The sequence below is a fragment of the Arachis ipaensis genome, chromosome B7 (genome assembly GCF_059453495.1).
Source record: "Arachis ipaensis isolate K30076 ecotype BB chromosome B7, ASM5945349v1, whole genome shotgun sequence".
Classification (NCBI taxonomy): domain Eukaryota; kingdom Viridiplantae; phylum Streptophyta; class Magnoliopsida; order Fabales; family Fabaceae; genus Arachis; species Arachis ipaensis.
The window spans coordinates 48,010,482-48,082,570 of NC_142442.1; the positions used below are offsets into that span (position 1 = coordinate 48,010,482).

The following is a 72,089-nucleotide window of genomic DNA, read 5'->3' on the forward strand; positions in this document are numbered from 1 at the left end:
CTTTGAATGGAAAACAGAAATACTTGCATTAATTCATCGAGACACAGCAGAGCTCCTCACCCCCAACAATGGGGTTTAGAGACTCATGCCATCAGAGAATACAAAGTTTAGATCTAAAATGTCATGAGATACAAAATAAGTCTCTAAAAGTTGTTTAAATACTAAACTAGTAGCCTAGGTTTACAAAAAGTGAGTAGACTATGATGGATGATGCAGAGATCCACTTCTGGGGCCCACTTAGTGTGTGCTGGGCTGAGATTTAAGCAAGTCATGTGCAGAGGCCATTTGTGGAGTTGAACGCCAGTTTTTGTGCCAGTTTGGGCATTCAACTCCAGCTTTTGATCCTTTTCTGGCGCTGGACGCCAGAATTGGGCAGAGAACTGGCGTTGAACGCCAGTTTACATCGTCTATTCTTGTGCAAAGTATGGACTATTATATATTGCTGGAAAGCCCTAGATGTCTAGTTTCCAACGCAATTGGAAGCATGCCATTTCGAGTTCTGTAGCTCCAGAAAATCCCCTTTGAGTGCAGGGAGGTCAGAATCCAATAGCATCAGCAGTCCTTTTTCAGCCTGAATCAGATTTTTGCGCAGCTCCTTCAATTTCAGTCAGAAAAATACCTGAAATTACAGAAAAACACACAACTCATAGTAAAATCCAGAAATATGAATTTTTCCTAAAAACTAATGAAAATAGACTAAAAACTAACTAAAACATACTCAAAACTATATGAAATTAACCCCAAAAAGCGTATAAAATATCCGCTCATCAACTTCCATCTGAAAATCCTTTTCAGTTCTTAACTGAATTCTTACAGATCTGTGATACTATTAAGACTAATGGAGTAGATCCTGAAGTCTACAGGCTCATGCTTTTCCCATTTGCTGTAAGAGACAGAGCTAGAATATGGTTGGACTCTCAACCTAAAGATAGCCTGAACTCTTGGGATAAGCTGGTCACGGCTTTCTTAGCCAAGTTCTTTCCTCCTCAAAAGCTGAGCAAGCTTAGAGTGGATGTTCAAACCTTCAAACAAAAAGATGGTGAATCCCTCTATGAAGCTTGGGAGAGATACAAAGGACTGACCAAAAAGTGTCCTACTGACATGCTTTCAGAATGGACCATCCTGGATATATTCTATGATGGTTTATCTGAGCTATCAAAGATGTCATTGGATACTTCTGCAAGTGGATCTATTCACCTAAAGAAAATGCCTGCAGAAGCTCAAGAACTCATTGACATGGTTGCTAATAACCAGTTCATGTACACTTCTGAGAGGAATCCTGTGAGTAATGGGACGCCTATGAAGAAGGGAGTTCTTGAGATTGATACTCTGAATGCCATATTGGCTCAGAACAAAATATTGACTCAGCAAGTCAATATGATTTCTCAGAGTCTGAATGGAGTGCAAGCTGCATCCAACAGTACTCAAGAGGCTTCTTATGAAGAAGAAGCTTATGATCCTGAGAACCCTGCAATAGCAGAGGTGAATTACTTAGGTGAACCTTATGGAAACACCTATAACTCATCATGGAGAAATCATTCAAATTTCTCATGGAAGGATCAAAAGCCTCAACAAGGCTTTAATAATGGTGGAAGAAATAGGTTTAACAATAATAAACCTTTTCCATCATCCACTCAGCAACAGACAGAGAACTCTGAACAAAATACTTCTAATTTAGCAAACTTAGTCTCTGATCTATCTAAGGCCACTGTAAGTTTCATGAATGAAACAAGATCTTCTATTAGAAATCTGGAAGTACAAGTAGGCCAGCTGAGTAAAAGGATCACTGAAATCCCTCCTAGTACTCTCCCAAGCAATACAGAAGAGAATCCAAAAGGAGAGTGCAAGGCCATTGACATAAGCATCATGGCCGAACCTGTGAGGAGAGGAGAGGACATGAATCCCAAGGAGGAAAACCTCCTGGGACGTCCAGTGATCAATAACGAGCTTCCCTCTGAGGAACCAAAGGACTCTGAGGCTCATCTAGAAACCATAGAGATTCCATTAAATCTTCTTATGCCCTTCATGAGCTCTGATGAGTATTCCGCTTCTGAAGAGAATGAGGATGTTACTGAAGAGCAAACTGCCAAGTTTCTTGGTGCAATCATGAAGCTGAATGCTAAATTATTTGGTATTGAAACTTGGAAAGATGAACCTCCCTTGTTCACCAATGAACTAAGTGATCTGGATCAACTGACATTGCCTCAGAAGAGACAGGATCCTGGAAAGTTCATAATACCTTGTACCATAGGCACCATGATCTTTAAGGCTCTGTGTGACCTTGGTTCAGGGATAAGCCTCATGCCCCTCTCTGTAATAGAGAAACTGGGAATCTATGGGGTGCAAGTTGCTAAAATCTCATTAGAGATGGCAGACAATTCAAGAAAACAGGCTTATGGACAAGTAGAGGACGTGTTAGTAAAGGTTGAAGGCCTTCACATCCCTACTGATTTCATAGTCCTGGATACTGGAAAGGAAGAGGATGAATCCATCATCCTAGGAAGACCTTTCCTAGCCACAGCAAGAGCTGTGATTGATGTGGACAGAAGAGAATTCCTTCAATTGAATAAGGACAACCTTGTGTTTACAACTCAAGGATCCCTCTCTGCATCCATGGAGAGGAAGCAGAAAAAGCTTCTCTCAAAGCAGAGTCAACCAAAGCCCCCACAGTCAAGCTCTAAGTTTGGTGTTGGGAGGCCACAACCAAACTCTAAGTTTGGTGTTGAACTCCCATATCCAAACTCTAAGTTTGGTGTTGGAGAGTTTCAACAATGCTCTGAACATCTGTGAGGCTCCATGAGAGCCCACTGTCAAGCTATTGACATTAAAGAAGCGCTTGTTGGGAGGCAACCCAATATTTATTTATCTAACTATAATTTTGTTTTTCATGTTTTCTTAGGTTCATGATCATGTGGAGTCACAAAATAAATATAAAAATTGGAAACGGAATCAAAAACAGCAGAAGAAAAATCACACCCTGGAGGAAGCACCTGCCTGGCGTTCAACGCCAGAACAGAGCATGGTTCTGGCACTAAACGCCCAAAATGGGCAGCATCCTGGCGCTGAACGCCCAGAACAAGCATGGTTCTGGCGTTCAACGCCAGAAATGGCAACAAATGGGCGTTGAACACCCAAAATGGGCACCAACCTGGCGCTGAACGCCCAGAGTTGTGTGCAAGGGCATTTTACATGCCTAAATTGGTGCAGGGATGTAAATGCCTTGACACCTCAGGATCTGTGGACCCCACAGGATCATCTCAGGATCTGTGGACCCCACAGGATCCCCACCTACCTCATCATCTCTCTTTCCATTCATGATCATCCCTTCTGTTTTCCATTTACCGCTCACATCCATACACCCACTACCTTCAAAATTCAACATCTTTCTCTCCCACCCAATCCCACCCATATGGCCGAATACACACATCCATCCATCTCCTCCATATCTTCTTCTTCTTCTTCTTCTATTCTTTCTTCTTTTGCTCGAGGGCGAGCAACATTTTAAGTTTGGTGTGGTAAAAGTATAGCTTTTTTTGTTTTTTCCATAACCATTGATGGCACCTAAGGCCAGAGAAACCTCTAGAAAGAGGAAAGGGAAGACAAAAGCTTCCATCAAGGGTCTATAGCTCAGTGGTAGAACATTTGACTGCAAATCAAGAGATCCCTGAGATACCTCAGGGGATACATTTTCTTCCACACAATTATTGGAAGCAACTAAGGGTGGAACATCAAGAGCACTCCATCATCCTTCATGAAATAAGAGAAGATCAAAAAGCAATGAAGGAGGAGCAACAAAGACAAGGAAGAGACATAGAAGAGCTCAAGGACATCATTGGTTCCTCAAGAAGGAAACGCCACCATCACTAAGGTGGATTCATTCCTTGTTCTTATTTCTTCTATTTTTCGTTTCCTATGTTATGTGCTTATCTATGTTTGTGTCTTCATTACATGATCATTATTAGTTAGTAACTATGTCTTAAAGTTATGAATGTCCTATGAATCCATCACCTCTCTTAAATGAAAAATGTTTTAATTCAAAAGAACAAGAAGTGCATGAGTTTCGAATTTATCCTTGAACTTAGCTTAATTATATTGATGTGGTGACAATGCTTCTTGTTTTCTGAATGTATGCTTGAACAGTGCATATGTCTTTTGAAGTTGTTGTTCATGAATGTTAAATATGTTGGCTCTTGAAAGAATGATGACTAGGAGACATGTTATTTGATAATCTGAAAAATCATAAAAATGATTCGTGAAGCAAGAAAAAGCAGCAAAGAACAAAGCTTGCAGAAAAAAAAATATAGGCGAAAAAAAAATTAGAAAGAAAAAGAAAAAGCAAGCAGAAAAAGCCAAAAGCTCTTAAAACCAAGAGGCAAGAGCAAAAAGCCAGTAACCCTTAAAACCAAAAGGCAAGGGCAATAAAAAGGATCACAAGGCTTTGAGCATCAGTGGATAGGAGGGCCTAAAGGAATAAAATCCTGGCCTAAGCAGCTAAACCAAGCTGTCCCTAACCATGTGCTTGTGGCGTGAAGGTGTCAAGTGAAAACTTGAGACTGAGCGGTTAAAGTCAAGATCCAAAGCAAAAAAAGAGTGTGCTTAAGAACCCTGGACACCTCTAATTGGGGACTTTAGCAAAGCTGAGTCACAATCTGAAAAGGTTCACCTAATTATGTGTCTGTGGCATTTATGTATCCGGTGGTAATACTGGAAAACAAGGTGCTTAGGGCCACGGCCAAGACTCATAAAATAGCTGTGTTCAAGAATCATCATACTGAACTAGGAGAATCAATAACACTATCTGAACTCTAAGTTCCTATAGATGCCAATCATTCTAAACTTCAATGGATAAAGTGAGGTGCTAAAACTATTCAAGAGGCAAAAAGCTATAAGTCCCGCTCATATGATTGAAGCTATGTTTCACTGATAGTTTGGAATTTATAGTATATTCTCTTCTTTTTATCCTATTTGATTTTTAGTTGCTTGGGGACAAGCAACAATTTAAGTTTGGTGTTGTGATGAGCAGATAATTTATACGCTTTTTGGCAGTGTTTTTAGTATGTTTTCAGTAGAATCTAGTTACTTTTAGGGATGTTTTCATTATTTTTTATGTTAAATTCACATTTCTGGACTTTACTATGAGTTTGTGTGTTTTTCTATGATTTCAGGTATTTTCTGGCTGAAATTGAGGGACTTGAGCAAAAATCAGATTCAGAGGTTGAAGAAGGACTGCTGATGCTGTTGGATTCTGACCTCCCTGCACTCAAAATGGATTTTCTGGAGCTACAGAACTCAAAATGGCGCACTTCCAATTGCGTTGGAAAGTAGACATCCAGGGCTTTCCCGCAATATATAATAGTCTATACTTTGCCCAAGTTTAGATGACGCAAACTGGCGTTCAATGCCAGCTCTCTGCCCAATTCTGGAGTTCAGCGCCAGAAAGGGATCAAAAACCAGAGTTGAACGCCAGAAATGGATCAAAACCTGGCGTTCAACTCCACAAATGGCCTCTGCATGTGGAAAGTTAAATCTCAGCCCAAACACACACTAAGTGGGCCCCGGAAGTGGATTTATGCATCAATTACTTACTTCTGTAAACCCTAGTGACTAGTTTATTATAAATAGGACTTTTTACTATTGTATTAGTCATCTTTGGACGCCTGGTTTTTAGATCAGAGGGGCTGGCCATTCGGCCATGCCTGGACCTTTCACTTATGTATTTTTAACGGTAGAGTTTCTACACTCCATAGATTAAGGTGTGGAGCTCTGCTGTTCCTCAAAGATTAATGCAAAGTACTACTGTTTTCTATTCAACTCATCTTATTTCGCTTCTAAGATATTCATTCGCACTTCAACCTGAATGTGATGAACGTGACAATCATCATCATTCCCTATGAACGCGCGCCTGACAACCACTTTCGTTCTACATTAGAATTGAATGAGTATCTCTTAGATCTCTTAATCGGAATCTTCGTGGCGTAAGCTAGAATGATGGCGGCATTTAAGAGAATCCGGAAAGTCTAAACCTTGTCTGTGGTATTCTGAGTAGGATTCAATGACTGAATGACTGTGACGAGCTTCAAACTCGCGAGTGCTGGGCGTTAGTGACAGAAGCAAAAGGAGGGTGAATCCTATTCCAGCATGATCGAGAACCGACAGATGAATAGCCGTGCCGTGACAGGGTGCGTTGACCATTTTCACTGAGAGGAGGGGATGTAGCCACTGACAACGGTGATGCCCTTTCATAAAGCCAGCCATGGAAAGGAGTAAGACTGATTGGATGAAGATAGCAGGAAAGCAGAGGTTCGGAGGAACGAAAGCATCTCTATTCGCTTATCTGAAATTCTCACCAATGATTTACATAAGTATTTCTATCCCTATTTTATTATTAATTTCGAAAACCCCATTATTATTTTATATCCGCCTGACTGAGATTTACAAGGTGACCATAGCTTGCTTCATACCAACAATCTCCGTGGGATTCAACCCTTACTCACGTAAGGTATTACTTGGATGACCCAGTGTACTTGCTGGTTAGTTGTGCGAAGTTGTGAACCATGGTATTGGCATCATGTTTTTGGCGCCATTACCACGGAAAGAAAGAGCAATGAATCTTACATAATCAAAGTGTAATCACAATTTCTGCACACCAGTCTCACAAGGAATTGTAATGAAGTGATCAATTATTGGCTATGAAGGAATACGGGGGGTTTGCTTTGATAAAGGGGCAAGAAAATAAATGGCAATAAAAGTAAAGCAAGAAACTAAAGAAAACAATTGATAAAAGAGAGACATTTATGGCAAGGATTGAGAATATAGGCTTTCTATCCTAGTCACTAATGACAATAATTAACAAGAATTTATCGTATTTCGTCGTCTCCAACTATGCAAGAAGGTATAATGTTATCTTAACATAGGGAGAAAGTAAAATAAGACTAGCTAATCTCACTCCAAAAGTCCTAATCAACTCACTAATTAAATTAGCAAGAGATTAGAGTCAATGGAGACAATACTAGCTAACAACTCTAGATCACCAACATAAGTTGGGTCTTAATGACTCAAGATTACCTAATTCCTCTTTCCAAGCTAAGAATGCTCAAAAATTCTACTCTAACATCCTCCCAAGCTTTTGTCAAACACTTGGAAGGTATAAAAGGAAAGTGATAAACCCATATTTTATGATATATTTTGTGCCCAATTTAGGTGATTTATTCAATCCTTCACTTACTTATTCATGTAAATTGCATGGTTTTACTTTCCCTTCCTTATTATGTGATATATGTGAAAAACATGTTTCCTATACTTTAAAAATAATTATTTTAATTACCTTTTATTACCATTCGATGCCGTGATTTGTGTGTTGAGTATTTTCAGATCTCTTAAGGCAGGAATGACTTAAAGGATGGAAAGGAAACATACAAAAATGGAAGGAAAGCACAAAATAGAGTTTTTGAAGAAACTGGCAGCGACGCGAACGCATGGACGATGCGGCCGCATGCCCAGCGCAAAAAGGCAGCGACGCGACCGCGTGACTGACGCGGAGGCGCGCCTTGAGCAGAATGCAGATGACGCGTACACATGACCGAAGCGAACGCGTGATAAGAAAAACTCCAGATGACGCGACCGCGTGACCCACGCGGACACGTGACAGACGCCACGCACCAGAAACTGCAGAAAACGCTCCCAGCAATTTCTGAAACCCTTTTTGGCCCAAATCCAAGTCCAAAAAGCACAGATTAAAGGTTATAAAGTGGGGGAATGCATCCATTCATGAGGAGGCCTTCAATTATTCACTTTTTATGATTTAGATGTAGTTTCTAGAGAGAGGTTCTCTCCTCTCTCTTAGGTTTTAGGATTAGGATTCCTCTTAAAGGATTTAGGATTTCAACTCTTCATCAGATTCAATATTTCTTTTATTTTATATTTCTCTTTTACTTTCAGATACTTGAATGCTCTCATTTAATTACTTATGTTGCTAATTTGGCTTTTGAACTCTTTATGTTTAGATTGATTTTCTCTTATTAATTCAATTGAGGTAATTCAAATTTATGATTCTTATTTAGCTTTTTATATTCTTGGCTTTAATTGATTAACTGGAAGCTCTTGAGTTATCAACTTATCGTGATTGGTTGTTATGTCGACTAATTGACTGGAATTCCACTAACTCTAGTCTTTCCTTAGGAGTTGGCTAGGACTTGGGAATCTAACTAATTAGTTCACTTGACTTTCCTTTGCTTTCGTAAAGGTTAACTAAGTGGGATTAACTTCAATTCTCATAAGAAGTAACTAAGATAGGACTTCCGAATTTTCATACCTTGCCAAGAGTTTATTTTACAGTTATTTATTTATTTTATTTGTCATTTAAATTACTTGTTCCTTACCTTCAAAACCCCCAATTTACAAAACTCATAACCAGTAATAAGAACATACCTCCCTGCAGTTCCTTGAGAAGACGACCCGAGGTTTAAATACTTCGGTTATCAATTTAAAAAGGGGTTTGTTACTTGTGACAACCAAAATGTTTGTACGAAAGGATTTCCTGTTGGTTTAGAAGCTATATCTACAACGCAATCATATTTTTATATTCCTTTACCGATAGAAAAACCTATCGTCAGAAAGCATGGTAAATTTGCAAGGAAATGTAAATCTACAACTACCTAATTTTAAGGAAACAATAACAACAACTCAATTAACAATAAAAGAATATCAAACATAAATTGCACAAAATGAAATCTACTATTATCCAATACAAGAAATTAATAACAACAACTAAGGAAACAAAATTAACATGAAATACATCAAAATTGCATTAAAGAGAATGGAATGTAACAAGAGTTCATGTCATAAAAGTAACTCAAAATGAGAAATTAACAAGAGAAACAAAGAGAATCAAGCCCATACAACAAGGAATTGTAAAGGAGACAAGATGAAAAAAAGGAATTAAATCTAGATCTAAGATAATTTGACCTAATCCTAACCTAATTCTAGAGAGAAGAGGGAGTTTCTCTCTCTAAAAACTAACTACATGCTTCCTAATCTACAATTAATTGCTCCCCCTTTGCCCAAGCTTGAATTCTACATGAAATATCCTCAGAAATGAGTTGGATTTGGGCATGGATAGCTCAGAAATTGCCCCCCAGTGTTTTCACTTCAATGAGGTCACATGCGAGCTGTGATGCGTACGCATAGGTCATGCGTATGCGTCGCTTGGCAATTCACTTCCCACGTGTATGCATCATGTCACGCATGCGCGTCGATGTGTGCATTCTCAATCCTTGTTTTTCCATGAATTCTCCACTTTGCATGCTTTTCTCCTCACTTCTTCCATCCAATACTTGCCTTATAAACCTGAAATCACTCAACAAACACATCAAGACATCAAATGGAATTAAGGTGAATTAAAATCACCAATTTAAGGGCCTAAAGTTTATGTTTTTATACTTAAGCACAAATTAAGGGAGAATTACAAAACCATGCTATTTCATTGAATAAATGTGAGAAAAGGTGATAAAATCTCCCAAATTAAGTACAAGATAAACCACAAAATTGGGGTTTATCACACTCATTCGTCGTAATTATTCCTCCTGAGCATGCGTTTTCTCTCTGGTTGCAAGGTGGTAGGGCACTATCCCTCGGAATCATGCGGCATCCAGAGGAAGGTAGTAGGGCACTCTCCCTCGGAATGTTTTCCTCTGAAACGAGACGGTGGTAGGGCACTTATCCCTCGAAATTATTCCTCCTAAGTACGCACAACAGAGAGACTAATCTGGGAGTTACCGTCTGAATTTTGTGTCGGGTTTGGCACTATAACCGACATGTGATATCACAGCCAATAGGACAGACATTCATCATATGCGTCTTCTATATGCTTGCTTGCTTTGATTACTTGAGTTTGCCTAATTGTATAATATGTCTACTTATTTCTTGAATTACTTGTTATAAATATGAATACTACCTGTGTTTTCCTTGCTTGCATTATCTGTCTTTTGTCTAGTGCTGAAGAGGTTAGGTAGGTGGTGGCGATGGGATCGCACTGAGGGTAGGTGGGCGAAGGTTGTGGGACACAGCGGTGTGTTTAGCATTAGTTGGAAATCCTGTAAGTTTAGATACCCTGTTTATGGTTTATGGTTTAAGTTATTTATTTCGTTAAGCTTGAATATCTGTTTGGTATGACACTCTAGGATTGCCTCTGGCGTCCCGAGGTGTTACATCTTACATTACTGGGTACTATTACCATACTGAGAACCTCCGGATCTCATTCCATACTTTGTTGTTATTTTTAGATGTAGGTCGCAACCCACCTCAGTGAGTTGTTTAATGGTAGCAGAGCGGACGACCTTATTCTATTTTGTTGTCATTTTGGTTATTTTGACTAGTTCTCTCACTTCTGTATTTATATTTGCCTTAGAGGCTTACTTTGAGAGATATATTTTGTATATGCTGTTCGAACCTTCAAAACTCCGTATTGTCTACATATTGACTAGTCGGCCTGAATTCCGCGAGCTAAGGCTAGTTCCTTATGACTATTATACTCTCTTATATACTTATATCTTGTTGTTTTGTTTCTGTATCTTGTCTTTCTCGCTTATAGTTATCGTGTGAACGCTTTGCGCTTTTGATACTCTATTTTTGAACTTATTTTCTTTTTCAGGCTTCTAGAGTTATTGTTCCTTTCTATATATATACTTATGTATAAGCCTTAGGATTGTCGTGACCTCTGATTAACCTTTGCTTTACGGCATGAGGTAAGGCTTAGGGTAATTAGGGTGTTACATTTAGTGGTATCAGAGTGGTTCATCCTTGTGAGCCTGAGGGATGGATCGATTGTGCTTCGTTGCATACTCCGTGTCTTTTCTTTGATGCTATTAGGGTTATCTGTTTGATATATGCATAGCATGCTTGTTTGTGAGTGCTTTTTTGGGATAATTGAAGCACTAGACTTTTAATATTGAGATAGATCACCTTGATATTGATTGTTTGGTGTAGACAGGAACCCTAATAGCTACTCGCGGACGAGGTTGTACTCGTACATGGGGAGGAACTGAGAATTACCGACCAGCCGATAACCATGCCGAGATCATGGCGGCGATGGCCAACTTGGCTAATACCATGGAAGCGAAGAAAACAAATCTCTTGCAAAGAGTTGCATAGTTGATAAACCACTATTTTATGGTTTATCTTGTGCTCAATTGAGTGGTTTCATCAAGTCTTTGCACACTTATTCATACAAATTGCATGGTTTTACAATTACTTCCTAGTTTTGTTCTATGGTTAAAAGCGTGCTTCCTAAACTTTTAATTTGTGTATTTTAATCCCTCTTTATACCATTCGATGCTGTGATCTGTGTGTTCAGTGTTTTCAGGCTTTATAGGGCAGGAATGGCATAGAGGATGGAAAGGAAGCTTGCAAAAAATGGAAGCAGCACAAGAAATAAAGGAGACAATTAGCGACGAGTGACGCGCACGCATGGCTTACGCGTGCACGTGAATTAGAGTTTGCACAACAACGCATGCGCATGCCTGACGCGTACGCGTGACAAGGAAAATCACCAAACGACGCGCACGCGTGACTGACGCGTACGCGTGACAAGGAAAATCGCCAAACGACGCGCACGCGTGACTGACGTGTACGCGTGACATGCGCGATCTGCAGAAATTGCAGAAAACGCTGGGGGCAATTTTGGGCCAAGTTTGGACCCAGTTTCTGGCACAGAAACACAGACTAGAGCAGGGGACGAGCAGAGACTCGGGAGACATTCTCATTAGCATAGTTTTAGTTTTATTTGGGAATCTTAGAGAGAAATTACTCTTCCTCTAGGTTTTCTTTTACATTCATAGATTTCTAGTTTTATGCTTTTGCTTTGGATATTGAGAAGAGTCATTACCTCTGTTGAAGTTGCTATTCTAGTTTGTTTTCTTATTCCCTTACTCTTCCATATCCTTACTCTTTGTTCAGAGTTACAATTGGATTGTTTTTAGAATTTATTAATGCAAGAAGTATTTTTTCCATTTAAATTTTACTATTTGTTTAATTGCTTCCAATTGGTTTTAATTACCATGTTCCCTTTTTACTTCTCTTATTAGATCACGAAGATGGTATTCATGTTGACAGAGTAGACTCCCAACTTGACTTGGGGGTTGATTAAAAGGAGACCCTTGAGTTGGAATGCTCAAGTGATTAGTTAAATTGGAAGTTATTGGCTAATTCTCTATTTACTAACGCTAGTCCTTTCCAAGGGAGAGGATTAGGATTTGCGAATAAGAGTTAACTCAATCACTTGGCTTTCCTTTATTTAGTATGGGTTAACTAAGTGAAAATAACAACCTCTTGACACTACACTTGAGAAAATCCAACAAGGATAGAACTTCCAATTAATCATACCCCCGGTCAAGGCTTTTTTTTATTCCGAATACATAAATCTCTTTTAATTTGCATTGCCTTAATTCACAATCCTTTATATTCCTGTCTTTCAACTTTCAAAATTCCTCGAAAAACTCCTGATTAATAAAATAGCACTCTTTTGTTAACTCGTTGGGAGACGACCTGGGATTCATACTCCCAGTATTTTTATTCTAATTTTGTGACAACCTTTCTAAATTGATAAGCAGATTTTTGCTGGTTAAGAACTGTACTCGTAACGTATTTCTTATATTAATTTCTTAATCGCCAATTTCCTCCTCCATCAATAGTCTAATTAAAAAAAAAGTGTGCTTCAAACCAAAATATCTCCAATCCTAATACACTATTCTTCACTCTATCAATCCACAGAACTCAACCCTGTAGCGATTTCTGGTGGGAGCTCCTCAACCTGCCGTTGATACAGATAAGTCTGAGCACTCTCCATCGCCTGCCACTTTTTCTTGTCTGCTGCTGCCTCATCCTCCATCGCCTTCCTCTTCAACTTCTTGCTTTCCAACTCTGCCTGCAATTCTAGAAGCTTCCTCTGGGTCTCCTCTACTTGGACTCCGTTGACCGTCGCATGTGAATTCAGACCGAAGAGTTGACTAGGAGTCGGTCCGGAACCCACACCACGTACTCTATCCGGTCTCTCTTTTCCAAAAACCTGAGCAATGGAATCATTTTCAGACAACACTCTAGAAGACTCATCCACTTGCTCTATCTCCTCAATTCTTTCCTACAGACACAAATTAGCAAATACAATCATTTTGATCATGGGTCCATCTCATGTCAAGAACACGCCAAATAGGATGATTAACTGTATCACTTTCATCATAGTAAAATAACACACAAATATGAATGAAAAAATTGGTCCCAAAAGTTATTTACATAAAACTCCCAAAACAGAGATCATTATTTTATCAATCAATTTTAAAAGGTAGTACTTACACCAATTGATCTTGCTTCATCATTGATATAGGAGCCATCTTTTTTTTGTGCACTATGATCCAGAACTCTCCTCTACTAATTTTCATCCCTTGTTGTTCTGACTGTGACAACAAAGTTTACGCCATTACCGTATTTCACATAATCTAGGAAACTTAAGAAACAGAGATAGTCTAAAGAGTGACTAAAAAAGTAAAGTACCTCTTCTTTCATCCGCCGTGCAAAGCTTTTCGAACCGCTAGTGTGGGTATATAGTTGTTTTGATCGATTAATCGTGTTTTTCCTGTACTTCTCCTATTGGTCCATCAGAGACAATGGGCGATTAGAAACTCATTTAAAAAGACTCAATGTAACATAACTGGTACTTTTGTGTACCAATGATATACTAGATTACCTTCGTCTCAGCTTTGGTGCGATAGTCAAGAAACTATCTCCAATTCTCTCGATCAATTCCCATCGGATGGTGCTCAATATTTTGTTCAGTTGTGAATGTTGGCTCGTAAAAATTATCTTACAACTTCAGCCTTGTTTCCTTCCATGACTTCCCCATACTTTTCAAAATATTTTTCTTGATAGTTCCTTCACTATCTTATTCAAAGTGGAAAAGTTGCTATACAGATAATACAATTTGTCAATAATGGACAAAATAAGTAGATTTGATTTAACATGGATATATACTTTTACCTTGACACATTCGTTATAAACCTTGTCTTTAGTGGTAATCTTACGCCAACTTTTCTCACAGATAGGAAATTTTTCATAGACAGATCCCAGCAGACCAAGCACACCACTCAACAGTCCAGCTTTGTCTCTGATTGCTTGCTTTGTGTTGTTGAACCTGAGCATGATCCTTCTACCATTAGGCCGTTCCATAGCCTCCCTCACGCTTAGTCTTGCCGGCTTGATTGTGCTGTCGTAATCTAAAAAAAAATACTACCTTATTCTTGTATCCGTTGTGGACAGCATGCAAGAAAATTAATATATAACATCATAATATTAACAGAATACCTTATATTAAGCTTAACAAAAGAAGCATGATGGGTCACACGAGCATAAAACATGCATATAGTGGAATAGAATTCGAATACTTGGGAAAAAAAATAAAAAAATAAGGAACTAACTTCTAATATGTAAAGGAAATATAACATCATAATATTAACAGAATACCTTATATTAAGCTTAACAAAAGAAGCATGATGGGTCACACGAGCATAAAACATGCATATAGTGGAATAGAATTCGAATACTTGGGAAAAAAATAAAAAAATAAGGAACTAACTTCTAATATGTAAAGGAAATAATAAGTATAAATTTGAAATTTATTTCAAATGTCGGAGACAAAATTAAATTAATCTAACAATTCAGAAGTTTTTAAAATATTTTGATTTTTTTTAGAATACACTTTAGCCAATTAAAAAATAGAAAACAAGAAATAAAAAACATGACTTAGATTAAGGATGGGTTTGATGCTCTTCTCATAGTGAGAACTCAAAAGCTTAATATATAATGGAGTCTAAATCATGTTGAACAAAGAAAAATAGTTAAATACGTCACCGATGATCTTAACTGTCCAAAACTTTCTAGTCTTGCATCCTTTGTGAGTCTGAGCTTCAGAGGCATCAATGAGGTCATCAACTTATTCATCAAGACAATCTACCTCATTCGCATTAGTGCCCAAGTTTACATGGCCTGGCAGCAAGTTTTGGGCACTATCGGTGCTCGTCTGTGGAGCAGGCCTTCATTCGCTGCGCGGTGCACGGAACGGGCGTGAAGTTGCGGGAACACTATCACCAGTGGCCGGGGGGATTTGAGAGTCATCGTGGTGGGAAGCTGAAGCCGCAGTCGCTCCCGTTTGAGGTTGCTGTACTCCTGGTCCCAATTTTGCCTTTTTTGTATAACAACCTTTTCGAGCCATCTCAAACTCCTGACACCAGCAAGCAAACAAAAAATTGTACAAATAGTCATGCATCTAGACAAATGACGATGAAAAATGAAATTAACAACATAACTCCTCTAAAGTTTTCATCAAATAATTTTAAAAAGTATAAGCCCTCTAAAGTCCTCTAAAGTTTTCATCAAGAGCAGAGGAAGGCAGGGAGTGAAAAATTGGTCCTTTGAGGGTGGGGTGTTCAAAGCTAGCCAAAAACACCACTTTCATTTATGAATCAAAGTGATCCTGCAGCCACAAAAGAAGTGCAATATGAACATTTTCCAAGAATGTCATGTAAACGAAAGCAATGCCGGCAAAGTCACAACTTGGAATCAAAGAAAAATGCCACAACTACCAAGCAGTTTCATGAGCTATACCCCTGGGTCATCTGAAAGCAAATTATATAGCCATGTATGTTGCTAGGTCCAGGTAAAAGCTTTAGTCAGAATATATGAATAAAACATAATGGAACGAATGCTTACCCGAGAAGAAAAGACGGGCCAACAGTAGCTCTGGATCAACGTGAGGCGACAAGCAGCTCGTAGAGGAGCGAGATGGCAATGCGATGCGAGGAGCAATGCTTCGAAAGCCAAGAACTGCGATAGGCGATAGCAGCAGGAGGTCAATTAGGGTCCACTGGAGTGACGCGAGGGAGAAATAGGATTTGGGTGCCGCTGAAGTATTTGATTTCACCTTTGGCAATTGCAATTGAATTAGTGTAAAAAATTGGTTTCAGTCTTTTAATAATAATAATAATAATAATAATAATAATAATAATAACAATAATAATACAACTAAAAAGATAATGATAAGAACAACCATAACACTTGAATTAGCATAACAATTCATTAGAGGCATACTTCATCAATAATAAGTATCGGCTATTCATAATGTTTTTTTTAATAATAGGAATGATAATTAAAAAAAATTTTCTTCTGAACAAAAAATTTATTGTCATATCTTTGTTATTAAAATTATGATAAATAATAATTTTGATCTCTTTTACTATTAAAAAAAGGATATTATTCGCATAAATAATACATCAAAAAATGTCTAGCTTTTATTGTAACAACAAATAAGTTATCCTTTTCTAATAGCTCACCAAATCACACTTTAATTATGGAAAAATTATACTTACCATATTTCATATATACTTACTTAAATAGTTTATCTAAAAATTAATATGTTGTGTATATAAGCATTGCAGATATAAAAGAGAAGATCAATGAGCTAAATCTTTAAAACAGATTTGATCAGAAAGCTGACATGGGGAATGAATTACTCACACTCATCGGGTTTTCATGTATGCGATGGATCTATAGAGTTTCATGTTTACTCTTAAGAAAAATTGGCTCTCTTTCTGTCCAGAAGAAGATGCCATTATAATCACCGGTGGTGATGAAACTCTTGTCAATTCATGTACACTTCCGCATGCCTCGCCATTTTTCTTTTCGTTAATTTCCTCTAATCAATTTAAAACGATTAGATTAATAACTAATTCTATAAGAGAACAATTGAGTATACACCCCTAGTAATCCTTGTGTTATTATTAGTAATATAGCAATTTACTTATGTTGTTCAACATGCACTTGGTACAAGATGAGAAGGCATTAGATTTCACTTTAAATTTTTCTTTAATATACTAGCCTTCATGTCAATTTCATAAAAAGTCCTACAAAATGCGACCTCAATATCATAAGTTCCCCCAAGAGGAATTGTGATTCATGCCCTGTATTCCTGCCCTTATGAGTTTTCAGTGTTCACTTGTTACTAAATAAAGTTATATATATAGATTGGAGTTGACATAATTGCCATACTGACTCCTTGCTCGGTTTTAGTTAATCGAGTTCTTTAAATGGGACCTTCTCTATAAATATCAAAACCTGGCATAATATATGCGAATACTAATATGAACAATGATAGAGTTGCAGAAATAGAAGAAACAGTGATAGAGCAATGAACAGTGATAGAGTCACGACAAATTCAACAAATAAGTCTCGGCTATCCTATACAGCCTGAATCGAAATTCTTCAACTAAACTATTGCACTCCGTTCACGGTTGCAGGTATCGTTGTGCCCACATAGCCAAGTGCCATGCATTCTTTTTCTCAGGAGACATTCCACTATAAGGATATTTATTCTCCTCTGGCGTTTTATTCAGGTCATACAACAGCATGGAAGCCTTTCCTCCAGCAGATTCAACCTCATCAGAACTATCAAAGGAGACAACATCCTCTTTCTCCATTGAATCTGGAACCACCTCCCCCAGTTCTTCGGATGCCTCTTGAATATCAGATCGAGATAACCCTGAGAGTTACATATCACAACCAAACAAGCCCAGAATACAAGGCATTAGTGTGTGAACATAATCTTATTACAATAACAAGCAAGAAGTCGTGTATTACTTACGTCTCCATAGTCGTTCAAGCCCATGTTCTATGAGTTTGAATTCCTCCCGTGCTGCAATCTCTAGTTCAACGACAAGTGTATTCTGATAGTGTGCCTACACAAAATGCGAAGAGTAATATGCAAATACTGTTTGTAGGAATCTTAATTTTATTATAATCTTGATATGATCATTGATATAGTAAATATTCTGTGATTAATAATAATAATAATAATAATAATAATAATAATAATAATAATAATAATAATAATAACTCCACACAAAGACCATCCCAAATTAACATAGACCCTTCAATTACATATCCTTAATCTTTGATTCAGCTTTTAGTTGTGTAATGAAGAGAAAAATGACCTATATAGATAGTTAGATCGTCTTACATTATCTTCTAACTCCATGTGAAATTTAATTTAATACTATTGAAATACTCATTTCTCGCATGCTTCCTGATCCCTCGAATTCTGACTTGACACATGCCAATTTAACGAGACAAAACAACAACAGATGAATATTTAACCTGATACATTGTAATCCCTTACAATATATGAATTTCAAATTTAATCCAGGATTCAACATCTAAAAAATTAGAAGGCTGGTGACTCTATTAAAGAAAAACTACATATTATTCGGACTAGCAAGCATATTAGAATGCAAGAAGATCTATTGAATTATTACTGAATGAGAATGTCTAAAAAACAGGAGTGACTACATTAGCTATATACAGAAGCTTAGTGTGATAGAATCTACTAAGAAGGTATAACAAAACAAGAAACTCCAAACTAGCTGGCTATCACACTAATAATCCAGCTCAAACAAAAAGACTCTAACTGCAATAAGTATAATGCTATCCTACTAGTGCCATACTAGGTTACTACCATTAGCGCAATGCGGCAAAGGTAACCTAACATAATTACATATCACGGAGACATTTGTACCTGTTTGCTTAGTCTCTGAAGTACTAGAGAATATTATTTGTTACAACGATAAAATAATTAAGAGCTGAAGAAGATACATTCAATGTAAAAATACCAAAGAACATATCTAATAGAGTGTGAAAGGGTTCTATCACAATATTACTTATTAATTTTGGAGGATACTGAGAAGGGAAAAAAGCTACATAGGCGTTTTCACATCACATGCAAACTCTGCAGATTTTACATCATTGAAGGTATGCATCCCAGAGAAATTAAATATAGAAATCTCGTAGCATCTTAATTATCTAGTAGTCCCTATAATTTCTAACGGGACATCAGGTTTAATTTACATGAATATAAATGCCAAATGAAAAGAGATTTACTTATATACATGTATGGACTACTATATGCTCCTTATTGCAAATAAAGAACAGTTATATATGTCATACATAGATAAATACAAGAGTAAACACATGAATATTTACCTTCACTTCATCAAGTATTTTCTGTGAGAACCATGTGTCCGTACTTGTTGTAAACTCAAATCCAAACTTAGCGATGTACCTTCGGTCCCATTGAAACAATTTATAAAATTTTAACATAATCAACCGAAATCTCTATCGGAGTTCATCCAAAAATATGAAAAGGATGTCAAAATTTTAAGGGCAGTAGCAATCAAACCTTCATTATTGTAGCAGAAGCATAACCAATGGCGCGAGTGAGGTGTCTGTGTCTAGAGAAGGCATCCAGCCATGATTGTATACGGGACTTTTTGAACCACAGCTGCCTTGCAAAGGATGTTGCATGGTCCAATGAAGAGAATGGAGATGCATCTATCATCTTCTCTATGAACCAGTGGCTTCTGCAAACCAAAAAGAAGTCTCGGCTCTCCAATTTTCCTGAAAGGCCACGGACATAGAAAGAATGTACAAGGATAATATAAAAATGTGATTGCAATGAGAATTGTAGGGGAGGTTACAGCATTGTGAAAAACTATTTAGATAAAAGGAATTTTTATGAGAGAATAAGTTTTTAGGTATGTAAAATAACTCAATCATTCAATGAACTGCCTGTTGATATGACTAAAATACAAGCCACTATGAATCATTGGTGAAGCATGATATTAATATTTATAGAGAATCTGCTATCAATATGAGCTAAATGAATGGCGAAGAAATGTATTTATGAATTGGCGGCCTCATCACAGTCTTCAATGCCGTCATTAATGGATTCTTCTAAATCGCCATCTCGTGTCAACTGCAAGCCTTTGACATCAAATTCAGGCAAGCTAGTTGATAGCGGGAGAGATCGTTGTCGGTAAGGAATTTCACAAAATATTTACGTTGCAAGTATAGCCCAAAACCAACAAACAATTCTCGCATCAAATTAAGATATGGGTTTTGTGCCACAAATAACGAACCCCAATGAAAATTAACCGAAGTATTTAGACTCCGGGTCGTCTCCCTAGGAAACAATGAAGTGCATGCATATTGGCTATGATGGGGTAAAAAAAAGGGGGTTTGGTTTATGAGATGGCAAGAAAGTAAACTGAGTGAGTAAGTAAAGAAAGCAAAATAAAGAACTCTTGACTAAGACTTGGGTACTTGAGATCACCATCCTAGTCAATAAACCAATTATTGATAATTATGAGAGGCCAACCCATTAAGTCTACTTCTCGAAGTCTTGAGTACGTAAAATTTACTCCTAGACTTGAAGTATGTCAAATAGGCTTGATCACATCCACCCTTAAGTCCTAACCTACCTACTAATTGACTTAGTAGTGGGTTAGTGTCTATGGGCTTCAAATTGATCACCAAGGGTTCTCAAATAACCAAATCCATTATGTCCAAAAACTCAAGATCACTCAAGTCCCTTGACTTAGGCCAAGAGTTGACAAAACTACTCAAAAACTAAGGAGAGCATTTCATCAAACACTTAGAATGCAATAAAAGTCAACATCATAAATTGCAAGAATACTAAAATCTACCACTATTAATTGCAAGAAAAGTGAGATCACAACTCAATTCATCAATTAAAGAAACATCAACATCAAAATTGCATTAATTGTAAACAAATCCAACATGACTCATCATCACAAAAGATAGCAAAATGGGAAATTAACATAAAAAGATAAGAGAATCAAGATTTAGACAGGAGAAATTATAAAAGAAACAAATGAGATCAAGTAATTAAACATGAAATTAAGATAATCTAACCTAATCCTAACCTAATTCTAGAGAGAAGAGAGAGTTTCTCTCTCTAGAAAACTAACTAAAGGTTCATGTTGGATTCTCTAATTGCTCTCTCCTTGCTTGGACTTCAATTCTTCATGAAATACACTCAGAAACAAGTTGGATTTGGGCCTGGGCAGCTCAGAAATCACCCCCATCATTTTGCCTTCAAGTAGGCCACGTGAGAGCATCGACGCGTGCGTGTCATGTGCGCGTGCGCATCGACTGGCAAATTCTCAACCCGCACGGACGCGGCATGTAAATTCAAACAGGCCTAAATCCACTACTTAGCCCAGATTCGCTAACCACCTAAATCAAACTAAACTAACTAACTAAGCTAATCTAACTAAACTAATGTAATTAACAATAAGCAGTAAAAAGGGGGTAGAACAGGGGAGGCAGAAACCTGGGGACGCAAAAACTAAACGGGGCAAATGAAAGGAAGGTGAAGTGGAGTGATAGTTCGACGTCACCGTGGAGCTCGCGCTGGCGACAATGGGGTCGCGGCGGTGCTTGGGGCGGTGCTGAGGCTGGCTGTGATAGAGAGTAGAGACAGAGAGGATTAAGTGAAAGAGAGGGAGTGAAGAAGGGGGGTTGGGTGGCGACAGCGGCGGCGATGGTCGCGGGCCGCTCACCGGAGGGCAGTTGGTGATTGGTTGCTCAGAGGTGAGAGGTTGAAGATGGAGGCAGAGAAGAAATAGAACGTTGGAGGGAAGGGAATGAATGGGGGTTGCGCGAATGCGCTAGGGCTTCGCGTCCCTGGTTAAATGGGATTTTTAAATCCACGCGTGCGCGTACCGTGCGCTTACGCATGGGTGATAGAAATAGGGAAGTGGCGCGGAGGCGCCAAACGCGCCTACGCGTATATGGAAGAGTTAGGGGTTGGCGCGGACGCGTACGGTGCGCGTCCGCACGGATGTGCTGGGCCAGAGGCACAAAAGAGGCCCAGAGTTGGCACAACTCTCGGGTCCTTTGGCCTGGGTGATGCTAAAACGCATCGACGCGCGTGCGCACTGTGCGCGTTCACGTGGATAGCTTGAGTTTATAGAATGGGCGCAGAGGCGTCAAGTACGCCAACGCGTGGGTAGAGAATCAGGGACTAGCACGGACGCGCACAGCGTGCGTTCGCGTGGGTTGAGACACAGAGTTGGCCCAAAAGTGGCACAACTCTCTGGTCCTTGGCCCAGAAAGCTAAAATACGCTGCCGACGCGCGCGTGCGCTTTGCGATTTTGCGTCGCTCGGTTTGTTTTTTTTTTTTTAATGAGCATCAAAAGAGCTCATAACCTTCCATCCTTCTCTAAAATTCTAGAACTAGCTAAGGTGCAAGATTAAGCACATTTTTGAAATATAGGGGATTTTTCAAACAACTTGAAAAAACTTGCAATTCAAGCAAAAACTCAAATTCAAAGAATCATCCCTTATTAAAGCATAGAACGTATAGACACCTTAGCAAGCAAAGAAAAATATACTAAGAAGTAAAGAAACTATATACAATGGAACCCAATTCATTCGTTCATTATATCTACAAGAGAATGGAAAGAATTTACCATCGTGGGGTGTCTCCCACCAAGTACTTTTAGTTTAAGTCCTTAATTTGGACATTGGGGGGGCTTTTTGTCAAGGTGGCTTATGCTTGTATCCATCCTTGAACCTCCAAGAGTGCTTGTCTTTCAATCGGTTGTCAAATATTCCAACCTTCCTCATTAAGCTTTGGTGAGGTCCTCTCCAAGACATGAGCTCCCGAAATTGACTATTATATGATAATCCAGGATCCCATATCTTGTCCTCGCACCCATCTTCTAGTTCATTGCCTTGACTTTGTCCGGGTGACGAGAAAGCAGAATTCTCATGGAAGCACCAAACTACTCTCCTAGACCCGCTTAATTGAGCATTATATCAATCCATGCTCTTCAATTTCGAGCTTCCCACCATAATGAGCCTAGATTTAGAATGCTAACTACTAAACATCCTCCTCTTTCGCTTAATTCCACAAAGCGCCCTAAGTTGGCCATCCGTCTCAAGCAAACTATACTCAAGTGGGATAATAAAGCTAAGAGTTAGAAGTTTTACCCACTCAAGCGAAGGATTGGATGACAAATTAGGTGGAAGAGTTCCCAAAGGTCTTGATAAGGCATGCTCTACTCCCGTCCATCCTCTTCTAGAGGTTTCCACCACTTGGCAAGGTTCTTCAAGTTCCTCCTCATGCCAAGCTTCCTCAAGTTCACGTTCTTCTTCACCAATTTCTTCTATTTCTTCCCCATCACTCTCATCATAGATAGGAGGTATAGTGAAATCTACCTCATCATCAAGTCTAGGCATTTTGGGGAAGGACTCTTCAAACTCGAAAGGATCATATGTTGATTCGGAATCATCATAGATAGGAGCGCTTGTTGCTTGGAATACTTCTCCCAGTTCTTCACCCTCAGTAAGTCTTGGAGGTTTCACGTCTTCCTCAACCTTGCTTTCTAATCCACTGGAGGAAGGTTCAACAAGATCGTCAAGGGGATTGATCAACATGGGCAAAAAATCACTAGTGATGGAATCCACTTCTTGATCAATTTTCTTCAATTCTCTGTTTACTTCCGCAACATTACTCTTCTCTTCAATATCCCCTCCAAACTTCTTGGAAGAGGGTTCTTTAATTTGAGATTCCTTTATGTGCTCAACGTATCCTAAACATCCATCCACTACTTCCTTTTGTTCGCTAATCTCTATCTTCTCCTCTTGTTGTCCTTCTTGCTTCAATTCTCCTTCCTCACCATGGAGCTTCAAGTTCATTTCCTTACTAAGCTCCTTGATCGTCCCTCCACATTCAACAATGGGGTACTTATGGTGCATGAACTTAGGTGGGATGTTAGGTGATTCACGGCTTCTACCATGCTAGCTATCTTTGCTCTTAGCTCCCTAAACTTAGTTTCATCCTCCTATTGCCACCTTAAGATACGAGATTCAAGGTCTCTTAGTTCTACTATGAAGGCTTCGTCGGGAGGTGGTGGTGGAAGAAAGAATTCATCGGTTAAGGGAAGATTGTTGTAATCGGAAGGTGGTTCATATTGATGGGGTTCTTGAGGTGGTGTATGTGGAATTTGTGGTTCTTGGGAATATCGGTCTTGGGATGGTGGTTGTTCTATATGTGATTCAAATGGTGGTTGATATGGTGTGTATGAGTTATGGTCATGTAGAGTTGAATGGTGATGTGAGGCTTGTGAGTATGGTGTGTGGCTATATTGAGGAATGGGGTCACATGCATATGATGATTGTGGTTGACAACCACAATAAGGATCATCACACACATTGGATTGATATACATTAGGATTAGAATTATACCCATAGGAGTTCGTAGGAGGTTGTTGCCATGAAGGTTGTTCATAAGCTTGAGGTTCCTCCCATCCTTGATTTCCAAATCCTTGATGCATATCCTCAATGGAGCTTCCATTTCCTACAACATAGTTTGAACTACACTCATAGCCAAAAGGATGAGAATTCATAATGAAAGAAAAAAATAAAAACAAAGAGCAATAAGAAATAAAGAAGATAAAATCCTAACTAGTAAAAACTAGCAAACAAACCAAAGTTCAAGCTATTCACAATATATAAAATAGCCAATAACATAGCACCATTGTTATCCCCGGTAATGGCGCCATTAATTTGATAGCGGGAGAGATCGTTGTCGGTAAGGAATTTCACAAAATATTGACATTGCAAGTATAGCCCCAAACCAACAAACAATTCTCGCATCAAATTAAGATATGGGTTTTGTGTCACAAATAACGAACCCCAACAAAAATTAACCGAAGTATTTAGACTCCGGGTCGTCTCCCTAGGAAACAATGAAGTACATGCATATTGGCTATGATGGGGTAAAAAAAAGGGGCGTTTGGTTTATGAGATGGCAAGAAAGTAAACTGAGTGAGTAAGTAAAGAAAGAAAAATAAAGAACTCTTAGTTAAGACTTGGGTACTTGAGATCACCATCCTAGTCAATAAACCAATTATTGACAATTATGAGAGGCCAACCCATTAAGTCTACTTCTCAAAGTCTTGAGTACGTAACATTTACTCCTAGACTTGAAGTATGTCAAATAGGCTTGATCACATCCACCCTTAAGTCCTAACCTACCTACTAATTGACTTAGTACTGGGTTAGCGTCAATGGGCTTCAAATTGATCACCAAGGGTTCTCAAATCACCAAATCCATTATGTCCAAAAACTCAAGATCACTCAAGTCCCTTGGCTTAGGCCAAGAGTTGACAAAACTACTCAAAAACTAAGGAGAGCATTTCATCAAACACTTAAAATGCAATAAAAGTCAACATCATAAATTGCAAGAATACTAAAATCTACCACTATTAATTGCAAGAAAAGTGAAATCACAGCTCAATTCATCAATTAAAGAAACATCAACATCAAAATTGTATTAATTGTAAACAAATCCAACACGAGTCATCATCACAAAAGATAGCAAAATGGGAAATTAATATAAAAAGATAAGAGAATCAAGATGTAGAAAGGAGAAATTATAAAAGAAACAAGATGAGATCAAGTAATTAAACATGAAATTAAGATAATCTAACCTAATCCTAACCTAATTCTAGATAGAAGAGAGAGCTTCTCTCTCTAGAAAACTAAAGGTTCATGTTGGATTCTCTAATTGCTCTCCCCTTGCTTGGACTTCAATTCTGCATGGAATACACTCAGAAACAAGTTGGATTTGGGCCTGGGAAGCTCAGAAATCGCCCCCAGCATTTTGTCTTCAAGTGGGCCACGTGAGAGTATCGGCGCGTGCGCGTCATGTGCGCGTGCGCGTCGACTGGAAAATTCTCAACCCGCGCGGACGCGGCATGTACGCGTGCGCGTCTATAGGTGAAGCCACTTTTGCGCGTGCGCGCTTGGTGCGCGTGCGCGCCTGGTGCATTCCCAATCTTTGTTTCTTCATGCATTCTCCCTTTTTGTATGCTTTTCTCCTCATTTCTTCCATCCAATACTTGCCTTATGAACCTGAAATCACTCATCAAACACATCAAGGCATCGAATGGAATTAAAGTGAATTAATATCACCAATTTATAGCCTAAAAAGCATGTTTTTACACTTAAGCAAAATTCAAGGGAGAATTACAAAACCATGCTGTTTCATTGAATAAATGCGAGAAAAGGTGACAAAATCCCCTAAAATAAGCACAAGATAAATCACGAAATTGGGGTTTATGATGAGCGGATAATTTATACGCTTTTTGGCATTGTTTTTAGTATGTTTTTAGTAGGATCTAGTTACTTTTAGGGATGTTTTCCTTAGTTTTTATGTTAAATTCATATTTCTGGACTTTACTATGAGTTTGTGTGTTTTTCTGTGATTTCAGGTATTTTCTGGCTGAAATTGAGGGACTTGAGCAAAAATCAGATTCAGAGGTTGAAAAAGGACTGCTGATGCTGTTGGATTCTGACCTCCCTACACTCAAAGTGGATTTGCTGGAGCTACAGAACTCGAAATGGCGCGCTTCCAATTGCGTTGGAAAGTAGACATCCAGGGCTTTCCAGCAATATATAATAGTCCATACTTTGGCCAAGAATTGACGACGTAAACTGGCGTTTAACGCCAGCCTTCTGCCCAAATCTGGAGTCCAGCGCTAGAAAAGGATCCAGAACCAGAGTTGAACGCCCAAACTGGCACAGAAACTGGCGTTCAACTCCACAAATGGCCTCTGCACGTGCTACACTTAAGCTCAGCCCAAACACACACCAAGTGGGCCCCGGAAGTGGATTTATACATCAAATACTTACTCATGTAAACCCTAGTAGCTAGTTTATTATAAATAGGACCTCTTACTATTGTATTAGGCATCTTTGGATTACCTTATGATCCTTTGATCACGTTTTGGGGGCTGGCCATCTCGGCCATGCCTGGACCTTTCACTTATGTATTTTCAACGGTAGAGTTTCTACACTCCATAGATTAAGGTGTGGAGCTCTGCTGTTCCTCAAAGATTAATGCAAAGTACTACTGTTTTCTATTCAATTCATCTTATTTCGCTTCTAAGATATTCATTCACACTTCAACCTGAATGTGATGAACGTGACAATCATCATCATTCCTTATGAACGCGTGCCTGACAACCACTTCCGTTCTACACTAGATTCAATGAGTATCTCTTAGATCTCCTAACCAGAATCTTCGTGGCATAAGCTAGAATGATGGCGGCATTCAAGAGAATCCGGAAGGTCTAAACCTTGTCTGTGGTATTATGAGTAGGATTCAATGATTGAATGACTGTGACGAGCTTCAAACTCGCGAGTGCTGGGCGTTAGTGACAGACGCAAAAGGAGGGTGAATCCTATTCCAGCATGATCGAGAACCGACAGATGAATAGCCGTGCCGTGACAGGGTGCGTGAGCATATGATTCACTGAGAGGAGGGGATGTAGCCACTGACAACGGTGATGCCCTTGCATACAGCCAGCCATGGAAAGGAGTAAGAAGGATTGAAGGAAGAAGTAGGAAAGTAGAAAAAGAAAGGGCACAGTATCTCCATTCGCTTATCTGAAATTCCTGCCAATGAACCTACATAAGTATCTCTATCCCTTTTATTGTTTATTTTAATCTAATAAAGTATCATGTTTAAATCCGCCTGACTGAGATTTGCAAGGTGACCATAGCTTGCTTCATACCAACAATCTCCGTGGGATTCGACCCTTACTCACGTAAGGTATTACTTGGACGACCCAGTGCACTTGCTGGTTAGTTGTATCGAAGTTGTGACAATTATGAATTAAGATCAAAGCACCAAGCTTTGGAGCCATTACCAAGGATTGTTCGAGCCTGGACATCACAATTTCGTGCACCAGTTTATCACTAGTCAAACAAGGCTGGGGATGATGGTCGATCTCACAATGTTCGTAATCTTCACCCATGTCAAACAAATCTCTTGGCTTCACATGGACTACGACACTCCATCCGTTGTCAACCTCATCATCCACGTAGAACACAAGATGCGCCTTAGATGCTAAGATGTATGGCTCTTCGTCTTCTCGATCACCGGTGTGAATCAGAATAGAAAAGTTGACACAGGTATGGCCCAATACATCTTGTCATATGCCTCTGCCCGACGTGGTGTCTGTCTAAAGACACTTAAACAAAACTACCGTGAACTGACCACTGTAGTTTAGCATAATGATGTCTACTAATCTCCCGTAATACGAGACACTGCTAACCACAATATTGCTATCCCATTTGCTTGCATAACTTCTAGTATCTAAAGTGACGTAAACCCCACTATTCTGTGTTTTCATCCTTTCCTCCCTCGACATGGTCCTAAATTTAATTCCATTGATGTTGTAAGTCGTGAAACATCTAGCCTGTGCATTGGGACCACAGGCAAGCCACTGCAACTCGTTTGATTGACTGGTGCTTCCAAATGGAACCTGGCATGGAACAATTAAACGCAAGATAGTGGCAAAGCATAGTAGGAATCCTGAAATATAAAGGATTAACTCATGCCTGAACCAGTTGGGAAACTCTTTGTGCAGAACACTATCTATGTGAGACTGGGACCTTGTTTTATTTCACAGCTTTCTCTTTGTGTATGCTCTGTAGTCATTGTGCACACAAAAAGTCGGTTGCAGGTCAGTACTCTCAATACCATATTGGATCACTTCGTACTCGTAGAACTCACATAGTCTCACTCCATACTTACTCTAGAAATTTCTCTATGGTAATGCAATTAACCAGTATATGACGATGTGCTTGAAGGTTTTCGGTTGCTGTTAGAGTAAAAAATGAAGCAGCCCCGACCGCCTTTCCAACCTCTGGAAACATGCTGGCAATTTCGCTCGGCAGAGCTTCGGTCGGCCGATCATCAACGCGTGTCGGTCAGTTGATCCTGGTCTCGACATTACCTAGGTATCTCGAACAGAATGTGAGAATCTCCTCGGATAAGTAGCCCTCTGCAATTGAGCCTTCCGGTTGTGCCCTATTACGCACGTAGTGCTTGAGATGACATAGGTACCTTCGAGAACATAATAAGTAAACTACTAGGTTCTGGCTATCTTAATAAAACAGGTCGAGAAGGCTTATTTAGATTTTTACCTCTCAATTAGGTACATCCACCGGTAATGCACTAGGCCACCAAGGCGTACCTCCTCGACCAGATGCACCATTAGATGAACCATGACTTTGAAGAAGGAAGGTGGAAATATCATCTCCATGTGGCACAGAGCATGGACCACACGATTCTGAAGGAGAGAAAGTTGCTGAGGATCTATGGATTTACTGCATATTTGTCAGAAAAAGGTTGATAACTCTTCCAAGACGGCAGACACAGGGGTGGGCAATACATGTATTGACACAATTGGCAATAGATATTCCATTAGAATGTGGCAGTCATGACTCTTCAAGCCCAATAACTTGCATTGTCTTAAATCAACACAGCGAGAGATATTGCTAGAGTACCCGTCTGGAAAGACCACATTCTTGATGGTCCTCAAAAAGGCATCCTTTTGTGGATTGGACATGGTAAAGACTGCAGAGGGATACTTTCCACCTTCAAGTGGCCACATGTCTTGCCTGATTCCCATCAACTGGAGATCTTTTCTAGCTTTTAGGTGGTCTTTGGATTTACCACCCTTGCTCAACATAGTGAAAACAATGTTGTCACACACATTCTTCTCTATGTGCATGACATCAAGGTTGTGACGTAATTCGTTGGTCTCCCAGTATGGGAGATCAAAGAATATACTCCTCTTTTTTCAAGGAGCCTCGTCTTGCACCACGGTCTGTTGTCCGCGCCTTCTTTTACCGTCAATCGCTTGCACCTTGCCAAGTGAGACGTGCACACCCTCCGACTATCTCAAGATATCCCTGCCAGTCAATTTGATAGGTGGGGCTCTATTCTCTACCGTACCATCAAATCTACTCCGGTCCTGTCTATATCTGTGATCGTGATTTAAGAAGCGATGGTGTCCCATGAAACACCATTTCGGACTGAAGGTGAGTCACTTAGTCTCGGCATCCAAATTTCATGTGGAACAAGCTCTCCCATCGTACGTATTCCAGCCAAATAAATTGCCCAAGCCCAGAAATCGCTGATAGTCCACAGGAACACAGCATGCATCTTGAAGGTTTTCTTCTTGCTTGCATCGTACGTATCAACACTAGCCCACAACTACTTCAACTTGTCGATCAGGGGATATAGGTACACATCTATGTCATTGTCAGGCATCTTAGGACCGGGAATAATCATCGAAAGAATATAGTTGGTTTGTTTCATGCAAATCCAAGGGGTAGGTTGTACGGAATAAGAATCACCGGCCATATTGAGTACTTTGAACTTAGGTTTCCTTAAGGATTGAAGCCATCACTGGCCAAGGCTAGGCGAACACTACGCGGATCACTAGAAAAGTTAGTATATCTCCTGTCGAAGGCTTTCTAGGCCTCGCCGTCCCTGGGATGCCTCAAAGAACCGTCAGAGTTGGTTCCTCTCTTGTGCCACAACATGTCCATGGATGTCTTGCTGGACATAAATAATCACTACAACCGTGGAATCAGGGGAAAGTAACGCAGAATCTTCTCTGGTAAAGGTTTCCCATTCTTCTTGACAACGACGTTAATCCTTAATAAAGAATTCTTCCGGGTCTTTTTCTTCCACCTGGATGCTCCACACCGTTTGCATCTAGACAGGTCTTGGTCGGAGCCCTGGTATAGCATGCAGTCATATGGACATGCATCTATCTTCTTGTACTCAATACCGAGCTTCCTTATGATCCTCTTGGCATCGTGCAAGGTCTTCGGAATCTTTGCATGCTCAAAGGCATCCCCCAATAACTCTAGAATCAATTCGAAAGCCTTGTTGCTCACTCTGCACATGCACTTTATATGGTACAGCCTCACCAAGAAAGACAGCTTCGAGAATCTTGCGCATCCCAGATATAATTCCTGCTCGCCGTCTTAAAGCAAGTCATGAAAGGCATGAGCCTTGCGGCTAGGTTCATCAGATAAGTACGACAACCCCTCCACAACGTCTCCAACATGCTCATTTATCAAGTCTTCATCACTCTGCAGTCCCGGCAAGTTGAATGCGTCGTGGACCATGTCACGCATTTGATCTCCATAATTTCAAGTGGGTTCTAGTTCTTCTCTACCGTTGGGTCTCTCATCTACGATCCTCTCACCGTAATGTAACCAAAAGGTATAGTTAGGGGAAAAGGGTTTCATCAGAAGATGATCATACGCATTCTCTCTAGTTTGGAAAAACCGAAAACCACACAAAGGACATGGACAATGTATCATCCCATTAGATGATGCATTGGCAAATGCAAAGTCAAAGAATCTATTCAGACCATCCCTATAATCTAGACTACCTCGTGACTTTGTAATCTAGCTCTTATCAATGTCTAATTTAATGAAATATCTCAAAACAAAAGAATAAACTGTAAACGAAGACATAAAGCTAAAATGAAATGGGCTATGTGTCAGGAGAACCAATAACATTTTATGATAATTATAAGATGGGAGAGTAATATACGAGTAATATTCGAGGATTTATTGCAAGCAAAACAATGTAGGGGGCAACAGAATAACTCAAAATGGAAATAGAAACAAAGTTACTTGCATCCCGGATAACATGTAGCACATGAAAGGTATTGGGTGGTTGCTTACTCATTGTAGAATTTTGTGCTTTCTAAAAAATTACCGGGGGAAAGAATTGCTAGTTCCAGGTCCAAAAAATGAAAAGATAAAGAAAAAATTTTCTTAAAAAATAAAAAAGAAAACAAGAGTGAACGTTAGATTTAAAAAATAATTAATACAAAAAATATAACTAAACAATCATAATGGATAGAGAATAAAATTCTAAAATTATAGATATATGATTTTAGATATGCTTATATAAAATATTTGAATGTAGTTTTCTTGTCATGTCCTCTACCATGGAGGTACAAATAATTGGTTCAACGAAAGAGAACATAAAAAATAAGAATAAAAAAAATCAGTTCAGGAAGAGTGAGACGCAAAAAAGGGACTGAAAAAAGCAAATAGCAATTCAACACTAGAGTAGCATGAATGACATCAAGAGAATCATGACCAATCAGTCCATTGTCACAGTAAGGATAGTAGCAACCAAACAGCAGAACTTAGCATAAAATGAACCAAATTGGTTAGGAGTAGAGTAGCACCACAATGACAGCAGCATAACAATTGGTAAGCAACACATCATTAACAACTCAGCATTGTGAGGAACATAATTGTACAATTAATAAATGAACCCCAAAGATAAGAAATCAACATTATAAGAAGTGGTCCAATGGCAATAGCAAATAAGCAGTAGGAGAATAAGCACAATGACTAGAAAATGGCAACAATCAGCATCAGAATGAGCAAGTAATTCCCCTAACACACATCATTAGATCAACAACTATTAAACCGAACAATCTCAACAATTCCAGGCTCAGAAGCAGAACATAGTTGCTAGTAGCATAAAAAGAGCATAATTTAGATCAGCATGAACAGCTTAGCATTTTTTTGTATTGATCTATACATGCACCTAAGAAATGAAATTCATATTTCAATTTTATTGTGTTTTAGGTATCAATTTTATTTATCATAAAAATGAATTATCTCAACAAGTCAAGCTGTTAGGTACAATAATTTATATTTTACGCATTCTCTTATTTAAGATTCTTTTAAATTTGAAGCACATGAATGATTACACGTACAGGCTATTTCTCTTTAATTTTGATTATTTTGTGTTGTTTTTTTTAGTTATATTTTGATACTGTAGAATTGAGTTCTACAATTTTTTCGGCATAAAGGCTCTCTAGTACTATATTATGAATAATTTATTTCAACAACTTAGACTATTTATGTTTGATGAAAATACATAAATAATTATATCTGACATTCTTTTACTGTCCTAATAATATGAAAAATTTATGCATTTCAAAATCATGACTATTAACTTCTAGAGTACCCGCTAAAACTGGCACAACTCATAATCAAAATGCTTGATATCATCATGGTCGTCGGTTTTAATTTAAACGAGTATTATTAACTGATTGTTAATATAAAAACATAGTCACCATAAAAATGGCAAAGTTAAATATGCAATTAAGATTTTAATTGAACTTACAGAACTTTTACTTTTGACAAGTCTGCCAAAAATTCAGGCAGAGGTCCTTCCAACTCGTTAGTAGATAAATCCCTTAAACTTGTGAGAATAAATTTATTGGTAAAAATGGCATACTTTAACTTATTAACACAATAGCACATAATTAATCAGCCACGATCATATATTATCACTACTTACAAGTATTCTAGTTCGGTGACATATGACAATGATGTATTTATCTTCCCTCTCAGTTTGCTTTAGCTCAGATTCCTATATATAATTCATATTATAATTCCGCAACTAGCCCATACAATTAAGTTGAAATAAATTGCAAGATAAAAATGAACATGAAGATGATGATGCATACCAGCAGCTAGCAATGGCTTAATTAAAAATAAATTTATTACTTTTGACATGTAATGCATACTAGAGTAGCATGAATGACATCAAGAGAATCATGACCAATCAGTCCATTGTCATAGTAAGCATAGTAGCAACCAAACACAGGTCCTAAGTCCCTCTTGTTTAATGAAATATATACTTTACGATAATGTGTGTGGATATATAAAGAATTAATTAAAGACAAGGAACACCTTAGACTTAGATATTTCTAGAGTAATATGTGTAAGCTAGGCATGTAATTAATAAGACCTGTGTCTTATGTGGTTAAAATAAAGTCACAAACATTCAACATGGAGAGTGGCAAAGCATACAACCCAGGATAGCTGTGAATGAGCTTGATGGTTCAAGACAAATTATCGCCCGGTGGCGGATCTTTTCTTTGTCAATGGGGCAATTCCCAACGTGTTTCATAAAAGAATCGGTGGTAAAAGAACAAAATTAATTCAGTTGATTAAAATCTTACACTTCCGAGTCCCATCTTAGTTTTAGTGTTCAACTTTCTCCTTCTCTGTGCACTCAAATTTTTTTTAATTAATTTCAATCATGACATCTTAGACTAATAAGCTAGAATGGGATTTGATAAATTAAAGATTTTGCTAATTTGTTCATACAAATTATAATTTCATATTCTCATCATTGTTAATTACCACCTTATTGTGCGATTCCTAGTGATAGCATCACATTATGATTTTCACTATCAACAGCATAGAATTTTCCTATATGAAATTGACAAATCAGAGTTCAAGGTCCCGTAATATTATAATAAGAGTCTTTTGGGTCATTGCATAGTGCATACAAGCATGTTTACCAGTTACACTAAAACTCTAGATATCCACTTCTACACTAATGTATTAGATAAGACTAAAGGGTTGGAACTGCAAATACACAATCTTATGAAATTATAAACACCGAAAAAGATAACAGAGAAAATAAACATGGAAATAGCCGATAGCCTTAAAAGTAGTACAAATTAAAGAATAAATAGCATCAATCAACCACATTTAATGGAAGATATAGACAAAATCTTTTTCAAAATTCTGAACCAAGAACGAAAACAAGAAGGAAAGAATAAAGTGTCAGAACTAACCAGTGATAGGGAAGAGGCCGCGATAGCTCAGAATGGCACACGGTGGAAGATGGTGTAACTATTTTACGCACAACCAAGGTGATGGGAGACTTCGACGCCGGTGGAAGAAGCTATGCAACTTGACAGCCCAAAAAGAGGCACTGGGTGGAGCAAATCTTAGCGATTTCGCACACCCTGGACGAGGGAGTATAGGTTTCAGGAAGTGTGGATGAGGCAAAGGCTCGACGGCGGCCAGAGCACGATGGATCGACAGCAGTGACATAGTAGAGTAGCGACGGCAGTGTTCGCACGCTTCCAAGGACTGTTCGCGGGTTTCTGCGAATTTAGGGAGGAATCAATTAAAATTTATAAGATAAAAAGGGGTAAAAGAGAAATTGAGTTATGAGTAGATCCTCATCTAGCGGCATTTCACTCAGCAATCGCCGCTGATGTTGCGGCACACGAAGGGTTCCTTCTTTCGCAGATCCAAATTGTGGTGGCAAGTTAAAATGCCCCTAATTTTCCGCCTCTGTTCAACGTTTGTGGTGTAGTGTTTCTATATATATACTTATGTATAAGCCTTAGGATTTTTGTGACCTCTGATTAACCTTTACTTTACGATATGAGGTAAGGCTTAGGGTAATTAGGGTGTTACAGAAACTCCCAATAGAACCGACAGTAGCTTCAAAAGGGAACAAAATCGCAAACCCTAACCATTAGAATAGAAATTAGAAGCAATAATGCTTGCCTTGGCTCATATCTATAGTGGCGGCAACAGCTAGGGCTCCAACAGCGATTCCCAACAATCCTTTATGATGATCCTAGCAACAGCAATGCCTCGACCCACTTCAGTGACAAAGCGTGACTTATTTCATCTTCAGTAGTGATAGCGAGGGTGAACTCCAAGGATGGCGGCGGTAGCGGCGGTAGTGTTGGGCACGATGGTGACGACAGGACATCGTTCTCCCTTCTCTTCCCGTCGCGTATTCTCCACTACATCTCACTTTCGTTCAATCTCTCGCATTCTCTCTCTTCTTCCTTGTGACAGCGGTGGCGATGGTGGCTCCTAGCTCGCAGGAGTTGTCCCTTTTCCTTCTTCGCCCCTTCTCCCTCTTCTTCCCTCCTTCTCTGCTTGAAAGCTCTCTTCCTCTGTTTCCCTTTTCACAGACTTTTCCTTTTGTTTTATTTCAAAGATTGTGTGGTGAACGTTTGAAACAGATGAATGGTGGAGAATGAAGAAGCGTGGTTCAGCGTGAGTAGGATTAGTGCGAGGGAGTACGTGTGTGTGAGTTGGGTAAAAGGGGCCAGGGTTAGTGAAATTAGGGTTTGGGTAGAGTATTAATTTAAAATCAAATTTAATCAATATAATAAATTTTATGAATACTATTTATTTTTTAAATTACAAATTATTTTTTAATTAAATACTCTAATGTTAAATTAGAGATAAATAAATAAATTTTTTAGTCCATAATATTAATCAAAACTTTTAATTATTTAACTTAAATCGTATAAAACTTTCATTATTTTTAATTACTAAAACTTTAAATTCCTAATATAAAAATACTCAATTATTTAGATAATTTTATAAACACTAATGGATTTTAAACTCAAAGTATCATAAGATTTATTTTAATTATTTTTTTAGAAAAATAATTTTCTTCAAATAAAATTATCAACAAATATAATAAATCATAAATAACTCAATATTTAATCTTCAAAAGCTCGAGTTGTTATATTTTCATACCTCTCAATCATTCCATAAACATATCAACATCCAAACCCTTGTATTATTCAACAATTCCATGCATAATTTTCTATCAAACTCAATGTATGCCACTACTAATCATTAAACATTAACAATTCACATAATTTAACTTATCCTACGGGCAATTAGTCTAAGATTTCACGTAACATTCTAGATTAACTATGAGAAACTAAAATCATACCTTGGCCGATTTCTCTCTAAGCTCGGAACACCTCAAAACTCTCTTCTCTTCAAGTTTCCAAATCTCCAAATCCTCACCAAATGAATTTCCAGCTTCTAAGGCTCAAATTTAAGCATTCATCATCCATCAAATTGACTCTAATTTACACAATTCAATCTAATTTCATTAAATATCACTATAATCAACATAAAGGCTCACTAATTTACTAATTCACGAAGGTTAGCAATTTCTTACCTTACCCATGGACGTTTGGAACGAAACCTAATGATAATTGGTGCAGAATTTATAACCCACAAACTAACCGGCAAGTACACCTGGTCGTACCAAGTAATACCTCAGGTGAGTGAGGGTCGATCCCACAAGGATTGATGGATTAAGCAACAATGATTGAGTGATTAGCTAAGTCAGACAAACAGAAAATGGTGTTTGAAGGTTCAAAAGCATTAACAGTAATTCAGAGAATCAGAAAAGCAAGCAGTAAACAAGTTGTGAAATCTATATGGAGAAACAGTTAAGGCTTCAGAGATATCTATCTTCCGGATTGATTTTTCTTACTAACTATTTTAATCATGCAAGATTCAATTCATGGAAAACTATATGTGACTAAACCCTAATTCCTTAGACCTTTTTAGTCTCCTCTAACCTTCATCAACCACCAATTCCTTGGTCACTTAATTCCAATTAGAGGGTTAAGTTCAATTCTAGTTTATGTGCCATAGAAACTCTAATTACCCAAATATAAGAGGATTATATGTGACGTATCCCGTTAAGTCCAGATAATTAGAAGTTTAGGAGAAATTGTTTTCAAGCTGTTATCCAAGTAAAGAGCTTTTCCAAGTTATACAAGAACGCAATTAGAACAAGGATCATACTTCCATTCCACCTAAATTCATAAGATAAAGAACGAAAACAATTCATGAAATAGAAATCAGTACATGAATTAAAATGAAAAATAATAGTATCAATCCATACAATAGACAGAGCTCCTAACCTTAACAGTGGAGGTTTAGCTGCTCATGGTTCAGAGAGAAAATTAGGATTCTGAAAAACTGTAAAGTGCAGAATGAGGTAGAAGAGTTGAGATTAACCCGAAGGGCTGATTCTTTTCCCTTTTATATCTAATCCTAATTAATGTAAAATATATTTTCTAAAAACTAATTAATATCTTTTCCTAATTCTAAAAATAATAAAAGTTTAAATCAAAATTAATTTAATTGATTCGTGTAGCCTTTGGACGTGAATGGGGACCACTTGGGTAATCCAAGTTCGGCGTGGACTAGGCAGCAAGTTCCCCTTTACTTCTTCGCTTGTGGCATGAGGTTGGTGCGTGCAGCTTTCCTTGAAATCCTTGTGTTGGCGCCGAACTTGAGAAAACTCAAGTTCAGCGTAGATATGGCAGTGCAATTTCTCTTTGGTGGCTTTGAGCTGGCACCAACTAGAACTTCAAGTTCGGCGTGGATGTGGCAGTAATGTATTCTTCTTGAAAACTTGAGTGTGGCGCCAAACTTTAGTAACCTCAAGTTTGGCGCCGTGAAGGCCGAGCGTTCTGGAGAAGAAATGTGCACTATTATACATCGTTGGAAAGCTCTGAAAGTTAGCTTTCCAATGCCACTAAAATCACGTCAACTGGACCTCTGTAGCTCAAGTTATTCCTGTTTGAGTCCAAGAAGGTCGGGGTTGACAGCATCATTCGTTTTCTTCCTTTTCTGCTACAAAACTCCGTCAAATCCATCTAAATGCTACCTGAAATAAACAGAATTGCACACAACTCAAAGTAGCATCTATAGTAGCTAAAAGATATTTAAATCTTGATTAAACTCAACAATTTGAATGCAAATTCACTAGGAAAAGATAGAGAAGATGCTCACGCATCAATTATCCCGTGCTAGATCACACCTAAATCATCAAAAACACAAAATCCCTCAACATTCAATACCCAAAAATTACGAAATTGAAAGGGTGAGAACTTGGTGAGTGTAAAACCCAATCAAACCGTAATTAATTAAATAATAAATTGAATAGGAGTGAATATGGTTAGAAAATTTAGCAATCGGAATTGATAATTTAAATATGATATTTGGACTCAGTGAATTTTTCTGAGTCAGAAAACATAATTTTCTGTGTAAAAATGCGCACTGAAAATTTGACCGGTAGTACTGGCTGAGATATGTCCGGTACCGCAACTGAGGAAATTAATTGTAAGCGAATAAGGTTAAGAAATGAGAATAAATAAGTTGGGAAGATAGAAATATTTAAAATACGATTTAAAATTTTAATCTTAAAGGTTTTGGCCCAAAATTGGGCCAACGAACTAAAGCAAGTGAACCGGGCCCAAGACCCAACATATCTAAACACTAGTTATGAGCATTTTAGCTCATTTACCCTAGAGAATGAGAGAGGGGGCGGATAGAGATAAGAGAGAAAGAAAACATAGCTTCTCAAACTTCAAATCACCATAACTTTCTCTCCGGAACTCCGATTGATGAGCCATTTGCGACCACACGTCACTCTTCTCATCCTCTACAATTTTATCCAAGTTTTCTGGTGAGTATTTTACTGTCCTCTGCTCAGTTTTTGATTTCCCCCTTAAATTCGAGTTTGGTTATGGGTGTTGAGTAATTTTATGATTTTGGTTGTTTAAGAGTGCTCTAGTATGAGCCATGGGTGATATTCATCACAAACTTCAGTGGGTTAAGGTAAGAAACCTTCCCACCCTTGTGATTTATCATTTTCATGAACCCTAGATTGATTGTAAGTGTGAGATTGGTTATGTTAGAGTATTGGTTGATTTTGGTGCATAATTGGGAGGTTGGTTTTGCTTATGGAGATTTGGTGAGGCTTGGAGCTAAGGTTGGTGGAGACTTCCAAAGAAGAGGCTCAATTGGTTTGGCTCCAAGAGATACAGTTTAAGTTTCATTTAAGTACCGTGTAGTGTGATGAGAATTCCTAGGCTAGATGCCCCTAAGATTAAGTTTGGATTGTGTAAATGGTTGGTACTAATATGTATAGTTGATATGTAATGTAAATTAATGATTGGGTTGAAAATTGTGTGAATTTGTATGTTTGGTGTGTTGAGAATTTGATGAATTGGATAATGAATATTGGTTTGTGGAATATGCATTTAAATTGTGAATTTGGGTCGGAGGCCGGAAAGAGGTAAGGAAGGTAAGTAATGTGTGTATTGTGTGATGTCATATGAGATTGAATGGATATTGAATATTGAGTGTGTGAATAAATGGGAGGAATGTGGAATAATAAGAAATTAGGAATTTAGGAGGGGAAGGTGACGAAATTGAATTGAATTATGTAGATGAGGTAGGTTTGGTTTTGGTTGAGTGTAATTATGTGAATGTGGTTGGGTTGTGGTCATTTAGATGAGTGAAAATGAATTTGGCTTTTGAACATTGGAAAAATTGGAGATTTCTATTTTTGGGTAACGAACTGATTTTTGACCAACTTTGGCGGTCCGTAACTTGGTCCACGGAGTTAGGAATTCTTCAAAATTAGATTTTTATGAAAGTTCAATCAACGATCCTTCCAACGGTTCAGAAATGATTGAAAAAAGAATTTTGTACAGAAGTTATGTGTGACGGAAGTTTGAGATTTGAAAATGAAATTCTGCAACTTTTTAAACTTAGTAAAATTTTTGGTAAAATGTACTCCGACGCGCACGCATGGCCGACGTGCACGCATCACTCACGATTTTTACTCTCTTACGCGTGCGCCTAGCCGACACATATGCGTCGCTGTATTGATGCAGGTGCGTGGTATAAATTCCTGAGAGTTGTGATGGAAGCGTGCTGCTTTTGTGCGAGGAGCACAAAACGCATTCACGCGTACGTGTGGTTAACACGCACGCGTCACCCTACCTCTCTACTTCCCACGCGTGGGCATGGGCGACGCTTACGCGTCACATGCTTTCCTCCGCTTCCCACGTGTGCGCGTGGGCGACGCGCACGCGTGACCCCATTCTCAGCAAAAAAAATTGATTTTTGAGTTTTTAAAGCTGAATTTCAGACTTCTCAGCCTCCATTTTCATCCTTTGAATCCTAAATTTTTATAGTATGCCTAGTAATGAAAAGAAGCTAGGACATGGGGTAACTTGTGGATGAAGTAAAGTGAGAATCGATGACAAATGACGAGGAATGATGATTGTATGAGTTGCTGAGGATGATGGTGAAAGTGCCGTGTATGTTATGAGCCGGATGGCTACGATAAGCATTGAATTATGGCTAAGTATGTTGATGAGCGGATAATTTATACGCTTTTTGGCATTGTTTTTAGTATGTTTTAGTTAGTTTTTATTAGTTTTTATCTAAAAATCACTTTTCTGGACTTTACTATGAGTTTGTGTATTTTTCTGTGATTTCAGGTATTTTCTGGCTGAAATTGAGGGACCTGAGCAAAAACTGATTCAGAGGCTGAAAAAGGACTGTAGATGTTGTTGGATTCTGACCTCCCTACACTCGAAGTGGATTTTCTGGAGCTACAGAAGTCCAATTGGCTCGTTCTTAATTGCGTTGGAAAGTAGACATCCTGAGCTTTCCAGAAATATATAATATTCCATACTTTGCTCGAGATTTGATGGCCCAAACAGGCATTCCAAGTCAGCTCAAGAATTCTGGCGTTTAACGCTGGAACTGGCACAAAAGCTGGAGTTAAACGCCCAAACTGGCACAAAAGCTGGCGTTTAACTCCAAGAAAAGTCTCTACACATGGAAGCTTCAATGCTCAGCCCAAGCACACACCAAGTGGGCCCGGAAGAATATTTCTGCATTAATTACTGATTTCTGTAAACCCTAGGCTACTAATTCTCTATAAATAGGACCTTATACTATTGTATTTTGATCTATCTTTGGACGTTTAGTCCCTAGACCTTGGAGGCTGGCCATTCGGCCATGCTTACACCATTATCACTTTTGTATTTTCAACGGTGGAGTTTCTACACACCATAGCTTAAGGTGTGGAGCTCTGCTGTTCTTCATGAATTAATACAAAGTACTATTGTTTTTCTATTCAACTCAAGTTTATTTCTTCTCCAAGATATTCATTCGCACCCAAGAACATGATGAATGTGATGATTATGTGACACTCATCACCATTCTCACCTATGAACGCGTGACTGACAACCACTTCTGTTCTACATGCAAACAAGCTTGAATGTGTATCTCTTGGGTTTCTAATCTAAGATTAGAACCTTCGTGGTATAGTCTAGAATTATTGGTGGCCATTCTTGAGATCCAGAACGTCTAAACCTTGTCTGTGGTATTTTGAGTAGGATCTGGGAAGGGATGACTGTGACGAGCTTCAAACTCGCGATTGTTGGGCGTGTGACAGATGCAAAAGGATCAATGGATCCTATTCCAACATGATCGAGAACCGACAGATGATTAGCCGTGCGGTGACAGCGTGCGTTGAACATTTTCACTGAGAGGACGGGAAGTAGCCATTGACAAAGGTGATGCCCAACATAAAGCTTGCCATGGAAAGGAGTATGAATGATTGGAAGAAGGCAATGGGAAAGCAGAGGTTCAGGAAGAACAAAGCATCTTCATACGCTTATCTGAAATTCCTACCAATGAATTACATAAGTATCTCTATCTTTATTTTATGTTTTATCTATCTTTTAATTATCAATTCTCCATTACCATCTGAATTCTCCTGACTGAGATTTATAAGGTGACCATAGCTTGCTTCAAGCCGACAGTCTCCGTGGGATCGACCCTTACTCACGTAAGGTTTATTACTTGGACGACCCAGTACACTTGCTGGTTAGTTGTACGGAATTGTGACAAAGTGTGATTCACGTTTAAGAGCTCCAAGTCCTTTGGCGCCATTGTTGATGATCACAATTTCGTGCACCATATGTATATGTATATGACTAATGATTAAATGATTATGATTGATTGAGGAAGCTTGAACATGTGGTGAGTATGCCGGTGATGCTTATGTTTAATGAATAAATGTGGTAAATGAAAAATGATGGAAAATGTTGAATGTGAATATGCTTGTGTTTTCTCTCTGGTTGTAAGGGTGACAGGGCACATATACCCTCTAATGGTGACAGGGCATGGATTCCCTCTAATGGTAATAAGGCGCATCAAAGAGACTGTCCCCGGGTAGTAGGCAGTGGCATTGTCCACTTGCTCCGGGTATGAAATGGGGAAGGAGAATTATGATAAATGAGTTTAATTATAGAGTTTTGAATGAATGTATGTCTGTGATACCTAGGTAGTAGCAAGAGTTGTGGTTCGTCCCACTTGCTCCAGGTCAGAGATTGTGATACCTGGGTAGTAGCAAGGGTTGTGGTTCGTTTCGTTTGCTCCAGGTTAACGTTTGAGATTTGATAACAATAATGATTGATTTTAAAATGAATGAATGTATGTTTTGAGATCCTGGGCAGTAGCAAGGGTTGTGGTTTGTTCCACTTGCTCCAGGTCAAAGATTGTAACGCTTGGGTAGTAGCGGCAATAGTGGTAATTCCACTCGCTCCAGGTTGAGCTTTTAAACACTCGCCTGGGTAGTAGCCGCAGTAGTGGTTATTCCACTGGCTCTGAGTTGAGCAGGTAGTAGCAAGGGAGTTGTAGCTCAAACCTACTTGCTCCGCGATGGGTGTTTCTGTCCATGGTTAGCTACCAGGATGTGTCGGGTTGGCTATATAACCGACAGATGATATCGTCAGCTATAGAGCAGGCATATATCATTTCCATATGTTTGAATTATTTGGGTTTGCCTATTTGCTTTGGATTGCTATATCATATATGCTATGTTACCTGATTATGTGCTACTTGTTCTACTTGTACCTTATTGTGTATTACTTGAAATTGTGTTTGTACAACTGAGAGGTTCCTTAGGCTGGTGTCGGTTGACGCTGAGGGCTGTTCTTGTTGAGATAGAGTAATGATATATGATTAATTTAAAATGATGATTATTGAATGAGGTAATTTGAGCTCCCTGGGTAGACGCAGTGGAGTGATTTCACTTGCTCCAAGTGAGGATATGAAGTATTGATATATAATTGCTGAGACAGAATAACTGGTGATGGTTTTGTTGATGATTCTGATTCTGATTCTTTGGAGAGTTAAAAAGTTGGGAAGCAAGAGGAAGATGAATTAGATTTAGCATTCCCTTATGATAGTTGCCTATTTATGGATTAACAAGGACCTAGGATGAATATTTCGTGAAAGAAAGTTTAGGATGCTTAGTGAGTTTTTATTACAATGCATTGTATTTATTTGGCATTTTTACCGTACTGGGAACCCATGGGTCGGGGGTTCTCATTCCGTATATATCTCTTGTTTTTCAGATGCAGGTCCAAGTGCTCAGAAGTGAGTTGTGGTTCATCTGAGAGAGGGCGAAGATCTTTATATTCTCTACTTTATATTTTGCTTAGAATCTCTACACCTTTATTTTGAAAAGCTTATATTATGTATTGAACCCTTTTAAACTTGCCTATAGAGGCTCTTATGTTTCTTTTGGGAGAGATTAGGAGATATTGTTGTTAACTACTTTCATACTGTACCCTAGCCGGCCTAAACTTCGTGGGTCGCGACTAGTGGCTATTTACTTATGTTATATATCTATATACTGTCCTTCTCTTATTCTCCTTAACGCCTTCATCTGTATATTGCTTTCGACTTCATGCTTTATCTTTTAGTTGTCGATACGGCTTCGCGATTTTATTTTTACTCTTTTCAGGCTTCTCGATTAATACTCCTTTCAATCTTACCTATAATTATGTATTAAAAATCCCCTTGAGAGTCGTACCGCCTTATTATCATTGACTTATGACTCGAGTATAAGGATTGAAATATTAGGGTGTTACAGTGAGAAATTTAATTTTTTTGCCACTTTGTTTCAATGGATTTGAAGAGGATTTTGGGACGAATGCATGGCCATTAACGGTTTGTCAATCGGAGTTGCGAATTAAAAGATTTGATAGGAGAAGATTTGGGGTGTTAGGGTTTTGGTTCTTGTGTTCTTCCCTTGCACCCCATTTCAGCGTGAATGTGTTGAATGGAAGGGAAGAAAGCTGAGTTTGATTTCATATATGTTGGGTCAATGGTTCGATTTGGGCTCGATTCAACTGGTTCGGCCTATTGACCTGATTTTAGGCTAAAATTTTTAAAATTAGTGTTTTCATTCGTATTTAATTGTTTTTACTTCTTCAAATTATAAATTTTAATCTCCTATTTTCTTTGGCTCATAATCAATTTATTAGTTAATTATTTATTAATTTTTTAGATTTAACAACTCGTAGTGTTTTCAAAATTTTAGCTATTTGTTTTTTCATCTGATTCATTTCTTCCATAATTTCTTCTTAAGCATGTCCAAGTCCATCTATGATCTTCGATTGCAAGCGAGTTCGATAAAGATGTTGTAACCATAATTTTTCTTCTATTTATTTAGTATTTTCAAATGTATCAAATTATATACATATGTTAATTCAAACGAACGAAAAATGTGAATAAAAAATGCATGTAATAGTATAAGGTCCAAAGTATATATCATCATTTCTCTTAATGGAAAAACCAATCACATTGGTACAACCAAACAGTCATTTTATATGGTAGCTTCAGTTTTTTGAAAGTATTAAAATCTGGTCTTGAAGATTCTAAAGATTATGCTACGACTTTTTTTTTCCAATGATTGTGTTAATTGACCGATGAGAATTATTCTTATTCATGTTAAAAATTTGATGATATCATTACAAAATTGGACCGTGCATATGCAATGAAAGTGAAATCAAAATTAGTATTAATGAACATAGTAAAAAGAACTATTCAATGAGATATAAAGATTGGATTCTTAACGAAATGTTCTAGGATTATATATACAATGTGAAAGAATTGACTCTAGACTCTTTATTAGCTTCTCGAATGTTCCTACCATCGTCATTATTTTGGCTAGTAGATAACTCCTTTAGCTCACATGGAAAAGGAGCGTTAAATTCAAGCAAGAAATTTTCGTGTGCTTATAAGAAAACCAAAGATTTTACAAAACATTACTACTTATTCATCTATCTATCCCATAGGTATGAGTTCGGATTTAGAGCTTGTGAAAAAGTATCGTAAAAATAATAAAACAATTTACATAAAAGTAATACAAACACCGATGTTATACAAGATACAAACGGAAAAAATAAGAATATAAGATCAATAAAATCAAATAACAAGAGATTAATATAAGACTTGACTCACAAATATTTTTCAGTGGAGTTTTTAAGCTGTTGCAATGTCTTAGTCCGAGACAGAATAATCCAAAGGAGACCAAGAGGTGAGAAAGATATTCGTCATTTTTCAAAAAAAAAAATTGTAATATGAGATTTAAAGTCGTTACCAATCAGTGCCAAAAAAGAAAAAATCTATGATACTAGAGTTTAGATTCGGAGATCGATTTTGAAAAGGGAAAGTATTAGCATCGTATATCGTCCATTATTAGAACGGTTACTTTTAATCTATTATTATTTGTCGATTTATTTTTTATTGGTCTTCTTTAAAAAAATATGCGTTATTTATTTATTTTCTTTTTATTAATCGTATCTCGTCAATGTGAATGGCAAGAATTAATATGTTAATATTTGACAATTTAATGAAAAGAATGTTTATTTTAGATCTTTCTATGAAATCAAATTTAATCAAGACACATGATTAAACTTGCAATAAAATCTTAAGAATATTAAAAAAACGGGCCTGCTACACATACAAGCAAAAACGGTATACAAGTTTTACAAGTTGGCACAGCCCATAAAAAACACATGCGCAGTAATGAGCATTGAATGGAGCGTCATTTACACGTGCTCCACTCAAACAGTTACGCTTCGCGTAAACTGCCCCTTTAATGGCAAACTCTTCCACTTCTTCCACTTCTCAAAGCCATTCAGAAAAAAAGCAACCCTTCCATTTTCGAGCAACGTTCGAAACTCAAGATATACACCTCGTCGCTAACATTCAAAAACTCCATCAACACACCATAGAACTCTCAATCAAGAATCTCCAGAGAGAACAAAGCTATAATACTCAAGGTACGTTACATTACCATTGCTGTATATTTTCCATATTTCGAACTAGGTTTTACTGTTCTTCTACGTTGTTGTACGTTCTATTGTTCTTCTTGCTCTACTTCTCATTTTACAGTTTATAATGTTCTACTTGTTCTAGGTTTCACTGTTATTCTTGATTCTATGTTACACTGTTCTTCTTCGTTCTTCTAGGTGTTACTGTTCTTGTTCTTCCAGTTCTTCTGGTAACTGATTTTTGGGAGTATATTCCGTAGTTTGGTAGGTGTATATGAGCTAATATACATGGGTGTATATGGCGCAAATTGTTGGGTGTATTTTTCTGAACTGATATACTGTAATAGCCAGCAGTTGCAACTGTTCTTATATTTGCTTGTCCATGGGTGTATATTGCTTGACCTTGTATATTGATGCATGTTTGAGTGATACCTGACTGATATATATGGGTGTATCTGAATCATATCTATGGGTGTATCTGACTGATATATATGGGTGTATCTGAATCATATCTATGGGTGTATCTTACTGTTATCTATGGGTATATCTAACTCATATATATGGGTGTATATTACTGATAACTTTGTGTGTATTTTTCATTTCAGAGAAAATGGCAGCAAGAAACCAACCTGGAAGAAACGTAAGAACAAATATATGTCTTACCTGAAATCAGTTTTATATAATAGAAACAAATCTGACTATAATTTTGTTTCTGTTTACAGCAAACAAAAGACCTTAAGTGTGCAACACATCTGCTAAGTGATAAATTTAGAAACATGAGTGAGGAGAAAAAAATGATTGTGAGGGATTTGGGATTTGGTGGCTTGATGCACATCCCACCACTAAGGGTGCATCACCAAGTGTTAAGGGAGCTGGCTAACAACATCAAATTGGGGGAGAACAGACTGGAAACCGGATACGGTTCTTTTAAAATAACCCCAAGAAAAATAGGTCATGCGCTTGCCATCAACGCAACAGGTAACTCGCTAAAAATTATGGGTGTATATTAACTGACGCTTGGGTGTATTTTAGTTGATGCTTGGGTGTATTTGATTCGATATTCATACTTTGTTGTTTTCCTTTTTGTAGGAGATCTATTTCCTCATAAAGTCGATTATAAGAAACTTTCTGAGGATGACAAAGTAATTTTTAGAAGATTCCAGGGTAAGACCCTCAAAAGTCTTACAGATGAGATGATGGATATTGGCGTTAGTAACGAAGAGGATCGCCTAATGTTCAAGAGGATTTTCATCCTCTATATACAGATGACGTTCCTTTTGCCAATGACAATAAACAAAATCTCGCCTGTACACCTGGCCCCAATTTTTGAGATGGACAGCATAACGGAGCAAAACTGGGGAGGGCATGTTTTGACCTTTATCGTCAAGGGCATAACCGACTACAAGGAGAAAAAGAAGAAGGCAATTGATGGCTGCCTCTTTGCCTTGATGATAATATACTTTCATCTTTCTAAAAATAAAGGCAAGAAGAGGGCTGAAAGACCGCCAAAACCCTGGATTGCCAACTGGAGTAAGGAGCAGTTGGTCAAGAGAATGAATGCAGAAACAGAGGAAATTTTGGTAAGTTGAACATAATATGTTGGGTGTATGTTTATTTATCTGAATGCTGCTAAATAAATCATCTGATGTTTCAGGGGATTGTAAAGATGGCGCAAACAAGAGAGAAAATGAAAAAAATAGAGAAAACAAAAAAAAAAACAACAAATCAAAAAAACAAAAAAAAAAGAAGGCAAGTTCAACATCGTCTTCGGAGGAAGAAACAACTGATAGTGACAGTTCTACCTCTGAGTTTGAGACTCAAGAAGACTCGGAGGATTCAGCAAGAAAACAACCCAGCAAAAAGGGAAAAAAGTAAGTACCATACGTGGGTGTATTTTCTTTCTCGGGTTGGGTGTATTTTGTGGAACCATTTGGGTGTATTTTGTTTATCAAGTTGGTTGTATGTTGTTTATTAACTTGGGTGTATTTCGTTTGTTGTGTTGGGTGTATATTGTCCATTCAGTTGGTTGTATCTTGTGCATTCATATGGGTGTATTTTATATCTTTAGTATGTTCTAAATAGTGACTGATTGCCTTCCAGAATGGACTCCAAAAAAAGGAAGAAGAGTCAAGAGGATTCAGATTCTTATTCAGAATCCGAATCAACTGATGAGTAATGTTCTGAAATTATTACTCCTTTCTTTTGGCTTCATTATCAAGATTTCATGTATTAACTGAAGTGTCTCTTATTAACTTATAGAAGCGAAGAATCATCACCGGTGGAGAAGCAAAGAAAAAAGAAAAAGACACAAAGAACACCAAAAAAGTAAGCACTTCTTTGGACAATATTCTGTGATAAAATTAATTTTTTATTTCTGATTCATACTTATTTTTTCCACCCAAAACACAATCTAAAAAGAAAAAGGTTGCTGCTGAGCATTCATCTCCTGAAGAAGATCAATCCTATGATGGGTACAGTAATACGTAAGCTATATTACCGTCATCATCATAATTATTTTAGTTAACATCTTCTTTTATGAATGTAGTGAGAGATATGAAATATCAAGTGAAGATCTAGATGAATTGTTAAAGAAAAACGATGAAAATTCTGGTGCACAGAGGTATGTCTTGATGGGGTGTATATTTCAGATTTTACTGTGTTTTCTTTGCTAATAATTGTTTCTTGTTTCGCAGGGAGAAGGAAGCTGACATGCGATCGACAGAAGGTCACTATGTCTCTTCTGAAACGTAAGATGCTTTATTTAATAAAATCTTTTTATCATGATTTACTTGTATCATATTTTGTCTGAAATAACATGAAATCTGTTCAGAATACCAAACGTCAACTTGGGAAGTGATGATCCTTCCTCTCAAAGATACACAGAACAAAGTAGTGTAAACAAGCCTGCAGAGAGCACGTAATTTCTCTTTCAAAGAACCGTTACTTTTGTTCTTTTATTACCTTCTGCTTCTAATTCTGTATATATTTTTTTTAGAAAAAAAAGCCCTTTATTATTTTATTCGAGAAAAAAAAGGCAGGAAAAAAAAGCAAAAACTGCAAGTATGTAAGTTCTCAAAAAACAAAGCCTGTGTTCCTTTTGAATTGTTTGGGTGTATTTTTTTACTCTCTTTGGGTGTATTTTAGGTTGAGTCTTGTTCAAGAGTCAGCCAGTGAGCCGGCTGATTCGAATATAATGGTTGTGAGGGAAGAGACACCGTCGGAAGCTCTTGCAATGTGAGTTTTTCAAGAATATTTCAACCTTATAACCTTATTATTTTCAAAGGCGTTGTTAACCTTTCATTTTTCTTCTTGTTTAGAGTTCCGATTCAAGTTTTCGTGCCAGTGTCCCAAACAACCACCGTGCCGGAATTTGAAGAAACACCTGAGACATAATTTTATGCAACCCCTCTGCTACAAATTGAAGGAACTACAAAAACGTAAGAAATAGTATTGGGTGTATATTTGTTTCGATTTTGGGTGTATATTGGGTTACAGTTCGGGTGTATATTTGTTTTGAATTTGGGTGTATATTTGCTTATAGTTTGCGTGTATATTGATCCTGAATAGTTTTTTTTCGTCATGATTAATTTGATGTGCCGTGCAGCACTCTTGAACCCCCCCCCCAACAACTTGAAGAAAGCACAGCCACACTTCCCCCAGCTCCATCTAAAAGGTAAGTTCATCAGACTAAAATCAATCTTTGCTTATCATCCATATATTCTTACTCTTACAATACGTTATACATGATCATGCAGTTATCCAGCCGAAGAAGACGCTGCTGCGCTGATGATGACGGCACGGACAGCATCGTATGTCCCTAAAACAGATCCAATGCCATCATTCAGCCTGGGCTTCACTGATTCAAGCCAAGGAGAAGCAGCAACGCAGGAGGGAGCGTCAATGCAGGAAGCAGACAGGGCAAAAACTCCAGAAACTGTAAATTTGCTGGAACAACTAGAGGATTTGGTACAAAAAATAGCAAGCAGTGCGGCAAAAGAAGAAAGTAAAAGTCCACAAATTCAAAAGGAGACTGGCGGAGAAAGTTCTGGGAAGTTTGAAACTCCTGCGAGAATAAATCAGAATACGGATGATATGAAAGAGAAGTGCTACATCTGGGTGACGCGAGTGAAGACATACGCAGATGACAGTACTAATGAGTTTGACAACCTGTGCACTCTGATTGCCCAAGACAAATACATTTTGAATAGAATGCACCTTGCATCGCTCCAGGCAGGAACTTATATAGAATCTGAGGTAATATTAGAATAACATTAATGTTTTAACACCAAAGTTAAATGCATTGTTTATTAATGTAAATTGATTTCGGCATATATTTCTAGATTGTATCTGCCATGTGCCTCATCCTCAACCAGAAAAATGATAAAAGGTTTCGAGAACAAGTATACTGTCTCCCCCCTAATATTGTGGTAAGTGTTACTTCTACGAATTTTGGCTGTATTTTCTGTATTCCTTAGAGTGTATATTCTCTAATCAACGGGTCTGTTTTTGTATTCATTTGGGTGTATTTTTTACGTTCAATTGGGTGTAAGTTGTGTAGTCGTTTGGGTTTATTTAAAGTATTCACTTGGGTGTATTTTCAGTATTTCATTTTTTGTTTCACAATTGTTGCAGAGCATGGCCATTTCGAAGCACCCAAACGGGGAATTCATATCACCTAAAACCAATAAGGAATTCAAGGTGGAAGACTACCCAATGTTTATTCCCTTCATAGATGGAAAAAAATTAGCTTCGCATCGATATGTGAGTTTTCATTTGTAAAATTTGTTAGTACCGTTCTTTACTTATATGCCAAATAAAATAACACACTGTTGAAATGTGGCAATCCTTCATATTTTTGCGCCTGTTTGCTACTCGGGCCATTGGTGGTTATGGGTGATTGATACAACAAAGGAAAGATTTTATATACTTGACCCGCTACACAAGAAAGCTCCAAGCGATGGGAGAAAGCAGCTTAATAAATTCACTGTAAGTTGGCTCTGTGTTCTTTATTTTAATAGATAGGTGTATTTCAATTCAATATAAGGTGTATGTATGTTTTGATTTGGGTGTAAGTATGTTCTCTTTTGGGTGTATTTCATTCGGGTGTATTACTGATTTGTTTTGTTTTTTAGGGGATATGTAATTTCAAGAATTAGAGCATATACCGGCGGGGCACCTCTGAAGAAGAATGAGTTGGAAATTAAAGCAACATACGTTAAAATCTCAGGCCAAAAATCAAGGTATAAAATTGTGACTCTGAACATTAAACTTTCCTAAATGAGATTTCTAATTTATTTTCTTCGTTTTCAACTATGACTGTGCTATTTACGTTATGAAGTGGCTTGAGTTAATTGAGCCGAAAAATATTAAAAGGGCGAAGTATGAATGGGATAATTGGCCACAGGTAACTGTCTTTAAAACTATATAACTCTGTATTACTTTATTGGAATTAATATTGTTGTTTAAACAGAATATACTTTTTAATTGTAGGAGGAGGCGGACCACTATAGAGTAGAATATGCTTCGCGGATACTATTCAGTGAAATGAATAAAGATAGAGATCAAGCAATTAGAGTAAGTAATGCAATAAGACTGTCCAAGCCATCGTCAGTCTTATTGAGTCCATTTTGTCAGATAAATTCTACTGATGTAGAAACTGAGTAATCTGACTGCTAGCTAGTTTGTAAATTGAACAAATGCTGTAAAAATTTGCCATTTATAAACAACTTCTGTTCAATGAAATTTTTTTCCATAGTTAAACTGTCTGTCCTGTTAAACTGTCTGTGCTGTATTCAAAAGCTCTGTATTACAGGTGGTAAAATATGAAGGAAAACATCAAGGCAGATCTAAACACAAATTATAAACTTTTATACCCAACGAAAGTTTAATGTACACCCAAGATTGCTTAAATATACACCCAAACTGTCTGTGCTGTATTCAAAATGTATGAATTACAGGTACTATAATATGAAGAAAAACATCAAATCAAATATACACCCATAACCTGCGATTTTTTACACCCAACCAAAGTTGAATATACACCCTGAAATCTATCCCCCCCTGAACCCTAAACACTTAAAACCTAAACCCTTACCCCTAACTTGTAAACCCTAAAACCCTGAACCCTAATATTATATATATGTATCTATATGTAAAATATGAATCACAAGAAAATTCAGAAAAATACACCCAAAAGAACAGTGATTTTATACCCAAATTCTGTAACTATACAGCCAAAGAGTTATCCACTGCTCCTGGTACCCTGAACTGATAATTCATAACATGTCCTTGATATTGGCTGGAATTTGAATGCACCACTGATGCGGCATCAAACAAGTTTATCTGAATATAAGAAACTCACATATTAGCTAAACTATTAACGAGAAAAATAAACTCAATCACCACAAATTTAAAGAACATTACTTTTACCTCGCTTAAAACTTTCGTTTTCTTCTTCTTTGTGGCATTTGCGATCTGTTTGTCCAACTTTGAACCTAACCTATTTTTTGGACGTCCTCTTGTTCGAATCCGTGGCGGGCTTTGAAGCTCGTTAACGGATTCCAAGTTGGCGTCTTCGTGGGATAAAGAAGATGTCCCCTTCCTTTTGGCTTTTAATGATTCCATCTCAGCCATGACGTTATCGTACGCACGGTGCAGAATTGCAGTCAGCTCCTCCGATTCGGATGCAAATTCGTAAATATTTTGCGAACGAAAAACCAATTGGTCAAACCTCTTGCTTCTTGGCTCTAACAGTGGCTCGTCGTGGCTGCTCTTGATGTGTGTGTGTCGCCTCTTTACCTTCTTACTCCATCGTTCCAGTATATATCTCGGTGACACTTGGCTTACTCGTTCAAAGCTTAACACGCTTAGTGCGTGACGACAAAGTATACCTCTCGACTCGAATAATAAGCATTGGCATTTTACCTCGGCTGCAACTGAGTCGTAAGTAACCACAAACTTGTTGAATATTGAGCTGGAAACTTGTTCTCCGACTTCGTATACTGAATAGCCTAGAGCGGAATTCGTTAATCTGGTGATGCAATTCGCCTTTCCTCTGAATTGCGCTTGGAATTCCCTAAACTTTTGATGAGTGTACACATCTTGAAACTGAGCTTCAATGGAGGATTTGGTTGCACACGGAATGACCATATGAAAATCTGCAGCATCTGATTCTCTTTCTGCCTGCTCCCGGCTTCCGAGGCAATTATCGTATTGTTTGACAAACTGAATAAGCGAGCTGTTCCGGGTGATAAACTTGTTAAAAAATGAATGCATGCTCTCGCTCCTTTGTGTGCTTCTCATCCCTGCCCAGAAGTTGTGATCCAGATAGATAGGAATCCATATATGACGGTCTTCATACAGATCTGCAGAATACACCCAAACACAGACTATAAATACACCCGAAAAAAAATGTAAGTTACACCTCTGCTGCAGATTTTTAACAAACATTACCTGAAAGCCACTTGTTGTCCACAAGACCAAAATTCAGCAGGAAATCATTCCAATTCCTATCAAATGAGTCTTTGCTATGAGAGTTCCAAACAACTTGGCTCATTTCTTGTTCGATATCTGCATGTCCCTTATACCCGTTTAATTTGCTTGGTATCTTCTTCATGATGTGCCAAATACACCAACGGTGAATTGTTGTTGGCATACAGGCCTCTAAAGCCCTTTTCATTGATGCGCATTGATCGGTGAGAAACCCTTTCGGAGCGTTTCCTCCCATGCAACAAAGCCAACATTCAAATAACCATTTGAATGATTCAATTTCTTCGTTTTTCATCAAAGAGCATCCGAGAAGTGTTGACTGACCGTGGTGATTCACCCCGACAAAAGAACCATAAACCAAATTATACCTGAAACAAATTACCATAGTGCAGAATGCAAAATCATTAGGTACACCCAACAAATGCTTCGTATACACCCAAAAAACAGCAAATATACACCTCTGCTGCGGATTCATAAAAATACGTTAATTTAGCATCATAAACAGGGATAGTTTATTACCTGTTTGTATTGTAGGTGGTGTCAAATGAAATAACATCTCCGAAATACTCAAAGGCAGCTCTGCTTCTTGCATCGGCCCAAAAAGCCAGCTTAATCGATTGATCCTCCTCGAGTTCGAGCTCAAAAAAGAAATTCTGGTTCTTCTCTTTCATTCTTAACAAATATTTCCCGAATTCCTTTGCATCTTCTTGTTCGGAAACATTCCGCACTTCCCTGGTAATGTAATTCCTCACATCCTTTTCGATAAAATTTAACTTGCGGTGACCCCCGGCAGCCGCGACAAATGATTGGTAGGTTTTGCTTGGTCTGATACCGGCCTCCTCGTTATTCTCTATTGTACGACAAATGGACATGCTTAGTTCCCTGTGCTGTTTGAGCATCTCTGCTTTACTTGGACAGCAGGGGTGTGAATGATCCAGTACAACCTTTGAAATGATCCAAGCACCGACATCCTTCAATGTGTGTATATAAATTCTTGTAGGACAGTTTAAACCGGCTGTCGGATTGGTTTTCTCGATCGGAGATATTTTAGATTTCCATTTTCCCTCTCTGCTACATGTAATCAATTGATTCTTAATCTCGTTTCCCTTCCTATTTGTGCTCCGAACTCTTGTAGAAAAACCTGCAGCCTTGGTGTAGTTTCTGTAAAATTTTCCAGCATCTTCAAGGGTGGTAAAGGTCATTCCAACCTTCGGAACAAACTGGTCATCAACAACAAAGAGAGGCTGCAGAATACACCATGTCAAAAACTAAAAATACACCCAATCATTGCTGATATAATACACCCGAACCGCAACAACTCAACTAAAATAACAAAAAAACCATAAACTGTAAATACACAAGCTGCAGAATACACGATGTCAAAAACTAAAAACACACCCAATCATGTCTGATATAATACACCCGAACGACAACAACTCAGCTAACAACAGAAAAACCCATAAACTGTAAATACACCCACACTTCTCGCAAAAATACACCCAAAAAAGTTCTGATCTACACTCGAGCGTCTGCTATAAATTCCAGATAATTAATCAAAATTAATACATTACATTCAATCGACAGATTCATGTTAACGTGTTACTTCAATGTTCAGGAATTTTTCAGCTACACAATGCTATTCAAATGACTGCAACAAAATTTAGAGTATGTAAATCAAACCTCAGGGACTTCGTTAGATTCAAATTCATAATCCACTTCGCCCTGATTCAGCTGACAATCTGAGCTTGAATCATCCATAATCTTCAAAACGAGTTCAAACTTTGATTTCAGAAATAACAAATTAAATAGAAAACGAAGCTGGAGTTGCATAGAGAAGAACTAACGTAAATGATAAAGAACATACCAGTGAGAAAGGAGAGGAAAAGAACGACGAAGAAGAAGGAGAGAAGACGCGCGAGAAGAAGAACGAGCAAATCCGCAAATAACGAAAACGAAGAAGGAAAGAAATCTTTTAAATTTGGTAGTTAGATAAAAGTGGGAGCCCTAATATAGCGCGTGTATATGACGTATGTGTAGCAGCGAGTTTTGGATTTTATTTGTTAATAAACTTGTAAAGCATACAAGCCATTAGGGCTTGTATGTAGAGCTTTTCTGTTAAAAAAAATAATATAATCAGTATTCTAATCTTCTGCTAATTTTCATCATAAGTTAATTTAAAGATTTATAAATATATTAAATTATAGTAATTTATGTTTATAACTATGATAATATTATATTATTTATAAGAATATTAGTTAAGTAATATATTCGATTATCGCCTCTTTCATTTTTGATACAAATCGTTAAATTATTGAAATAATGATAAATAAATAAATTTAAAAAAATACATCGCAGGAAATCTTTTAATTATAATAATAATAATTAACAAATAAATTAATAAAAAAATATCACGTGAGAGAGAGAAAGTTATGAGTTATCTGATGGTCAACAAAGCAAAGGAAAAAAAAAAGGAAAAAGGCAAATGTTGGGTAATGATGATAAAGTTCTTTGAAAATAAATAAATAAATGAACAAAATGATGCATATTAAACAAACTTATACACCAGAGATAAAGCACTTTTTTAATTTCAATATTGAGAGAAGTATGGAGTATAACTAACTTATGAAAGTGTATGGGATTTTTTCGGTGTGTGACGACTATAATCACGTAATTACACGGTCTGGTTTGAAAATGGTAATCGAACGGTCTAATTTAAGGTTTGGTAGGTATATAAATTGGACCGTCTGATTTGTGCACCCTAAGCCACGCGTCAATCATGCAACCACTCCATTTCCTCTTGCTACTTGTATAGCCCAAAATCTCCCATTCCTTTCACCCTTCTCACTTTCGTTCCAACATTCTCCAATCCCACCATCTTCAACCTCCATTGATGATGAAATCTAAGGTTTGAAAAAAAAAATTTTTGGACTACTAGCCTTTAACAATACAAAGGAGAAGGAGAGTAAAAGACGTCAATCGTTCGGAGTTTTACATTAGCAATTATCTTGATCATCTTAATTACATAAGTTTTTTTTTTAAATAATTTGATTTAATTAAAATAATAGTAATAATATTAGAAGTTACTAGTGATAAAATATAGTGACAATGTTAGAAATTAGTATAGTATTAATGTTTAAATATTTTGATTTAATTTAGATAATAGTGATAATATTAGAGATTAGTAGTAATTTATGACAGTGATAATGTTAAAAATTAGTGTACTACTAATTTTTAAATATTTTGATTTAATTAAGATAATAGTTATAGATTAGTAATAATAAAATAAATTATAGTAGTAATGTTAGAGATTAGTATATAGTAGTAATAATTTATATTAAGATTATGGACGTATGTATGATAATAAATTAATTGTTATCAATTGTTTTGTGGTAATAATTTTTATTAAAATGTGTAGGTATGAATGATAATAAAATAACTAACATTAATTGTTGTTAATTACAGTAATAAATTTGTTAGGATTATACGTGTAATAATAAATTAAATAATATAAGTTGTTATCAATATAGTAATAATTTTTATTAAGATTATAAGTTTGATAATAAATAAATTAAGTAGTATAATTTGTTAGTAATAAATTTATTGTAGTAATGATTTGTATTAAGGTATGACAATAATTAATTATTATGAGTATAATATAGGAGATATATCAAAATTATTGAACTGATTATTTTTATTATGAGTGTAAGATAGATATTTAATAAAGGATTAATGATTAATTATTGTGTTGTTAGAGTAGAAGAGAATAGTTACTTGAGATTGTTTGTTATGTTGCAAGTATAAATATTAAAATTGTTTTAATATAATAATTGTTGAAAATGACATAATTAATTATTATTATTATTATTATTATTATTATTATTATTATTATTATTATACAAATTTAATTTGTTAATTAAAGAATGTTATATTTGTTTAATGTGGTCCATGGCTACGTTTTGTAGGATTCACGGATGTTGCAATGTGACCACTACATGCGGCTGGATCCGTACAATACAATAGTGGAGGGGCATTTACGGGACACCAGCTTTTATCACGTTTCACAGATTGGAGTTGTCCAATGTCAGTTGGCATTGGTTAATGCTTTGATCGAGAGATGGCGCCCTGAGACTCACACATTCCATTTTCCGGTTGGTGAGTGTGCTGTGACCCTGGAGGACGTGGCGATAATTCTTGGTCTTCCGACGAATATGGTTTGCCAGTTATAGGACCGACACTCAGTAGTTATGAGGCGTTAGAGGCTGAATGCTTGGATCAGTTTGGTGTTGCACCTAGAAAGGCAGAATGTAGAGGAAGTTTTATCAAGTTGACGTGGATTCGAGGATTGAAGGATTGTTTCGTGTTGGTGGATGATATTCACATTCAAAGGTACGTGAAGTGCCACATAATGTTATTGTTTGGGACCGTTATGTTTGGAGATAAGTCTGGGGCAGCGGTGCACTGAAAGTTTCTACCATTACTTCGTAATTTTGCTGAGATCATACAGTTTAGTTGGGGATCAGTATGCCTGGCACACCTATATAGAGCGTTGTGTAGGGCAACTCATGTCGACTGTAAAGAGATTGATAGTCCATTGACACTTTTGCTTACCTGGGCTTGGATTCGTCTACCATTTCTTGCGCCGATTCCTGGTAATCCTCGACTCTTTCCGATTGCAAACAGGTAAATTTAATTACTATATCCTTTGAAAAAGTGTAGCACGCTGTATTTTAAATTTGGTTTACAAAAATTAATTAACGAATTGTCTGATGTCAGGTGGTGTAACTGGGAGCGTACTGATCGGCCCTACAGATATCGTAGTCTTGCTCACTTTAGGAGAGCATTCGATGAACTACAAGAAGGACAGGTATGTTGTAATAAATAAGTATTTGTTTTCATTTAGTCGTATTATTATTATTCAGTGTGTAATCCTCCTTTACTTGCATAATGTGTACAGTTTGTTTGGGAGGCTTATGCAATTGGTCGGATCGATCCAGACGTGATTCCTCCTGACATCCGTCAGCATTCGGCTATCTGATAGACTGAGGAGGCAATTTAGCTTGACTTAAGGTGTTCCTCATCAAGAGCGGGATCTAGGTGAAGCATACGGCGAAGTTCTGACAGGTCCCAAGAATCAAGATTGATCCTGTTCATAATAAGGAGAATCAACAAGCACAACCACCACCACCACCATCGCCACAGATTGATCCTGTTCATAATAAGGAGAATCAACAAGCACAACCACCACCACCACCATCGCCATAGTCACACCATACATTCCTGGCAGATTATTTTACACCACCATACCCAGTGCACTAGACCTGCGCGAGTCCACGGTATACCTGCACGCTGCTGGTCCATGCTAGGAGCGCCCGTCCAATATACTCCAAAAATAAGTGCAATGAGGATTCGAAGACAGAGTAGCTAAAACACATGCATCCCCTCTTGCCACTATGCCAACTTGGTTATTAATACTTATAGTTGACAAAAATTAAATTTATAATAAACTATGAATGGATTTTTATTTTTTTTATCCTTTTAAGCATGATTTACATGGATACCAAATAAGTAACAATACATAGTATACAAATATATTGATATTGATTGTGTTATATTTTGTTTTTTCTCCTATTCATTTAAATTGAGAAAGTATTTTGTACTAATGGCTAATTTATTATCTCTTTTTATACCATAAATTATATCTAGGAATTGATATTTGATTGTTATTAATATATTTTCGAAAATATGTATTTAATTTTTAATTTTATTTCTATAATTTTATATTTTTATTTAATTATGACTGGGTCAACCGGGTAAATTAATAACTCACCGATTGAACCAGTAACCCAGTCGTATGACCGGATCAATTACCGGTTCGGTTCTGATAACTATGATCAGAGGAACAGGGTTCGTTTAGCCAGCTGCTTGGATTCATGGCTCCTGTGCCAGGTTACTCACAGCCAGGGAATTACGGAGACATTTCCATCGATCAGAGTTGATGTATTCCACTAGATTGGTGGTCATATGACCCCATCAATATCCCCATCAAATGCTAAAGCATACTGCTCACATGGAATCCAATCCAACCAGTTGGTATACGCCTCACCCCGCTTGCGTAAACGCTGTTAACGCATCTCGTACTTGCGAACTATTCGCGAATATCCTGTCATTAAAAAAAAGACCCACTATAAACAACGTTGAGTATAATAACTGGGTTAAAGTATAACTGTAATAGTAACTATCATACCGATATTGACAATATGCTTCTGTAGATACGGAGCCTTGAACTTCCTCAAGAAGTTGGACTCTATGTGTCTGATACAAATCATGTGGAATGCTCTGGGAGGAGACCAGGCTCCGTTACTATGAGCAATAGCTGACCTGATAGAATTGTGCTGATCGGAGATAAGGCCCATACCATCACGTGTCACAATATGTTGTCGCAAGTTACTAAGAAAAAAATGCCAAGTCTCAGATGTCTCTCCCTCAACTATCGCAAATGCAATAGGCACGATGTTGTTATTGCCATCCTGTGAAACTGCAACCAACAAACAACCTTTATATTTTCTATACAAAGAAGTTCTGTCTACCTGCACTATTGGCTTGCAATGTATGAAACTATGAATACTCTAATACAAGGGTAATAACTCCAGAAGACTCGGTGTAGTACACGAATATGAAGAACCAAGTCATCTCCCTGATATGCAGGGATTCTTTCAAAATGAACAACCGCGGATGGCTCCTTGTGACACATGGCCTCAAACCATATCGGCAAAGCTTCATACAGAGCTTTCCAACCTCCAAAAGTTGACTTCACTACCTTCTGTTTTGCCAACCATGCTTTGCGATAACTTATGGTGTAGTTAAACTTCGACTGTACTTCCACAATCACTGATTTCACCTTTATAGATGGGTCAACTTCTACCAATGGCTTTATTGCTTCTGCAATTGTGTTGGAATCCAACTTCGAATGATCTTGAGAAATGGTATCCCTAGTATAGGTGTGACTACCATTGTACCTCCTTATCTCCCAGCAGTACTTCCTAGACATTTTGCTCACCCTGATCAGCCAATCACAGCCTGCACCATACTGGGTACATTTAGCATAGAATGTCGTCGGTTCTGACTCATGCACCCGATAATCTACACCTCTACGGATGGTATAATCTTTCATCACCTTAATTACTGCCTCCCTAGAACTGAATTCCATTTCCACGGTAAATTCACCATCCATCATAACAAGAAGCTCTGCTACAATCACGGCACAAATTTTATATTTCGATAAATAATTCTATGACACGTGTTGCATTACTAAAATCTATGATCCGTAAATCAAGAATAACTCATTCAAAAGTTAATACGTTTATCAACTAGATTATCAAATGATATTTAATAAATTAATAATCACACAAGAAGGCGAAATACTAAATTTCTCAACATACATGTTTACTTGATAATTAAACATTAAATAATTACTAATTATATGCTATATTTTGCCTATTTACCGTTGTCTTAAAAATTTGTCTCAAATCAAAACCTATGCATAGATCATAATTTAAAATTGTGACATACCTGCATTTACATATTGAGGAAACTCCGGTGCATGCATGGCCTCCAAATCCAAGGACCGCATGAAAGTCGGCTCCTCAAATGGCAGCTGGTTTGCTAGTGCATTTGCCACATCCGCCACATCTGCCACCATAGCATCGTCAGCTTGATCTTCATCTACACCCGGATTAACAACCTCGTAGTTACTTTCAAACTCTTCCTCACTATCACTGTTGTAATCTTCCAATTCAATATCTCGGTCCGCTGCAGATTGCTCGAACTCAATACACAGTTCGATGAACGATATTCGGGACCGACTTTCAAGATATACTGAAAATATTTCTTGCATGCTCGCTTCATCGGTCATGTATTTCGTTTGAAATTGAACTAACCCACCAAATACAGATATAGGATATCTGTACAGAATATACGAGACTCTCCTAGATATTTGAGAATTCATCTTCTCACAAATCACACTTTTTAATTCTTCAAATGATAGTGTGAATGGAATTATAATATCTGGATTTTCACACACAAATCTCACTCTTTCTGATGTTTGTAATGAAATTTGGCTATGATAATACACTTTTAATCTCACTCTATCATCCATGATAATAGAGGAGAAGAAGAGAAAGACAGAGGCGAGTTTCAGAGATTTGGAGAATGGGAGAAGAAGAAGATGAAGTGGGCTGCTCAATTATGGGTTGGGTATATATATATATAAACCTAAATCGGACCGTCCGACCGCTTTCTTCATTATTCAAATTTTTTTACCACTAAAATCGGACTGTCCGATTAGTGGAAAGGCTCGCCAAAAGAAAAAGGAAAACACAGAAATCGGTGGGTCCGATTTCATTGTTAGCCGAAATTTTGTCTTATAGCCTTGAAATCGGTTGGTCTGATTTCTTTGGACCAAAAAAATTTTACCTTCCATGGATGAAATCAATGGGTTCGATTTCTTTGCAAATGGACATCCTTCAACCACAAATCGGATGGTCCGATTTGTGTCCCCTCTCAGCTGCAAGAAACCGGACTGCCCGATTTCTTCTCGTCACCTAACTGCCGTCACAATAGTGTAAAACTCCCCAAAGTTCCATACCCGACGTTACAGCAAACCTGGTCTCATATGTAAAAAAATTAGCCGAGATAAAACACACTCATTTTCTTCATTTACACCTACCTATACACATACATTTTCTTCATATTTGGACACACTTCAAATTAAACATTACACAAATCAAAACTTGTTTTTCATTTTAAATTATAGATCATAATACACCCTCAAATGCTCACTTAATCAAAGAAGAACTTTATAAATATTAGTAAGTACCTACAGATTCATCTCTTTTTTTTATTTTAATTTGTTTCTAATAAACTAAATTAATATACATTACATCCATATAGATGTATATAAATATAATAATATTTGCATATATTTTGAATTAAACAAAAAATATAGAATAGCAGTGTAACAGAAAAGCTGAACTATATTAAATTTTGGAGATACTTTTTAATAATAAAAATTTGTGCTAAAATTTTTTATAACTCTTTTTATCACTTATTCTGATGATGATGATGATATTTGAGCTCTTCTTTTTATGTTTCTCTTTTTTTAGATTTTTTTTGACTTTTTTTTTATTTTCTATTTTTCTGTCCTCTTTATGTATTGATTTGCTTGTGGTATTTATAAGAAAAATATTCCTCTATTAACGTAAATAAGAAATAGAAAATTTCACTATTTGCACATATTTTGGTAAAGATTTTTAAAGACACTTTATTGATGATTTAAGTCAGTCTTATTATCCAACATCTTCGTATTGCCAATTTCTCCAAGCGAAGATCTTGTCTTTGATTTTCTTTTCAGTTGTAATTTTTTTTTTATATAAATGTAAAAAATATTGAAATAAATATTTTTTTAATTTTTATTTTTTACGATGATAATAATAATAATAATAATAATAATAATAATAATAATAATAATAATATATTTTAATGAGGACAAATTTAGATATCAATAGTTTTCAATTGCAAAATCTTCATGGCTCTAAAAATATTTTTGTAACATGCCTTCTCTGAGGACATTTGAATTCAGACTAGACCTTTCAATGCTACCCCTAAGTGACATATTTAGATTAATCATCAACCTTCTAGTATTTATTCTGGTAGACCCACTTTACCTAATGTCATCACCAACATATAAAGTGCGAAACCAAAAGAATGAACAATAAAACAATACCTTTTGTAGTAAAAAGTGTTTTGCTTTTATCGGATATCTGTAATACATTTTCTTTATTCACCTTGTGTATTACTGACCAATAATGGTGTATTGAATAATTTTTAACATTTTTAAACATGTTACCTCAGTTGGTATGCGGACAAAGATTGATTGAGCAGAGCTAAATACAGAACTCATTTCGATCATTTACTATTTTTCCATCATAATGATTTCATAACAATGAAGTTTGAGACATCACTATCGGAAATACTCTAATTACCATCGGATTTACTGTCATATTTAGGGTGGGACGGTTCCATCAGATTTTATGTGGGATTGCAAGTGATAAAACACTATTTTATGATTTATCTTGTGCTCAATTGAGTGGTTTTTATCAAGTCTTTACTCACTTATTCATATAATTAGCATGGTTTTACAATTCCTTCCTTATTCTGTGATATATGTGAAAACATGTTTCCTAAGCCTTAAAACTGTTAATTTTAATTATCCTTTATTACCATTCGATGCTGTGATCTGTGTGTTAAGTATTTTCAGGCTTTATAGGGCAGAAATGACTTAGAGGACAGAAAGGAAACATGCAAAAGTGGAAGGAATGCGCAAAAATGAAGTTTTGAAGAAAATGGCAGCAACGAGCACGCATGGATTACGCGGACGCGTGCCTAGCATAGAACACGAGTGACGCATACTCGTGACAGACGCGTACGCGTGACAAGGAAAATGCCAAATGACACGCACCCGTGACCTACGCGTACGCGTGATAGACGTTACGTGCAGAAAGTTGCAGAATTCGCCCCCAGCGAATTCTGGACTCCTTTTCAGCCCAAATTCAAGCCTAGAAAAACAGAATAGAGGCTGGAGAATGAGGGAATCAAATGATTCATCATTCATTCATTAATTATAGACAATTTTTAGGTTTTAGATGTAGTTTTCTAGAGAGAGAGGTTCTATCCTCTCCCTTAGGTTTTAGGATTTGGATTTCTTCGTTTCCTCAATTCCAGGTTCAATGTTCCTTTAATATTGTTTTCTCTTCTACTTTTATTTATTCTAGTACTTTGATTTATCTATTTCTCTTGTTAATTACTTATTTTTCCAATTTAGTTTATGAACCTTCCAATGTTAGAATTGAATTTCTATTTAATGCAATTTGAGGTATTTCAGATTTATGATTTTAATTTAACTTTTTACATTCTTAGCTTGAATTGATTAATTGGTGACACTTGAGTTATCAAACTCCATTGTTGATTGATAATTGGAATTTGCTGGTTGATTTGGATCCCTCTAAAGCTAGCCTTTCTATAGGAGTTGACTTGGACTTGAGGAATAAAATTAATTAGTCCACTTGACTTTCCTTTATTTAGTAAGGGTTAACTAAGTGGGAGTAATGAACAATTCTCATCACAATTGATAAGGGTAACTAGGATAGGATTTTCAATTTTCATACCTTGCTAAGAACTTTATTAGTTATTACTTTAATTCTTGCAATTTACTTTTCCTGTTCATTATTCAAAAACCCCCAAAAGATAATCTTTCATAACCAATAATAAATACACTTCCCTGCAATTCCTTGAGAGACGACCCGATGTTTAAATACTTCGGTTATCAATTTTATTAGGGGTTTGTTACTTGTGACAACCAAAATTTTTGTACGAAAGGATTCTTTGTTGGTTTAGAAACTATACTTTCAACGAAGAACTTAACTGTGAATTTCTTTACTAGCAGAAAATCCGATCGTCAAAAAATGGCGCCGTTGCCAGGGAACTGCAATTGTGTGCCTTATTATTGGTTATTGTAAATATTTGCTTTTTTCTTGTTTATTTGTTTTTATTTTTGCTTTCAATTTTTATTAGCCACTATGAATTCTCACCCCTGTCGCTTTGAGTTTGGTTTCAATGTTGTTGTTAGGAATGGAAGCTATAACAGGAACATGCATCAAGGTCGAAATAATCAAAGATGGAAGGAGCCAAGAGGATTTGATCAACCCTTTCGGCAACAATACCTTCCAAGGTACCATGGACAACGACCATCCTACAATGCATGCCAAGACAATAGTTATAGTGGACCTCTTCGTGATAACCAACCTCCACCAAACTACTATGCTCAAGAGCCATTCCGAGGTGCGTACCAAGATGATAGATATGGTGGACCCTCTTGTAGTTACCAACAAGCCCCACCCTATGCTTATGAACTACCTCCACAACATACCTTTGAATCACCAAACTCACAATCCTTCATCAATTGGAGCAAGAGATAAATCGATTATCCTCCCAACGTTTGGATTACTCAAGGAACTCCCATGGCTTCATGTGGAGAATCTAATGAAGAACGTAGCATGAAGGAGGCACTAGAAACTCCGGTGGACAGTAAGGAGCATGACTTTGTGTTGGAACAAGTGGAGAAAGCCGAGATTATCAAAGAAGAAGAATTGGTTGAAGACTTAGGAGACGCTGAACCTCCATGGGAATCAAGAGTCGTAGAGAATTCCGCCAAGAAATTTGCAATTGATGCTAAGGAGGATAGTGCACAACCCCCAAAGCATGTACCTTATGAAGAACTGGATGGAACAAATCAAGAAGCAGGTTTCCTTGGTAATGATGATCATGAATCAAGCTCTCCTAGTGATGAACTTGCATCCGAAACTGAACTCTTTGAGCTTGAAGAATCTTCCCCGAGTGAATATGAAGATGATGTGGAGGTAGACTTTTTTCAACCTCCAACTTATGACTTGAGTGATGGAGAAGAAATCGAAGACTTTGATCTAGATCTGGTTGCAGTTGAAGAGGTTTGTAAGGAAGTGGAAGAATTCACAGAAGAGTACAAGGGAGTGGAGCTTGAAAGACCACTGGAAACACCTCTCCCAAGGCCATTACCACCCAATACAACCTTCAAGTGGGTAAAATCCTTAGCCTTTATCTTCACCTTTCCACTCGAATATGGTTTGCTTGAAACCGATGGCCAACTTAGAGCTCTTTGTGGCTTTAAGAGTAAGAGGGAGATGGTTAGTAATAGAAGTTGGCATGCAAGGTTCAATACGGTTCCGTGCTCCAAATGGAAGTGCAAGGATTGGTATAGAGCTCGATTGAATGGGTTTCGGAAGATGTTTGGGTATCTCAGTGAAAATTCAGGTTGCATACCACCCGGCTGGAATAATTTAGATCAGAGCGGAGATGGGTACAAAAGCAAAGTTTGGGATCCTGGAATTCGATCTGAAAATCAGCACTCCTGGAGCCTGATCACCTGTTTTAACTTGCTCAATGGATTTACATGCCTAGTTTAGGACTCCGGAGGCTATTGGAACTGCAAACGTCAGTGGAGATTTCTGGATGAGTTCAAGCATAAGCCACCATGACAAGGAGCTCGCCAAATGTCCAACTTAAGGACTTTAACTAAAAGTGCTAGGTGGGAGACGACCCACCATGGTATGATCGTTCTTTTTTAATCTTAATTTTATTTTGTTTTGTTTGTTTTTATGTTTTATTTTATTTTATTTCCTCTAGTATCATTCATAACATCCTCATCAGCATCTGCATTTTGCATTCTGCATATTCAAAAAAAAAAAAAACAAACACACCATGCGTGCCCATGGGCCACGCGTGGGCGTCGATTCCAAATCGGCATCTCCATCCAACGTCCAGAAAGTTGGGCTGGAATCGTGCGGCGGGTGTGCGACGAGCACAAATTGGCCCATGCGTGTGCGTCCACGACGCGTACGCGTCACTCTCATCTTAGCACACCACGCGTTGGCGTGTGCGACACGCACGCGTCGCATGAAAATCTTTGCCACCTCAAAGGAGACAGAGAGTTGCACCAAAACGACGCTAGTTTCATGCGTTTAGCACGATTCTAGTCGACGCGTACGCATGCTTCATGCGTACGCGTCAACTTCACCTACCCCACTTCACGCGTTCGCGTGAATGACACTTTCGCGTTGTTGCAATTTTCCTCATCCACGCGCACGCGTGACCCACGTGTACGCGTGGATTTGAATCCACTAACCCCCCTGACGCGGAAACCCTAGCCCCCCGCGTGCCCATTTTTCCCCCCTTCCCCAACGTTCCATCTCCACTCTCCTTCCCTCCTTTCCTCCATAACCGCCCTAAACCACCACGACCCACACCCCCCGCGGCCGCCGTCGCTGACCCCTAACCGCCACCGTTCACCCCCCCTCTCCCTCCTTCCTTCTTCTCTTCTTCTCTTCTTCTCCTTCCCCTTTCCCCTCTCGAACCCCCACTTCCACCACACACCACCGCAGCCACCACCACCCCGACGCCACCATCCCTCCTTGCCCCTCTCATTCTCTTCCTCTCCCTATCCCTCATATCCCCTTCTCAACTCCGATAGCCCGCGCCTCACCACGCACCGCCACCACCACAGCGCCGTCACACACCACCGTAGCCACCACCCCCCCGACGCCACCATCCCCCCTCGCCCCTCTCCTTCTTCTCTTCCTCTCCCTATCCCTCCTATCCCCTTCTCAACTCCAACAGCCCGTGCCTCACCACGCACCACCAGCACCAGCACCACCGTAAACCTCCCTCTCCTCTTCATTTCCATTTCTATCACTGCGCCCCCCAGGTTACACTGCACCCCAATTCCTTTTCTGTACAAGTTACTCAGTTTGTATATTTCAATTCTGTTTAATTTAGGCTAGTTAGATATGCATGTTTGTAGTGGATTCTAGGTGGTTAGGTAGCTATGTTGTGGTTAGAAGATTCTAGGTTTGAAAATTGCTCCGTACCTGCTATTTGAAGTTTCTGTTTTTCACTATTGGTGGGCTGTTATTGTTGTTGTTTCACTGTTTCATGGAAGTTTGATAATGTTCTGCTTCATACCATCAATTCATATAAGTTGCATTCATTCCTGCTGATTGCAAGTATTGCTCTGCATTCATATCACATGCTGCTTGCACATACCTGCCTTGAGACTATCTTATTTGAAAATTCTGCTCAATGCCATTTTACTTGCTAGTTTGAAATATCTTGTTCTCAGATTCATATCTGCTGCTAATCCTGTTGAAAGTGCAACTGTTTGCATTATTATGCTGTTTGATTTTCCGGGAACGTTCCTTTTACTGCCGGAATGCTGCCCAATTTTTCTCAGAAACGGCTTTACTTAATTGCCATTCATGACTTGCCTTTGATACATTTCCATTGTGCTTTAATTGGTTTAAACCAAAATCACCTCATGACATGCTGGGCTAGCATTCACTATCTCTTTTGGTTCCCTTCCAACTTCAATTGCATTATTGATGATTCATAATCCTTTTCATGCTTCTTTTATTTTCATGTTTATCATCAATAATCTGCATTATCTGCTTGAATGTGAGTTGTTTGCTCTTCAAGTTTGTGAATTTCTGTTCGCTAGGAACCACAGTACCATGCCACTAACTTTAACTTCCCTTATTAACTCTTGACTTCATTGACTTTCCAGCTTCCCTCTTAGTTTTACACTAACTACTTTCAACCCCTTTCAAGGCATGTTTATTGTTGTTTCCTGACAAACAAGCATTCTGCATCTCATAGTTTTTGGATTGTGATTTTTAATGGAATTCTATGAATCTTATCTTGCATTCAGTCCAACATTCTATATCTTTCTGACTCGCTTCATGCTCTGGATTTTATTCCTATTTTGCCCATCTATGCTTATATTACTTGAATCCTATTTGCCTTCCTATTTTTCTGCTTTAAGTTTGATAAATTGTATCCTGAAATTTCTATTTTTCAGGATGTCTGACCCAAAAGAAAAGGGAAAGGCTAAGGCCACCACTGGTAAAAGGAAAAGAGGCCAAACATCTATGGCTCTGACAGATATACTACATGATGATTCGTGGTGTGAGAAGAACTTTACTCCACAGGAAAAAGCAGACCAACTAGTGCCTGCGACAAGTCCGATCAAATTCGCAAATCGCTACTGTGAATTGAAATATGAGGTCTTCGGGACTAAAAGGCACCTATACTTGGAAAAAACCCTCAGAATTCCAGTTGAACTACAACAGTACACTACAGAACAGATAAAACAGAGAGGCTAGTTCTTTCTGGAAAGGAATTTAACTGAGGTTAATGCATCCTAGGTCAGGAAATTTTACTGTAACTATTATAAGACGACCCTGGATGCAGTACAGCTCAGAGGGAAGTAGATTTAAGTTACTGAGGAGGCCATTGAAGATATCCTCCATTTCCAGCCTAAGTCAGATGAACCAGATGGCTACCAGAAGGCTGAGAAATCCATGAGGTTTATGAGCTTTGACTGGGAGGCAGTGAAGCGCACCATAGCAGTTGATCCAGCTATCCCATGGGTTATGGGTAAGTCGACAGTGAACCCAAAAGGCATAAAAATTATTTATCTGAATGATGAGGCTCGGCTATGGCAACAAATTCTGAGCAACTATGTGATGCCGAGCACTCACGAGATTGAGGTGCCAGCTGCCATGATTACTCTTATCTGGTGCGTGATGGAAGGCAAGGACCTGTACCTTCCCCGATTTATACGTCAGTACATGTCCAAGGTTCATGTCTGAGGCACTCTGCCTTTCGCATATCTGATTACCCAGTTGGGCCGCCGAGCTAAGGTACCTTGGGAGCCTGAGGATGAGAAGCCACCAGCCGCCGACTGGAAGAAGATCATCCCACACGGTAGGAAGTTCGAGGCTCTGGGCTACAGACCGCCCTCTCTTACTGCCTCCGCTGACGCGGCCACATCCTCTGCTGCCCCTTTGGCACCTGCTGCACCACCCACACCCACAGCACCCTCACCAACTTTCCAGCCCATATACCACCTAGTGCACCGACTCTTTGAGCACCTAGATCGGATGGAGCGTCGCAATAAGTGACGCTACGAGCATCTGAAGCTAATGATCAGGACCGAACACATCGACATCCCCTCCAAGCCTGACAAACCATCAGAGGAGGAGGCGGATGAGCAGGAGGACGTTGCACGGGCAAAGGATGAGCAGGCAGAGCCCCAGCACGAGGAGCCTCAACAGACACAGTCGGCAGATCCACAGGCCCCTATACAGGCAGAGCCTCAGGCACCTTCACTGTCAGAGCCCATAGAGACAGCATCAGCACACCCTTCCGGAGGTGACAACTCTTCACACCCAGCTTGACTGAGCATCGAGGACGATGCAATTATATAAGTGTGGGGAGGTCGCCATATCTGGCGAACTTTATTTTGGTGAACTACTTTCAGACCCTTTTTATCCTATTTTGTTTCATTTTCTGTATTTTTATTTTATTTTATTTTATCTTATTTTTCTCTCAGTATTTGCACATTTTCTTTTACTATACTTTTGTTTATTTCTACTTTATTATATTTTGCACTTTGGGCTGTATATATCTTAGATATTTAGCTTAATTTGCACTCTTAATTTATTAGTTGTGATATAGAAAAATATAGATTATTAAGTTTAGTTTACCCTTTTAACATATGAGAATTTGGTTTAATTGAAAATAGAGAGTAAACTAGAAATTTTTAGATTTTCATAATCACAACAATCCACTTAGCATATATATATATATATATATATAGTAATAAGTGTTGGTAAATTGACGACATTTTTTTCAAGGAATGTATTTATTTCTTTACAAAAGCCATTCAAGGATTCACATTGATTGAGTTAGAACTCTTTATTCTTACTTGCATGATATACATAATGATATATGGTTTTTGAGCCAAAGAACACACAACCCGTGATATTTGAGCTTAATTGCATGGTTACATTATTTAACCATAGTGTTTATACCCTGGGTCGAGTTGTCCGACCCGGGATGTTTAGCGACATAGCGACCGACCTCTTCAGGTCAGATTATCCGACCTCTTCTCAAAGAGCTCGGCCAAAATTTCCAGGAAAGCCCAACAAGGGCCCAGATAGAGGAACACGACCCAAATCCAAAGGCAGCCTAAGCCTATAGAGATAAGGGCGGTTCCCTTGAAGATAAGATGACTTTACTTGAAGTTAAGATAAGATAAGATAACTATCTTATCCCCAGAAAGGTCATCTCCTACTATTATAAATACACTGGAGCACCCAGGTATAACTCATACTCTGATTCTACTAAAAACTGCTTAATATCCTTGCTAACTTAAGTATCGGAGTCCCTTGCAGGTACCACCACCCTCCGGTGACAAAGGATCAGCAGCATTGTCAGTCCAACAAGTCGGGTGCGACAGCTCCGGCCACCATCCACCAGCCGGATACGTCATCCCCGACCAGCACAGAAGATCTCGTCCGAGATCGACCTACAGTTTCAGGTAACACCCAGAACATTGGCACTGTTGCCGGGGAACCTGGAAGTCATCCCATCACCATGGTGGACAACCTTGACAACGACCACGACTCTAATCTAGAAGATAGGACGCCGCACAAAAATGCGGATACTACACCAAAAGACACTCCTCAACCTAATAAAGACAAGAATTCGCCAAATACGGAAGCCATGGAGGCACTTCAAAACCGCCTAAAACAAATCGAAAAAGAAGT

General features: G+C 37.9%; 1 protein-coding gene and 1 non-coding gene across 2 annotated transcripts; both read right to left on the bottom strand.

Moving 5' to 3' along the window:
• Positions 1-999: 999 nt before the first annotated feature.
• LOC148551066 (small nucleolar RNA R71) lies at positions 1,000-1,107 on the bottom strand. Its single transcript, XR_015892577.1, has one exon. It is a non-coding gene; the product is annotated as a small nucleolar RNA R71 (small nucleolar RNA).
• An 11,647-nt stretch (positions 1,108-12,754) lies between these two features.
• Positions 12,755-36,572, bottom strand: LOC110264592 (uncharacterized). Its single transcript, XM_088494701.1, has 4 exons — positions 36,564-36,572; positions 34,405-34,514; positions 32,948-33,008; positions 12,755-13,132 (listed from the first exon to the last, which is right to left on the bottom strand). The coding sequence occupies exons 1-4, from the start codon at positions 36,570-36,572 to the stop codon at positions 12,755-12,757; spliced, it is 558 nt and encodes a 185-aa protein (XP_088350827.1).
• Between the last annotated feature and the right edge of the window lie 35,517 nt (positions 36,573-72,089).

Bases quoted from the DNA above. Each gene is read 5' to 3' on its own strand.
- LOC110264592 (XM_088494701.1), bottom strand. The intron at 33,009-34,404 runs GTTAGTTCTGAC...CACAAGTTTAAG, and splicing joins CGGCCTCTTCCCTATCACTG to GGATTTATCTACTAACGAGT. The intron at 13,133-32,947 runs GTAAAAGTTCTG...TTGTGTCTGTAG, and splicing joins TTTTGGCAGACTTGTCAAAA to GAAAGAATTGAGGAGATAGA.